The sequence below is a fragment of the Manihot esculenta genome, chromosome 13, assembly GCF_001659605.2.
Source record: "Manihot esculenta cultivar AM560-2 chromosome 13, M.esculenta_v8, whole genome shotgun sequence".
Taxonomy (NCBI): domain Eukaryota; kingdom Viridiplantae; phylum Streptophyta; class Magnoliopsida; order Malpighiales; family Euphorbiaceae; genus Manihot; species Manihot esculenta.
Genome location: NC_035173.2, coordinates 1,787,024 through 1,855,420, shown reverse-complemented (window position 1 = coordinate 1,855,420; position 68,397 = coordinate 1,787,024). Strand labels below are relative to the sequence as shown.

Here is a 68,397-nt window from a genome sequence, read left to right as displayed (position 1 = left end):
TAGATAGTGATGTTTTAGCACAGAAAGTACAAGCTAAAAGAATCTGGATAATGCCATTATGCTATTATTTATTTAAAAAAAAAACAGAAAATAATAAAAAAAGGTGGTACTGTGAATCAAGTTAACAAGGGTATTAAACAATATAATAAAAAAGGTACTGAAGAGTTGTATACGCAAGGGGATGTTGTAGAGTGCAGAAATTCCTCGTATTAAAACAGAAGAAAGGTAAAACATAAAACTTTTTAGAACTTGGCCGCATGGCAATTCTTTCTTTCCAATAAGAAGTTAAGTTCCAAGACCGTGTTTGGCCCAGTGAAAGAGGGAACACCTTTAGAGGATAATGATTTCATCTTTTCTTTTTCTGTGTAATTAATGTCATTATAGTTTCCCTTTTTATTTTGGTCGAGGAAATTATAATTTCTGAAATACTAGCAAGCTTTTGGCTGCACTGTGTAATTGAATGGGTTCTGAGTTCTAAATGATTGACAAATTCTTCTAATGCTTTTCGTTTTGTTTGTGGGCATTACTGGTCAAATTTGCTTCAATGGTCACAATTGTACTGGACACCTTTTTTTTTTAATAATTATTATTCAATGTTATTTATTTACAATACATGCATGTTAAACATTAAATTATAATAATATTGATTTGACCATAAATTCATTCTATAAGAAAATGATTTAAATAAGTTTTATAAAATCATATAAAATATTTATTTTTTATAAAATTAAAATAATTTAACCCTTCCATTTCAAATAAAAAATATTTAAAAAATCAATTGAATAGAAGTTTTACAAAACTTTTCATTACAAATTGATGGATTGTGTACAATAATATTACATAAAATATTCGCATTAAAGTTATACAAAATTTTAAAAAGAAGATCCGAGCTATCAGAGTCAGGTAGCTCCTAAAAGAAAGAATATTAAATATTTGAAAAATGAAAAGAAAATATATCCAATCCAAATAGGGAGTGATAGGGGGGGCATATTCGAGAAATGAATTTGAAGGAAGGGGCATATTCAGTTAAGGGGTAGAGAGAGAGAGAGAGAGAGAGAGAAAGCAAAGACCGTTAGTTAAATGAAAGACGTTGAATGAAGAAATAAACCATACCAAACAAAAAAACGAAGATGCCACCAAGCAAGAACCTGCCTTTATAATTCCTATTGCCCCTCGTTTCTTCTCCTTTTCAACCAAACACCTTCCCCCTTATAAACGCCCTTAAGCTCCCTTCCAACGAAAACCCAGCCCCTCCTCCAGACGCCCAAAGAAAAAAAAAAAAAGTCGTTTGCAGCATTCATCTCTCAATCTTTCTTTCTGTTGCCCAAAGGGGGGATTTCAAAATTGTAAATTTGAGAGAGAGAGAATGGGGGAGATGGCTGGTGCTGCATCTGGGTCATCTGCCCATAACTCTGTTTCTTCATCATCGTCATCGTCGTCGTCGTCGTCATCATCATCTTCATTTGGGTCTTCCTTGTTTAACAATTATCCTCTCATTGCTGCTCTCATTGCCTTCGCTATTGCCCAGTCTACCAAGCTCGTAACTTCCTGGTATTGCTTTTACACTTTCTTAATTTTCATTTTCTTTTCTGGGTTTCAATAACAAATCTCTAATGTTTTGGGATCTGGAATTGTGTTTATTGGCTTCTGAATTTCTTTCTCAATAACATGGTTGGTTATTGGTTTCTGGTTTTAGCTAGATCGTCGAATGAATTTGATTTAAATAGTTTATGAACCATTTTTAGAGTCAATTCAAAAGTAGCCTTCAATTGCCATATTTTTAAATTTAGAAATGCTCACTTAATTTTTGTTTATCTCTACAAATAACAGAAATCATATGTGTTGATTTGCTTTTACAAACCACAAAGGTAATCTCTCCTCTGATGGATTCGTCTTTCACAACAATGCAGTAGGTCAAGCTATTGATAGTTGTTAAGTTCAACTTCCATTGACGAGATGGAGAGGTAGAAAGTGTTATGTAATGGAGAGGTGGCCATAATGGGCCCACTGGGCCTCATGTTCCTGCAACTAGGTTGTCTTGACCACTGGAGAGTCCTTGACTGGAACATGATATATGAGCTGAAATACTAAGGAGTTCAATACTAGATTATCTCTTAGCTAAACTGCCTAAAATTCTGAAATTTTAGTTTCTCTCATCTCGATCAAAATTGAGCTCTATCACTTGGTTATTTGATGCTTTCCTTGGGAATTGATTGTGATACAGAATTTCAGTATATATTGCAATCATCAATCTATGAACTTTTTTTCTTTTTTGCATAATGATAGTGAAAGCTTTCTAAACGTATTTAATTTGAGTCTTGTTTGGAGCAATGCTGCCAAATTTTTTTTTATCAATTTTTAGATTACATACCCTAAGAATGTTAAGCTTTCCTAGATTTGCAGGTATAAGGAAAGGAGATGGGATCTCAAGCAACTTGTTGGGTCTGGTGGAATGCCATCATCCCATTCTGCTACTGTTACTGCACTTGCTGTGGCCATTGGGTTCCAGGAAGGCTTTGGAGGATCGTTGTTTGCAACTGCATTAATCTTAGCATGTGTTGTAAGCATAATTCATCCTTTATGATTCCTCAATCAGTACTTTTGTTCACATTAATGAATATATAGTACAGAGTATTATTTTTTACACTGGGAATTTGGTGACAGGTGATGTATGATGCAACTGGTGTAAGGCTACATGCCGGTCGCCAGGCAGAGGTTTGATACTTCACCTACTCCTTTCTTTTAGTTCTCCTTTGTCCCTCCCCAACAAAGCCATAGTTTAAGATTAGCCATTCAGCATGGAATGGGTATTAGCTAAAAAAGCCAGAGTTATATGCCTCGGAGGATTTGAGATGTGTGCTTGGGTTTCATGCGTTTGAACTGGGTTTTCTGCAGGTCTTGAATCAAATTGTATACGAGCTTCCTGCTGAGCATCCTCTGGCAGAAAGCAGACCTCTACGTGAACTACTTGGTCACACTCCTCCTCAGGTATGTAATATTTCCTTGTATAGTTTTCTCACAACTTTCTGAAAGATCTCTTTCATATGTAATATACCTGTGAAGTTGCTGTTAAATCACCTTCTTGTACAAAAACAACTGCCACTCCATTTAAGTTTTAGCTTTGAATAGTGAAAATGATGAAAGTTATTAATGATGAAAAAACTTATTTTCGCAAAGTTCGACTTCCAAGAACATCATGGGCAACATGATACTGATCTGGAAGCTGTAGTAAGTATCATTGTTTGATGATGCTCTTTGATGATAGGTTATTGCTGGTGGTTTGCTTGGGATTGTGACAGCAATCGTTGGTCATATAATTACATTGACAAGCAGTTATAGTTGATGCACAAGCAAATCACAGCTATCTGCAGCTCATCAGATGGCTATGAATCTGATCATACTATGGGACAGAATTACAACTTGCAGACTTTGTGACCAAAAGTGGTTCTTAAAAGCTTGGAATGATGAGTTTGTGTTGTTTGTAGCTCAGCTCCTCCTTCCATTAAAACTCATATTATGTTCATTCTAATGGTAAATGGTAACATTGTTAGATATGTAATTTGATTGGTTGCAGAACTTGCAGTATATAATGTAATGTCACATTACATATGCTAAAGTTTGAACAGTATACAACTCTTGCAAAATGCAATGAAAATTACAGGAATTCAGGCTAGTCTATCTTTTCTAAAAATAGCAGGACTAATGAGCATTACATTGGCTTGCGATCTGTTTTAATTTGTGGAAGGTGGCTGTCCGATTATGACATGAGATTCAAGCTATAAAAGGGCAACAAAGAGAACTAAGCATGCCCTCTGCTGATCTGAAACGGACAGTCAACTTGAAACTCGCGTTGAACTTGATCAAACCAACCTGTTTGGTTTGGTCCAGTTTCAAGCTAAAACCAAATTTTTTCCTTAACCTTTGGGTTTGATCAAAATTGGAACTAAAATCAAAACTAAGAACCAAGACTGATCGAAAACCTAAACCGGAACTTTCCCTATGTATTGTTCCGGGGGGGGTTGGAAGTAGTTCTCTTGAAGATTTTGATAATTACAGGCCAATGAAATTTAAGTTGTATAGAATTATTAGCATCATCTCTTATGTGATGAAGACTTAAAAATGTAAATAATTTATATGTTATTTCACCATTGTCAGTTCCAGAATACACATGGCAATGCAATAGTGTAGTACTACACCTAAATGTCTTCACAAGAGACCTAATCGTCAAATCTGAAAAAAAAAAAAAAAAAAAAACTAATAAAAAAGAAGATCACAAAGTGTCTTTAAATCTTCCTTGTATATATATATATATATATATATATATATAAAGTACTACTGCACTGACTTTCACAATGATCTCAGTTCATCCAGGCAATGCATGTGCCAAACCCTTGATAGCATGTGATTTGCCCAGTGCACAAAGTAAATTACTGCAGAATGTGCCTTTGTACACATAAATGCTACAAATTCTAATGCTGATCAGACAAAATATTAGTGGACAGAACATGGTGATTTGCAACAAAATAATATTACCTCATGAAAATTCTACATACAATCTGCTTCCCTCCAATGGTCTGCAAAGAATGTTCCACAACCATGCCAATTTGAAATCAAATGTAGCATCCATGAAAAACTCCCTGTAAGCAACACTTCTCTTTAAAAATACACAAGTAGACTACATCAGGAGTCTTCTAGATATGGTATCTTATTTTGTTGATTATTTCGCTCCTAAAATTGCAGAAAAAACTCTTCTCATCTCTGAAACAGGATCCTTGTCAACACCTGATTTCACACGCCAAGCAATGTGCTCATCTGGCCTCACTAAAATTGCTGCTTTCTCAGTCATCTGACACATACTCCACCATGATGATGGATTTGACGATTTCCTAACCTCTACAACATCTATAAATTTTTCCCAAGGTGCCAGTGCTTTCTTACTCCTTACTTCAAATTCATCTAGAGAGTCGGCAGGCCACAACACGCAAACTTTAGCAGAAACTTTGAATTCCTCAGCCACCTTGAATGCAGCTCGAGCAAGTTTGTAGGACTCTTTGAGAGGAGCTACTATGAGGAGGAACTCAACTTTGTCCCCACACACAAGATCAAGTGTAGAAACAGTAACCTAGACAAGCACTTCTACCACCATTAATAAACATACTGCAAAATGCAACACGTTTCATACAAACTAGACCTAATCGACTCACAGACATGCAAGCTGAAACTTGGCAAACTAAAATGGCTATTTCATATAATCCACTTGCTAATAAAAATACAGAAGAAAGCTTTTTCTTTATATCAACATGCAGAAGGCCAGAATGTCAGCAGTTGATACTATCATATAACTAAGGTGATCCCTACTTGACAACCATATAACATATAATCTGATGAGAAAAATGCATACCTCACTTGATGAATTTGATAGTACACGCACATCTATATGGGGCAGCCTTGACCCCGGATTTGCAGAAGGAATATAGTCCCTCCGACGACCAGTGGGAGGTTCCAGAACTCCCACCAAGCTATCATTATCAGGAACAACTGCTCCTTCGAGGTACCTAAAATGAGATGATAAGCAACACAATAGCTTAAACACAAAATTGAGATTTTAAAGTTTTTGAAAAGGGAGTCACTTGTCAATCTTTTATTTGAAAGAACCATGGAAGTCCCATGAAAGCATTATCAATATTTAGATAAGTATTATCAAATATCAAATTAAGTCAAAATTGTTAATAAAATTCAGAGGATACTAAAAAACAAAATTGAGAGTATAACATCACTGATGTAATAAAAAGCTATACATGTCTTTAACTCAGTAAACTCTAGAAGCTCTTAAAACATTTGCAATAAACTTTTTGAAAGTGAAGTAGACAGAATTCTTGCCAAGTTGAAACTTGAAAGTATGCCTATAGTATAATGAATAATGATTGATAAGCAATACCTGAAACCAAGATCCTCAGCAGGAAACTGCAGCTGAAGGCTCTTTCCTTCTTCAAATATACGTCTTACTTTGGCAAGCCTTGAAGACCCAAGTGGGTTTTTTTCATTTAGAAGAGATTCAGCAAGCTGTGCACGACCAATTGTGAAAATCCCTTCCAAAATTGTCTTTTGTATACTGGATGGTAAAATGGAGCCAACCCCATCATTAATAACTTGATGCACTGAAAAACCAGAAAATGTAAAGGATCTCACTAATGACCCTTCCTTTTCATTTTTTGCTAGGAGAAAGAAAAGTGGAGGGACGTAAGAATGAAAATATATCACTGCCATCAAGCAGAGAACACAATATTCTATTTTTCCAAACAATCATAGAAAGGACTGACCAAAATTACCAACAAAACAAGATGAAAAACAATAGCAACCTTACCTGAATTTGCAAAAGATGGATCAATACCAAGAGCAGCAGGAACTGCCATGGCTGCTCTAAAGTTTTGGACGCTAAGTGCTGTATTAAAAATTGCAATCTGAAAGAAGAAAGTGGAGGTCAAGGATCCATATTATTGATTATTAAAAATAGATAAATAATTAAAACACATGGAGCGAAGGTGCAAAGATGAAAGCAATACCGGTCTACGTTCCATTTCATAAGTACGGATAATTGAAGATGGTGCAATACCCTTCATGACAGAAGCTATTTTCCAGGCAAGATTATGAGCATCCTGAATGCCAGTATTCATTCCTACAATTAAGAAAAAAAAGAATTCCTAAGTTTGTTAGAAGATTATACTGGGTGAATGTACAGAAAAATCTAGCTCATAGCTAGTGACTACTATTTTCACTTGGAATGTCATCAAAAGATTATAAACAACTGATTCGTCCTTCTTATTGTCAGGATCAGGAAAGAAGAGAAGGAAATTTATGATGATGGCTTTCTGATTGTCTCTCCCTCTACAATTTTTAATATACAAAGTCCTCTAGAGCACAAATATGCAGGAGCTGCAGGAACAAAAACAAACTTTTAACTTTTACTAACTACTAACAATACACAATTGCAGAACTCACCAAAACCACCAGCTGGAGGAAACCGATGAGCAGCATCACCAGCGAGTATTATTCGATTGTCACAGCTCACAAACTTCTCAGCAACTTCAGCATGCATCACCCATGGCTTAATTTCAATGACATCAATGTCTGAAAGTTCTTGACCAACCAATTTGAAAATTAACTTCTCGCATATCTACAAGAAGTTGAGCCCTTCAAAAAAACAATGACTTACATGGAGAAGATTCCGTCCTTACATGCTAAACCTTATGATTACACATTACTTTCAAACATCTTTAGCATATAAAGCACCACGTAGCTATGACTTCCGTATTGTCAACCTAAATTCAGTACTTTTTTCCTTCATACTTAATCACACCAGAAAACTATTGAGAAGGTCAATGAGATTATTTCAAACTCAGAAAACCTATTATGGTAAAAGAAAAATACCTCTAGGCTAAAATCATCCACATTCTGCTGAGGAGGATAAAAGGGAACCTATGAGATGTAAGCAATGAAGCAATAACATACTGTTAGTGCTCAGCACATATTAAATCATTACAAGATAAACATATATGTATTTTAAATATCTATAAAGCTGTATACCTGCAATACAAATTCTCCTTGCTCAAGATCATGTGCAACAAGGACCCCAATGGCTTCAGTGTTAAAAACAAAGAACAGCATTCCAGGTCTCTTGTTGAGCAAGTATTGTCCAAGGCCTCTGCTAAAAAAGTGGATGCTAACAAGCTTTTGCAGGTCTTTTTCACCTCTTAGCTCTATCCCTGCAAGCTTCCGTATGGTGCTTCCAGCACCATCTGTACCAACAAGAATATGGCAATTGATATTTCTCTCCATGTACTTCCCTTCCACACTATGAGAAGCAGTTGCAGTAATAAACTCATCAGCAGCACTGATTGATATACACTCATGCCCCATCAATAATTCTCTTCCCTTTAGAGGGCAACTATCAAAGCCTTCCTGGCTTCCAGGTCCACAAACATGGAAGTTGAGATCTTCTAGCTTCTTAACCAATAACCTACTTAATTTATACTGTGAAAAGTGTGCAACAGATTCTGGGCTGATGACTTTTTCAAAATCTGGTCATTTACAGCAATGAATATATGTTCACTTAACCATGAAAGCCATGAAAAGAAAATTCAGAGTCTCAAAATTTTACTGCTATGACTTGGGAAAGTCAAACATTAGCAGATATCACAAATATTCAGTGATCAATGACTATGCCTTGTGATCTAGATTATTCAGTCCTATGACTATGAATCTAAGATCGAGCTGCCTTCTACATGGCAATATTGTATCTTCAAAAAATAATCAAACCTTGAGGTTGCATGTGGTCAACTGACCCAAGAATTGGACCAGTTAGTGAAGTACAATATATGAACTTCCTCCATAATTCTACTGGTGGTTGTGAGATCTGGATCTCCTCTGCAAGGCCATCCAACTTGCGAAATACCTACCAATTAGAATGTCACAATGAATCCTGAATTCTTTAAAAAAACTTAGTGCATTGTGTTAATCCATTATAAAAACAACCAACCTCCATAGACCGGTTGTTAATAAAGTGTGCTTGGGGATGGTTGGAAAATGTCTTGCTCTTTTCCAAAATGGCACATTTGACCCCTGTTGCATCAAGTATGTTAAACTTTTCAATAATAATTCCAATTGTAACGGGAAGTGCTAATGCACCATGCATAAAAATTCAAAAAAACAAATGTTTAATATCATAAAAAGGGATGAGGGAATAATAGAAAGCAAAGCAACAAAAATTTATCTTTGGAAGCAAACTAGACAGGCACCAGTTTATCATTGTTTTCCTTGTAAACTTAGTTTAGCAATTCGTAAATCTATAAACAAGCAAATTTCTTCTCAGAAAACATCAAATACGTTCGCTAAAACTGTATACAACTCATCACAAATGACGCTCTATAACTTCAAATTCACGGGTTTTACTATTCTGTGAGCGCTAAAGCTTTAAGTTAACAACAAGCTACCATTCTAGAGCTCTCTCCCAAGGCTTTTATCGGCAAACATAGTGAGTATCAATAAATTAGAAACAGGAAATAAAGAAAAGAACATAGAAATTTGTTAATAAGTACCTAATTTGGTGAGAAATATAGAGAGAACGAGACCCACAGGTCCTGCACCAATGATCAAGACTGGAAGTATTGAATCATCAGCATTGAGGTCTTGGGAATGCGATAGCTCTCTGCTTTGAATATGAAAGCCAAATGGGTATAGTTTGATTCTGGGTTTATTTCCATAGAAACCATTTAACCCTTTGATAAACCCTGAAACACCCATGAACCCAGATAAAGAAAAGCCTCGCACAGTTCTTCCGTTGTATCAATGAAAATAAATAACAATAATAATACGGCCTCGCACATCACAGGTTAATCATGATTCCTGAAAATTTAACAAAAATGATAGTGGCAGCTGGCTAGCCCACGAGGGAACGCCACTGTACTGCTGTTTTCAGGGGTTGAAAATTCTCAACTCCATGGGCTTCTGGTAGCAGCTAGCTGGTCCATGAGAGAACATTGGCTAGACTTTCAGTTTCTTTATGGTTTGAACTCAGGATTGATTTTGGACCGGATTTACGAACTTGGGTCATTTGCTAAAGTTGCCCATCCCATTCCCAAAAATCATTTTAAAACTATTATTTCTATTGTCCAATAATTTTTGTATTTTTTAATTATTTTAAAATTATTATTTATTTTTTATATTATAATAATATATAAATTAATTTTTATAACTTAATTTTTAAAAAAAATTTCAAAATATTTTTAATATTTAATAAAATTTTATATTTTTAATATAAATATAATTAAAAAATTAATAAAAATATATATATACTTTTTATATGCGTGAAAAAATCAAATGGAGAAAAATTATGAGACGGAAGAATGAGAGGTTAATATATTTCAAAAAGAAAAATCATTTTTAAAAGATAAAAGTAATTTTATTATGAAAATAAAAATAAAAATCATTAATAAAGGAAATAGTAAATATAATTTTTTTCATATTAAATTGAATTTTTTTATCAATAAATTCAATAATATTAAAATTATTCCTAAATAAGTTTGAACTTTAATTAAAATTTAATGAATTTAAAATATTTTTTTATATAATTTACATCTTTAATAATTGGTATATATTCAGGAATATTATCATTGATAGAAAAAAAATGTCACGTTGAGTTATAAAATGAAAGATTGATACAAACTTTTTCTTACAACATTTCTTTTAAAATCACACTCCACAATATTAATTATTTTAAACTATTGTAATAATTGAATTGTTGTTTTGATATCAATTTGATGACCGCTGGCTCTTTCTCTCTGGTCTGGGGTTCAGCCCACGATGCAGCCCATCATCCCGAAGCCCTCGAACCTCACGACTCGCACTAAGTCCAGCTCCCCATCTCCAAGGCCAACTTGATCCTTCCGACTGGACTAGCCGATTCTCGTTGGGCTCGACCCGTACCTCATCCTCTGGCCCAACCCGGAACCAGGAAGTATATCCGCATGTCCCTCGTGTGGATCCACCCGCATACGCGTCCTGAAAGAATCAGAGGCCGTTACGCATGGGGCAGAGATCTGATTCCCTCGTACGTCCGAATCAACGTAGCGGTCCAATGATGTACGTTATGTTAGCACGTCACTAGCAGACAAAAGAAAACATATAAAATGAGAAATACTCTCCTCTAGATTTAAGTTTTTTCCAATTTTACAGAACCCCTTATAAAACCCCATTTTCTGAATATCGAATCATCACAATTAATTAAAATTTTAAAAATAATAATATTTTTTTAAATAACAATATTTTAATTAAATTAAAACACTGACCATGAACATGTCTTTTAAGTGTAACTTTGTGGGTAATAAAATGACAAATTATGTATTGATAATTTAAATAATAAATTTCCATCAAATGGATTGACAAACAATTTCCTAATTAAGCACATGATACCACTGATCTCTAAATTACTAACCTAATACTAAATGCCACAAGGCACATGATCATTATAATCAAATTGTGTAGATTAATGTTTTAAATGATTTCCACAATTGAGACAAAATCATTCATCCTTTCATTTGTCACAAAAACATGAAAATGTCCCCACAAGTGCCAAAGATCTATACCATGGACCACCATTTGTTGTAGGTCCCAAGACATATCGACCCCCTTCGCTAAATGGACAGTGGTCCCCACACCAAGTGATCCATGATTGATGATCATGTTAATCTGTTTGTGGGCCATCATAGCTAAGCTACTTAGATCACATTGTATCCAGCAAATGGTCAAAATGGGTACCCCACAAATTTTCACTAAACCGTCCATTCATTTCATCAACCCAAAGATAGTACCGTACACTACACTACACACTACACACTCCATCACCCTCACGTGAAAGAGTCAGAAACCTTACAATTTCTATACTACCAACTGACACCCTTCTCAAATCCTCACCTTCCACGTGTCACCCATCAGATGTCTACCCTCCCTTAAGTTACCGTTAAAGGGCAACCGTATTTTAAAAATTAACTCTCCTTGTCGTGAGAGAGTGAGGGCGAGTCTCACCCAGCACTTGATTCCCTTTGTGGGTTAAAAAATATATATAGAAAAGAAGAAAATATCTGTAATTTGTAAAGTGAAAAACTTTACAGTATACACAAGTTTCCATGTGAATTTTTTACTGGAATACATGTTGCTGCAGGTTTTATGTTTATTTTTAGTATTTTATTGCACAATGGATCTGAACTTCATCATCTATGGTTTCTCCTAGTCTCCTAAATTCATGGTTTTAATGTATTTTTCCTCTGCATTTTGAGTTTTTCCTGCAAAACCTTTCTCTGCCTTTTTACTCTTCTTGTTCTTTTGGAACCAACAAATTTTTTTCTTTCTGTTCTAATCTTTCTGATGGCTCTAGGCCAATCATGAAGCTTTGATGATGGGTTCTTCTTTAATTTAATGCACGCTCACATGCTTTCAGCCTTTTGGGTTAGGCATTATTGGGTTTTCATTGCCTCCCTTCTCTCTCTCTCTCTCTCTCTCTCTCTCTATCTTTTAATATGTGGACTGTGAGTTGAAGCTAGGTAATTAGTTATGTATGCAAATGGGTCCTCCATCCCTACTTCCAGCTACTGTGTGTGGTAAGTTTCAGATATTATGAGAGTTCCTGTTAGGCACCACTGGCCTTTTTTCCTTTTTTGACATGATAAGTTTTGCAAATGTGCTTTTAATTACTTGGGAAAACTAGATTTTACATTTTTTTTCTGTACATAGAGAGATGGGGAGATATTTAATGTGCCCCTTTGTATTGGATCATGAATGCACTGGAGAAGAATTAAGTAGCAAGACAAGCTTTGAATAGGTTCTAACCCAATGCACGCTAGCTGTTTGATACCAGTTCTCATATAAACATATACATATATATATATAGGAGCAAGTGATTTCTGGGGAGTGATCTTGGTCCATTTTCTTCGCCTCTAGATCTTCTGTAGTACACTGTTTTAGATCTCAAGGTAGTTGTATAGGTTTGGATTTCAAGAAATATAGGATCTGGACCATTTTGCTTGACTTGGGATCTGCTCTTATTCACGGCTATGAATTAGACTCGCTTTTTCCATCATAGAAAGCTAAGTGTTTTAGTGGTCGCACATAGTTCTGTGAGCAAGCAATTAAGAAAGATTTTGGTTAGAGAATGAGATCCATAGAGGATAAAGGGTGCTTCAACCATGGACCAATTCAAGAAATTTCAACCAGCAACGGGATAAGTTTTGAGTTTCATAAAGGCAATGGAGCTAACCGCACTTCTCATCATAGGACAGCCTTAGGCAAACCAGCACCATCGAAATGGGATGATGCACAAAAATGGCTAGTTGGGTTGTCAAGGGGAGGAGATAAAAACCAATCCAAGCCAAGAAACTCCAATGCTGACGATAGGAGATTGATAACTCCAGTTCCACAGCAGGAACAAGACTATCCAAGTGATGAAGATGAAGTTGAAGGACAAGAAACAAATGGGTTCCCAGATTCCGCGGCAAATCCTTATGAAGTGGAAACTAAGAAGGTGGATTGTGATGAGTCCATTTGGAGAATAAACAAGCCAGCGCAGAATTCCAATTCATCTGCTCCTAGATCAATATGTGTTAGAGATATGGGGACTGAGATGACCCCAATTGCCAGCCAAGAGCCTTCAAGAACCGCAACACCTATTAGAGCTGGAACTCCAGTGGCAAGAAGTCCCATATCTTCCGGATCCTCCACTCCAGTAAGGCATCAGCATGGGCAGCAAGGCACTGATCAGGGCTATCCAGGAGCTGAGACTAGTTCTGCTGCCAGAGGGCACCATGGAGAAGAACCTAACGGTTCTAAGATGTCTGAGAACAAGGAATCACATGAAGCAAGAAATCTGAATCCCTTGGAGACAAGAGCTATTGCTTGGGACGAGGCAGAGCGTGCCAAATATATGGCAAGGTGATCTACTAATACCGTCACGCTTTCTTAAAATGGAGTTCATTTTGCAATTGCATCTGAGTTGTGTGTCTATATGTTAAGATCGGCTGCTCATTGTATATGCAGGTATAAGCGTGAAGAGGTGAAGATACAAGCGTGGGAAAATCATGAGAAAAGGAAAGCAGAAATGGAAATGAAGAAAATGGAGGTACTCATTATGTCTGGATTGATAATTGACTAATGATATACTCTTGTTTAGTTTTGATCCATTAGTTGCTTTTTGTCAAATGCTTTATTTTCAATGTCACGAAATGTAGGGACCAGAAATATTGCAATGCCTCTCATAATAATGCTTAAAAGGCCTACATGTCTCCACCATTGTTGACAATTTCTTGAACATCTTCATTCCATCTTCAAAAGAACTTCAATAAACTATTGTGTACTTATTACTCCAAAAGCAAATTCATCAAACCAGTAATAGAAGAATTATGTACAAGCATTATTCCAACAGCCATATTTGTAATAAGAAAATCTGTTCTTAGTCATACAAAGATACTTGCATTTACATAGATAAATCTTCTCTTTTGGCCTTTAAGTCTCACATAGCTATGCAACTGAAGCAAAAGAATGTCTCCCTTGGGCTAACCTAGGCTCACTAAAAGATCAGTCAGTGTAGTCCAAAAGAAGCTGTTACAGCTTAGAAATCAAATGGGCTCACAAGAAGATTTGTCATGTTGGCTGAGAATTCATACCTTGCATCTATAGTTGCTGCAGTTGATCAATTATTGAGATAGCCAAATTGTTTGCTGTATAGTTAGTATTAGGCCCCAAAGCACTGATCAGAAGAAGCAAACTTAATCTGCAGAAGAAATTTCAGGTGTCTGATTACTTGTGTATTCTTCATAGGTGAAGGCTGAGAGAATAAAAGCTCGAGCACAAGAAAAGTTGGCAAGCAAACTAGCAGCAACAAAAAGGATAGCTGAAGAGAAGAGAGCAAATGCTGAGGCCAAAATGAATGAGAAAGCTGTAAGGACTGCTGAAAGAGCAGATTATATAAGGAGGACTGGTCACTTACCCTCTTCCTTTTCCTTCAAGTTGCCTTCGCTTTGCTGGTAGTGATGCTGCTGCACTATGTCTCCATTGTCACCTCTTTTCTTGACATATATTCCTTTGAACTTTTTTGAACTCATTTCATAAGTTAATTATAAAAAAGCTTTTCTTGCTGTTGCTTTCCTATGATAATTTCTGGACCACCCACAAAAAAAAAAAAAAAAGAAAAACCCACCTTCTTTAGGGGGCTGGGGCTGGACTGAAAAGGTTTCCAATTCGGCTTCTTGTTTGATCCTGATTTCGATTTTAGTTTGGTTTGATTTGGTCCGATTTTAATAAAATAAAATTGACCAAATCTATCAATTTCTATTTGGTACGCCTACAGTTTCATGCAATCTAAATTTGAAGTGATTTGAGCATAAGTACAGAGTTGAGAACCTCAAATATTATTATTACTGTGGTCATTAAACTTGTCATCTTGGTTAAATTTCAACTGCATCGGGCAAAGGCTCGGAAACATTAAGAAAGTGACACTACAACTTGAATATGAACAAAGAAACTGTATGAAAGAGTTAAAATGTGGAGCTGGCAGGTCCAAGAATTGCTATTTGCGGCTCACAGTAGAGATATAAAAGCGCATTCTTTCAATGATTTAGATTGAGCATTAATGGCAGCAATGAAATAATGCAAAAGGGATTGCTTGCTCTTTTCCTCTCATCTTTATTTAATGGTTTATGAAAAGCTACTCCTCTAAGGTATGATTAAATACTACTGGAACAACTCTTTATTGCTACAATAAATAAAAATAATTAAATAGTTAATTTTATTAAATCATATTAACTAAATAATAATTATCGCTTGTGGTTATCATGGGTTTGATTCATATAAATGGAATCTTGATAAAAATTTTGGGTGAAACTTAAATTTATTGAAGTTGAGAATATGAAATGGCTTAACATGTAGCCAACCATTGTGGGGTTTTGCTTAATTGTCATGGACCCGAATCACATGTGCTCTTCTTCACCACACAAATTGTGATGGAATGAAGACAAGGTAAGGTATGGATTGGATTTTGTTTTTATTTCATCAGTTATATGATAATATGAACATAAAACTCTTCTTTAGCATGAATTCAACATAAATATATAAAATTTATTTATTATATAAGATAAATTTTATAATTTTTATTCACTTTATTTTTTCATATTAATTTAAAAAATAATAAAATTATAATGATCAATATAAAAAATTATTTTAAAAATAAGATAAAATTATAATAATATTTATAAAATTTTATTTATATTATCATTTAAAAAATAAATTTGATTAAGTGATACTATTCATTAAGAAATTATTGTCTGTAGATACAAGTAAAATAGGAAAAAAGGAAAATAGATTTCGCGATTGCACGCGAACTTAAACGCTTGTTTGCGGTGACGTATTGACCATCCCTCTCAGTGTGTCCTCGATTGAGGGTTGAATTATCTCTCGCTCTCTTATCTCTCGTTCTCTTATCTCTCGAACCAGCGGTCGCCGCTTTTCTCTTTCTCATCGGTAAGCCTTAATCTATTTGTCCACCTATATCTCTCACCAATATTCACGATCTCCAATTCGAAATCGAGAATCTTATTTTTCTACTGATTCAATTTCTAGGGTTTACTTTTGTTTCCCGTGTCTGTTGACTTTAATTTCTAGGGTTTCCGTCGCCCTGTCTTTTCCCTCGTTAATTGTTCGACGAAAATTTTAGCTCTATGTCTCAATAGTCGAGGATCTGAAATCTATTGTTGTTACTGCTTTTCATTACTTTGATTCTTGTTCTTAGATCCGAAATTGGTCACGAATAGATTTTTTTATATATAAAAAAGAGAATTTTGTGGGTTTAGGGTTTTACAGGCGCGGAATTAGGGGGTTTGAATTGGGATTTATATTGGTGACATTTGATTTTTTTTGTTGTAACATATGGCGGCCGGGAGACATGGGGGCTATCGCGATAACGAGTTACGTGGACGCGAATCTGATAATGAATATTCTAGGAGGGATTTTGCTTATTCAAAGGAGGAGTATGATCGAATTGGGAATGGTAATCGTGAAAATGAACGGGGTAGAGTTCGTGATATAAGAGCTAGGGGTAGGGTTAGGCAGAAGGATATAAAGGAGAGAGAAGTGGTTAATGGTGGGTATCGGTCCTCTTCTAGTAGGAGTGATTCAGGCAGTGATGGTGGTACACGTGGATCCAGGAGATATGAGTTCACTGGCAGGGCCATGGATCGAGAGCCAGGTGAATTGTCTAGTGAGAGTGGGTCCGATGATGCAGTCGAGTTTGAATCACAGGTCAATAAAGATACTGAGGTTTCAAAGGCAGTAGAGAATGGGATTAAGCCTCTTATGCAGAAGAAGAGGAAGTTTTCTCCAATAGTTTGGGATAGGGATGACAGAGAAGTGAGTAATTCTTCGAAGAGTAGGATATCTCCAGCGGTGACTACTCTCCCTCCACCACCCCCCCTCCCTAGGGCATACTCCCACTCACCTAATATTATTCCAGAGGCAGGTGTAGAGATATCCCCCACTAAGAGTAGTAAAAACCAGAACTTGAAGTCATCTTCTCCAGTCGAGGATCCAGCAGTTAAAGGGCCAGTTGAGTATTCTGCATCAGAGTCTCCAGCAGGGTTGGCTGCTGTGCCACTAGAGGAGCAACGGTTGGGTAAGGATCATGAAGCTGAACTGATAGAAGATGATGATTATGTACCAACACGAAATATATCATCTTCTAGATGGGCTGCTGGGAACAATTCTCCAGTTGATGAAGGTGAAATTGTAGAGGATCAGGAAATGCCTAAAAGGAGGAAGAAGATGCCTCTTTTGGAGTCCTCGGATTTCAGAAGACGCAATAGTTCATTGACTCCTGACCTTGGAGATCTTAAGAGAGATGGTTCAGATGGAGTCAGAGGGAGGTCAACTGACTCTGAGGAGCGAGACACTCGAGCTAGGTCTTTGAGTGGGGATGATTATCCTGTTAATGATACTGACAAGGATGATTACATGGAGATTGATGATGAACATGATGAAAATGATGGTAGTGGTGACCATTCCAATACAGATTCTGAGAATCAAAATGATTCTCCTGAAACACCAGAACCTGTAGCTCCTCAAAGAAGTATAAACATGCTTCTGGGGTGTAGAAGTGTAGATGAGTTTGAGAGACTAAATAAGATAGATGAAGGAACTTATGGAGTTGTATATAGAGCTAGAGATAAGAAGAGTGGGGAAATTGTAGCTTTGAAGAAGGTAAAAATGGAGAAGGAACGTGAAGGCTTTCCGTTGACATCTTTGAGGGAAATAAACATTCTTCTATCTTTTCATCATCCATCAATTGTTGATGTGAAAGAAGTTGTGGTAGGGAGTAACCTTGATAGCATTTTTATGGTGATGGAATATATGGAGCATGATCTCAAGGGCCTTATGGAGTCGATGAAGCAGCCATTTAGTCAGAGTGAAGTCAAATGCTTAATGCTCCAGTTATTAGAGGGTGTCAAGTATCTCCATGATAACTGGGTCCTTCATCGAGATTTAAAGACGTCAAATTTGCTTTTGAATAATAGGGGTGAGTTGAAGATCTGTGACTTTGGATTGGCACGTCAATATGGGAGTCCATTGAAACCATATACTCATTTGGTGGTTACTCTTTGGTACAGGTGAGCTGCAGTTTCACATTTGCCCTTTCCATTACTTTCATACCTCTAAGTTTGCTGTTTATTTGTTGTTTGCTCTGGGTTTGTCATGTTTGGAGATTGGATATTTTCTCTTTTTTTTTTGTTGGGGTGAATTCCAGTTGGTTTATTAAAGTATGTCAGGATGGGGGATGTTTGTTGGTGATGTAATGATTACATGAATATCGATGATTCTTTGCCTCTGTTAATGTATAGTGGTATAGCAGTTTGCTTATGTGTGGTTAGCTAGTCATTTTAGTATTTGTTTTTTATACTGTCTTCAGCATGCTTTGTCTTATATTTTTCCTTTAAAAATTTTTGAGGTATGCCTTCTTGCCCTTCAGTATTGGAGTATTTGATTCTCTCAATAATCTTTTGCAGGGCACCTGAGCTTCTTTTAGGAGCCAAACAATATTCAACTGCAATCGACATGTGGTCATTAGGTTGTATTATGGCTGAATTACTGGCAAAAGAACCACTTTTCAATGGGAAAACAGAATTTGATCAACTTGATAAGGTAATTAGACTCTTGATTGAAGAAATAGGGATAAAGTATACTGGGTAAACCTGTTCACTTCTCTTTTTCCTCAAGAATGCTTGAGCTCCAGCCATCTGAATTTTGAGTGTTGTTATCTTCCTTCAATTGGTCAGCATCCTAATTACTGCTCTATGGGAATTATTTTCCTTATTCTTGGTTGCAGATTTTCCGCATACTTGGCACACCAAACGAGACAATCTGGTCGGGATTTTCCAAGTTACCTGGTGTGAAGGTCAACTTTGTTAAGCATCAGTAAGTATCAACTTTCATGGATTTGCCCTTCCAATTAACAACAATATCAGTTTTTCTTATTTTTTGCCACTGTTTTCCCAGGCTTCCAGCTGGGTGATTCTGGTCTGGCTATCTGGCCTCCATTGGTGACAGTTTCATACAAATTCATTTCTTTGTTTGTACTAAACAGATGACCTGTTCCTTTCAGGTATAACCTACTGCGTAAGAAATTCCCAGCAACATCTTTCACTGGATCGCCAGTTCTTTCTGATTCTGGATTTGATTTGTTGAACAAACTTCTAACCTATGACCCTGAGAAGGTAGATGACAAAGTTTGTGCATGAACTTTTTCTGAAGATTATTAGATTGGTACTGTGACTTGATAAGGTGCATGGCTTTTTTGTGGCAGCGAATAACTGCTGACGATGCTCTTAACCATGAGTGGTTTCGTGAAGTTCCTCTTCCGAAGTCTAAGGATTTTATGCCTACCTTTCCTGCTCAGCATGCTCAAGACAGGTATCATAGAGATGAATTTTGGAGAAGTATCAATTCTTATGTTAGTTTTTTATGTATTAATTCAAGTATTTTAAATGCCATATTAGGCGTCTCCGAAGGATGTTGAAGAGTCCAGATCCATTGGAAGAGCAGCGCAGAAAGGAGCTGCAACAAGGAGAATTAGGCTCTGGTGGTTTGTTTGGCTAAGAGGCCTTCTCTTTTCATCTCCATGCTTTAGTTTCCATATCACTGATTTGGGATGAGGTTGAGGTGAGAGATAACCATTGAAAGGCAGTTGCAAACATTGTTCCTCAGACGGTCATTCATACTTTTTTTTAGCAGGCACCTGTCATGATTTGGGTGGAGAAATTATTTGCCTCCTCCCACCCAGCTATCTTGCAGGTGGACTTTGATCTTCAGCTTTCATCAGCATATAGAAATGCTTCTGTGACACTGATTGCATTGCAAGGTGTGGCATAATGGCCTTTCATCTTAAAAAAATCAGTTCCAACCGAAACTTGTGTATGTAAAATATTTTTGTTGGTACATTGTAAACAATTCTATCAAATTTGGTTTTGAAGTTTAGAACAGTATGGATTTATTCTCCACTCTTAGTTTGATTTTTTATTTTTGTTTTTATTTAATATTCCCATTGTGTTTGCAAGAGACTGTTGGTGTGAAGTGGAGGAGACGTTCTTAGCTTTTCATTGACGAAGAAATAGACAGTAGCCATAGTACACCAAAGGTAATCTATTGATTAATATTTACAAAATTTGTCCCAAATCAGGATCATTGTTCCAATCCTGATGGACTACGTCTTTGATGAACACTTTGGTTGTAGATATATTGATACTCAGCTATATGCAGTTTATCCGTTTTTTTACTGTATTAGTTTTTCTATTTCTATTTGCGTACAATTCTTCTCATTTTCATCCAAAAAGCAGGGAAATGGGAAAAAAAGGAAAGTGGCTGTTAGCATGGCACTAATTGTATTCTTATTTTTTCATGTACCATAGTGGCAGTGCACGCACTTAAGATATTAGCAATATACCACCAATTCAATTATTTAATGATAGTATCTGAATAGCATGAGTTATCTACCATTACACTCTTCAAGGTGCTGCTTTCATTGTTTTGGGAATTTCCATGAACTGTTTGATCTAACAATCCTTGTGTCCTCGTAATGGAGTTGGTTTGCTTGAGATTAATCTGTAACTGTGTTATTCAGTTTTGATTATATATTCATTTGATTTAACCAGTGTTTATAAGAAATTGCATTTTTTAAAATCCTTGATGGTATGGTTTGATGCACATTGTAGTCCCTCATTTTTTAAAATCTAACATTTTATTTTCATTAGTATGCAAAAGGGGACCAAACCAACATCGGATAATTGTGAAATAAGAGAAATATGCCTTTAATATATTTAGGCAGACCTCAACGTATTTTTTTTGAGCTGAGTATTCTTTTTAGTAATGTCATTTTGTATATCAAACATTGGCACATTAAGTGTGACCAGAGAAGGGCATCCATCGTAAATGGTTACATGACATTTTACTTTATGTAATGGGCTCTTTAGCTAATTGTGCTGGAAATTTTAGTTACAATGACAAAAATCTTCATCTTATTTCTCAATTAAGGATAATATTAGTTCTTATGTCCTGCTTTCTTGACCAATGGATGATGCTGTTGAAATGTTGATTTATTGTTACCTAGACAGGAGGTGGGTGGGAAGTGGTATTATTGTTGAAAGACTTTTAACTCATGACTGTATTATGTTCAGTTGCACCTCAGTTTTGTAATCTCCATTTCAATTTAGTTGCTTCAGTGCTCTGTCTGATGGAATTAAATTCCTCAATGAGTGCTAACACTTGACATGCTGAACACAAACAAATGTTTAGCTCTTCCCTTTTCTTTTATTCTCTATTAATGTCACCATATTGAAGATTTAACCTCCCAGAACCTTTTCATAATGTTATCTGTGGATGTTACTGCAGTATCAAAGCAAGCAGGTTCGGGAGGTTACCTGCAAACTGGATTTTATAGAACTTTCAATTAGTTGTTCAGGCTCACTGGAGGTACAATACAAACCTTGGTTTGTTCTTTATGTGTCATTCTTTTCCTCTCTTTTTTGGTCTTTTTGCCCCCTTCATGGTTAACTTCTAGTGTGTTTGAACTTTTGCATATAATATGGTGGGGTGGGGATGGTGCTAACCTTTGAGATGCATTTAGCACTCGTATTATTGGAAGCATGCTTCTTAAATGAAAAACTGAAAAATCATCAGGCTTTCATGTATGGGAATGGGATACTTTATTGAACAATTTCTTCAGTAATTTTTTGAGTTACTGTTCTACTTTATACATGGTATATGAATAGTGGCAAAACACAGAGAAACTTGCCATTTGTGTATAATAATCTGTGAGTGGGGCTCTTGAACTACTAAGGACATCTTGAATAATTTACGGGAAACAAATAATTTCAAATATGTTTCATACTGTTGGGTCAAAGAGGTTCTTCGCAACTTTGAATTTATTAATAGATTTGTAGTTCATGAGGAATCCTTCAGTAGTTGAAGTAGCAGGGCCTGTCCAAAAATAGAACCCAATGGAAGTAAATCTTGATTATATAACATTTAGATCATAATGGGCAGTGTATAGTAGATGTATTTTGGGCATTCGTTGTCCATCACTTCAGCAATGGAAGTTATAATAATTCAATCCAAATTTCATTTTATCGCCAATAGTGCTTGAGATAATTTTTATTGTGTTCATAATTTTTTCTTTTACTTGATGAATCTGTTTTTTGAGCTTTCTTTGATAGAATTTTGCTTGCAAAATGGCTCAATGTTGGAAGTGGCTCATGATATTGAACTTCCATAAGTTTTCATGTCTCATTCTGAATTTTCATGAGATCTGCTCTGTATAGAAGATTACTCGATCCAGCTTTTCTGAGTCAATTTCAGGGAATGAAATTTGCCATATGCATTTGTCATTTAAGGGATCGTGTTGCTTCACAACCAAGCAGAGATTACCTGTACTTTTGTTTTTAGTTGTCGTTCGGCTGCATTTGTGGGTTATGCTTAAATAATATATATATATATATATATATATATATATATATCAATTAGATAAGTCATTTTCACAGGTCCTATTCAGTCTTAGAGTTTATAAAATAAAATGTTAGTTTTAGCATAACTTGGTATATTTAGTCATAACATTTTGCGTAAAATTGTCAATATCTCTTAATATTATCATTGCTAATTGGGTTCTGCGAGTGGAGAAGAATCATACTATTTTATAATCTCAACATTTAAACATTTAAATTATTTTAAAGTTAGACATCAGTTGTATCTTATCTATCAATCTCGATACAAATATCTGGAAATTGAAAATGACGTGAGGCCCCGGCAATCTCAAACCTGAATAAACGTCCAGGAAAGTGTCGTATCGATAAAGCAGTAGGACGGACTTTGAACTGTTGTCTTCATTAAGCAATGTGAATTATGTTATAATAGTGTTGGTGAGGTTTTCTTTATTGTTATTAATATCTAATAATGCGAAAAATATCTGTAAAGAAAATTTTCATATAACTACGAGTACCAAGTGTTTATTGACTTTTCATGTCAGTGAAGCCAAAAGTGTGGTTTTAAGTTCATAACGAGAAAAGAGGGTTTATTCTGCTATTTAGCTCAAAAATAGATATTTCAATCTATTTGGTTTTCTTTGAATTCATAACCAACCTGATAAAAAAATGGGCAAGTAATCTCACATCTATTTCAAAGAGAAAAAGAATTATGAACAATTAAAAGGAGGAAATTGTAAATTTCTGAAATTAAAAACGAAATCTTATGCTATTTTTGGAAAATTAATCAATTTAAAGGAATCCCCAACTATCTCTTTTTAACCAGTTGAAAAAATGAAATCGTATACTTTGTTTAGAAAATTAATTAATCAAAATCATCATAGTTTGATCTCCAAGCAGTGGTATGAATCTTCCTCTACCCGGCCATCTCACCTTTCATCATTTTCTTCATTACTAATTGTAACAACATAATCAGTACTCAGAATAATCAGTGATCTTGAAAGAGCTGCAGAAATGGAATTTTTTTTCCCCATTAGGTCTATTTGTAAATTAGATAATAAATAATTAGAAATTTCTATTTTCTCATCCAAACTAAAACTAATTAATTTTTATTTTCCAAGTAATAAATTTTATTTTCCAAGTAAATTCTAAGAATCGTTAGATTATATAAATTCTACGTATTAAGTAATTGAATCCCATTAACTGAATCCAATATACAATACAAGTAAAAATCGATTACAATTTTTTTCTTCATTTTTAAATACCAAACAAAAATGATATTTCTTCTTACCCTTTGCTAGGCATAATAAATAAATATATGGGAGATTGAATTTTTATGTGAACATGATGTAAAATATTGAATTATAACAAATCATACATTTATATATACATAATAGCTATATGGATTATATTGTTTATATTTTTAACAAAAATTATTTAATATTACTGTTAAGAAAAAAAATTCTTTTAAATAATATTAAAGAATATTAAAAAAAATTAAATTTGATAAATTTTATTTGAAAAAGCTAATATTTTAGAAAAAAATCATGTTTCAAACTTTTTTTTCAGTGCTTCTAAAATGCGTTTACTCCCCTAAGAATTTCACCGCATTCTTTGTGCCATCATTCATCCGTAACTAAACTCAACAAAAGGGTTAGAATTTTGTTATTTAAAATAAAAATTTTATTTCTTTTTTAACTTCTAAAATTTTCATTTATAAATAAAATAAAATCATATATGATTTTAGAAGAATACATTTAATTTTTTAAAAAAATAAAATAAAATCATGCCAAGCAGAGATTAAATAACCGAGTCCCTAAACACTTCATCTTCCTCAATAATTTTCACTTTGATCATTCCACTGTAACCTGTTCAGTTGTCTTCTACCCACTGATAATTCTGACATGCAAATTAAAAAAAAAAAAAAAGGCCTTTCTTTCGTTCAAAATGCATGAAATTAGCTATTAACAATATGTATACAAGTATGGGTGTATTCTTCCAAGCTTTACCAAGAAGTAAGAATAGGGACTTGCTCTCTCTCTCTCTCTCTATGTATATCTCTCTGGCTCTCACCCTTTCATGCTAGACATTAAGGTAACCTTTTTATTCATCATTTCAATGGCAACAGTGATATTCAAGAGCCAGATTGATCGATCTTATCGATGGCGAGAGCCATATCTTGAAAGAAGTTTCTGCTAAAGTGCAAACTCGCCATGGATATTAATCATTTAGTAGTGAAGACTATAGTCTTTCCAAGCACAAAGGTCACTAGAGAGAGTTCAATGAAGAAGATTGTGTTTATTAGTGCTCTATCAACTGTCCACCCAAATATTGTGATTCCTCCTGGATTGTTTTGCAAATACAATACTGCATAACCAAACAAAATATGCATCAAAACTCAAGTAACATAGTTTTTTGCAAACAGATAGTCTGAAAACAACACTAAGGTCTTACATTTTATTACAAGAACATGTCTTTTTATTGTCGAACAGTGTAAATATGTCGATATGCATGTAAAAGATGTTAAAGTATGCATAACAAAGAAAATAAACAAAAATTTCACTTCCTCGCTTCAATTCTATTGTGTTGAAACATGTAAGATTGCAGGAATGCTAAATTAATGAAGTCGAAGGAATCGAGTCTAAAGAATTCGTTCTTATAGGATGGTGATTACTTGGAACTTGAACATATGGCATATGTACTTGAGAGACATCGAATTAAAATAATAGGATTTCTTCTTGATTTTCAACTAATTAAGCAGGATAAATATTAGAAATACGATGATTTTAATCCATACCGAAGGCTAGTCTTTTGTGATATGAGGCCATGTGGGATGCCAACTGTGTATTTGTAGGCATTGCAATATAATCCAGAGACTCCAAATCACTTTCAGAATAGCTAAAATGCAGTGAGTTTAGTGAATTTGCAGCTTCCAAGTTCCCCATACTACTTGAAACTCTCAGTTGATGAGATGAATCAATTGAAGCACATGTTGCCATTGCATGCCATCTACTCACCACAGATGCAATACCTTGAGCTCTATGGGATATTTTCGTGGCAGCGTGCAAACAAAGAATTATTCCAACCACTTGAACAATTGAAGAGACCTGAAAAATTGGAAGAAAATGACAATGAAATCAGACCTCAAATGATTGAAAGCTAAAAACATAGTTCATAATTCAGACAATCAGTATTCTTGAGAGAAACTGGTGATGCAGGACTTACTGCAAAATCGCCCCCATTTATAACAGTAATTATTCCACTATACCCTGTGGTCTGAAAAAGCGTAACGAATTGGCTAGCTGTGACAGCACAGAACTCCAGAAGAAGAAAAATTCGGAATCTATGGCTTATCTTAGAGAGGTGATAACGTAGATGAATGTGCTCCTCTATAAATACCAAGACATCAGATTCTCTTTCCAAGAGCTTAGCATAGTCATCAAAGTGTATAACTTGTAAATTGCAAACCAGATGAAATAGAATGCTGGCTGATAAAGATACTGTACTCACATAAACCCAAGATAGAATCAAACCAAACAAAATAGCAGCGGACAACCACCATGATTCATGCTGCACATATAATACACGAATGACCTCTCGGACAACTTTCAGAATGAAACATGGCAGTGACCAGAGGACCAGCAATCGTAACGAATCCTGTGTAAAAAAGATCATCCAACTAATCAAGTCTCTTACTGCAGCACTTAGTGGATAATAATTCTGTTCTGTATGTGGAAAAGCACTAAAATGCAAGTGATGTAATTGTAGAAGCTATGAGATAGAAATCAGAGAAGAGAAGTATGAGATTTGGAAAGTGAAGCATTACCATCCAGTTTAATAATTTTAAGGGTGTTGAATTCAAATGATCTGCATTCTAATTTGATCACTGATTTATCCAAAATGCAAAGTTCTAAAGCTGTTAAAATAGAAAGAGAAAGAGAAGGGGGGAATTGCATTTGCAGCAAGTACATAATAGGCAAATGATCAATTTCCTGCAACAGAGTTTTACTACAACTCAAATTGGCATTTGAACATGAAGCTCCTATGCATAGCAGAAATCAAGAATTTTCAAGATTTTGCTTTTTGAAACTTCACATCCAGGAAACAGACTCCAGAACTGAACTGAAGGCAATCAAGATTACTAAACCATTCCCCATCATCAAACATTGGTTCATATTAACAATTAAGCACATTTGGATTTGCATTTATGAAATGACAAGTGAGATTAGACACTCAATTATTGGATTACTAGTCCAATTACTATTAAAAGCACAATATATACCTATAGAAACAAAAAACAAAGCAACACATTTTCATATATTCTCTAGAAGTAGTGCACCAACCTATCAAATGCACCAGGTAGTTGAGACAAGATGGCAGCAAAAGCTAACCTTGATCTGTTGAACATATTTGTGGCTAAAGCGAGCCATGCCATGGCCGGCACAGCGTTCAACGAACAAAAATTTCCTTATGCCATACTTGCGTAGACTATGAGAAATGCAAGCCAAAGAAACAGCAGCTAAACATGCCTGAGATGCCACGATATCGAGCTCAAAATCCTTTATCTGGTACTTTTTACAGTCACCACATTTAGATAACTCCAGGATCACAACAGGAAGCAACACACCTATCACTATAAACGCTGTCCAGGAAAGAACAAAGCTTAAAGCAGAAGACTGGTTGAAACCCAGAAACGTAAGAAATGTCTCTAACCCTTTAAGAGCTTGATCAAGATCAGTTCCTTGATCTTGGCGGCGGCTGCGGTGGTGGCTTTTGTTGTTGTTATGAGTTGGAGGAAGGAGAGGGGTCTGGGATGGAGGGAGAGACTCTTGGTCTATCTGCAAGTGAGTATCTGCCATTAATTTTATTTTACAGCGTAGACAAACTTTTATTGGTAAAGGTGGCGGAGGAGCAGCGGCGGTGGTGGTGGATGTCTTGATTATCCGGTCAAAAGGCTGAACAAATCTATTTCACTACCAATGCAGCAACTTACTTATGTCTTCAGATATAAACCTTCGAAAGGAAAATATATGAATATCAAAATAAGGAGAAGTTTAAATAATGTGGAAGCGGGAGTACTAGGTGATGCTAGATGGGTTAATCTCAACCGTAGATTAATCTACAGTTGGTTATGATTGATCTGTAAAAGGTGAGGAACATAGGGTAGGATGGGCGGGAGTGGCAGGTGATTAAAGAGGGGGAAGCTGTAAAGCAGAAAATTGGGAATCTAGTATTGCATTGTTTTGGAGTGAAGAGAATAAAGGATTCAAGACACAGAGGCAAAATGTAATATAAGAAAAGAACATTATTTCTACTTTTTAGAAAATAACAATTTTTCTAGGAAAAATAATTTATTTATTTTAATTTATTTAAATTATTTTATATTTATTAATTTTTTATCAATCCAATAATTTAAAAATTTATATACAATTTATTTAAAATTTTCCCAAATAAACCCAAATCTTATAAAGGATTCTTTGTGTTTTTGGTTTTTAATTCATCAAATTCAAATCTCCATATGCTCACTTTTGTGAAATTGAACCTATCATGACTTAGTGGGTGGGGCCTATGCCCTCTATTTTTCTCTTTTACTTTTTTCTTTTAGTTTAAAAATTGAAATCTATTATATATTTAAATATTTATAGTTGAATTATTTCTTATAATATTAAAGTAAATAATATATTAATTATCTTTAATTTCATGAATAATTATTTATATTATTTGGATGTTATTAATTATCTTTAATATACTTTTAAATTATTAATATACCGAGACTCACAGATTTAGTTTAATAATAAGTATATTTAAATATAAATATAAGAGATATCATATTATAATCTTCTAATTTTTAATCTCTATTTTAAAAAAAATTATTAATATATTAAAATATATAAAATATTTAATTTTTAAAATAAAATAAAAAAACTCAACTTTTAGAAATAAATTAAAAGAGACTGCTATAATTTATTTTCAATATAGATCTAGTCGAGTTGTGTATAAAAACATTTTAACACATGAGATTTTCATCACCTTGCGTATTTCATATTCTGAAATTAGATGGACTCACAATTCTAATTAAGATTAATTTGAATTAATGCTTTAGAATAAAAATTTTTATAAAAATTTAATTTAATTAATTTTTTTATCTAACTATTCTCTTGTTTAGAATGAAATAATTTGATTCTTTTAAATTTAAAGATTTACTATTTTTACAAAATAAATAATACCAAATAAAGAATAAATATAAAAAAATATAGTGTGAATTTCAATTTTAAATTTTGTGCATTATATATAATTATTATTTTTAAATTATTGATTAATAATGATGAATTTAAATATAAATGTGTTTATTATTTATTCTACCTTATATTAAGTATAAGGCAATTTTAATTATATTTTTATATGATTCAAGTAAAGTATATTAATTTTTTTTATATAAAATTTAAAGGATAAATATAAATTCGGCCCTTTACATATTTTTTTTTAACCAATACAATGTTTGATAAGCACACTAAATTTGAAAGAGGATTATAAAGAAATTAAATGATGAAATGAGAGTGATGTATACTGATGATCTGAGATCCAGAAAATAGGGTTTTACAATGGGTTCTATAAAACTGGAAAAAGTCTTAGACCTAGAGGAGAGTATTCCTCCTTTTATATGTTTCCTTTTGGCAGCTAGTGACGTGTAACAGAATGTGTATCATTGGATCACCTGTCCCTGCTACGTTGATACGGACGTACGAGGGAATCAGATCTCTGTCCCATGCATAACGGTCTCTGATTCTCCCCAGGTACGCATGCGGATGGTCCCACAAAGCGAATGGGCTGAACTCCCTCTGGGTTCCGAATTGGGCCAGAAGATAAGGATAAAGCTAGGCCTAGAAGGGATCTGTTCATTGGGCCGAATGAGCTGGGCCGGCCTGATTAGAGAATCTGACTGGAGTCTGGTCTTTGAGCTGAGTGGGCGGGACCTGACTTTTAAAAGGGATTTAGAAGCCTTCGGATTATGGGCTGTCCTAATGGGCCTGACCTCAGTCCGGGGTGAAGAAACCCAGCAGTCATCATATACCATGATATTAAAAAAAAAAAATTGCAGAAAAACAATTATTTTTTTTTTTGGAAAAAAACCCTTATAAGGAAAAAGGAATGAGATTTTGTTATCTATATAATCAAAATTTTAAATAATCAAGATAGTAACATGAGCCATTTTTCGTAAGCTCCAAGGATCAATAATGAGGAACTTCATTATTTATTTATTTATTTATTTATTATTATATTATTGTCATGTTTCATTTGATAATCCCTGCGGCGTGCAATGATTTTATCATGTGGGTGTTCTCTTTGCAGGCATAATCATTGGCAATAATAGATTGTTTAATTGAATAAGATATTTTTATATACTCAAAATATAAAGAAAATAAATGTGAATAATAAATATAAATTAAAAAGAATAAAAAATAATGAATAAGATCCCAATAAAATGCGTATGAACAAATCTTATAAGATGAAGATTATCATAATTTTCATTTCATATAAAATACCATTAAATAAATCTGATAGAATCTTATTTTTGATGTATGAATATTGATTTTTCTAGTATTAATTAAATTTTAATTTTTTTTTTTTTTTGAAATAGGGGTTGGGGGAGTCGAACCTTAGACCTTTCAAGGCTAAGGATGCACTTTCCGCTAAGTCTTGTAGTGCAAATATTATAAATTTTAACTTTTATAATATTTTTTTTTCATTGTAAGGAATTAAGTAAATGAAATTATAATTGTAGAGGATAATGTAAAGCTGCCTTTGACTATTTTATAAGTATACCCTTCAGCATCCGGAGTTGACATTCTCCCGACTAATCCGGAGTCGAGCAACTGTTTGACTATCAGCTTCGTTATACTTGCATGATAAATAGATATGCAAAGCAAATAACAATTTCCACAAGATCACATACAACAGGAAGAAATACAAAGATGAAAAGAATGAAAATACAATAATTTATTAGTTGTGATGTTCATTTGAATGTCTAAAAAATGAAGTAATTCCTAGAAAGAGGAACTGTGGTTGAAGCAGGACAGGACAGAACCTCACCATTAGCTGTGACTGTATATGTTTCAGGATCCACTGTGATATCAGGAAGAGCATCATTAAGCTTCATGTCAAGTTTTGTGAGTTTCCTAGTATTCCCCACAGCTTCCACTCTTTTGCTGAGTCCATAGGAATCCTTTATCCCATTATCTGCTGCAATCTGCTTTAGAAAAAAGAAAAATTCTCTCTTTTTAGCATACATGCAGCACACAAGCATGAGAAGCAGAGAGAGAGATAAGAGAGAGAGAACTGTCGTGCCTTGCTGACAAAAGCAATGGAGTTGGCACTTGCAGCCTTGCCAAATGCTCCAAACATAGGCCTTGAAATCACCTGCAGAAACTCAGATCACGAACATAAGTTGAAGAGGATGCTAGAAATTTCCTTATTGGTCTATATGCTCTCTTTCAAGCCGGTTGAACAAATATTTTCGGATTTTGTAGAAATTTGTGAAATACCAGAGCTAGTTCGGATTCTCTGTGGAGCTTTTCTTATACAAAAGGAAAAAAAAAGTTTCAGATTGCCCAGGTGAACGCTAGCAGAGACTGAATTTCAATCAATGAAGCGATGCATTAGCACAATGGTGATAAGATTATGCAATTTCAAGGTATGACATTGTTGTAGCTTGAAAAAAAAAATCAATCAATGCCCATCAACTTGCTAGATTGCTTCGAGTATCAGTATCAAACATTACCGGTTCAGGTGTGGGGATGCTTGCATTTGGATCACCCATTTCAGCCCATGCAATTACACCACCTTTGAGCACCATTTCTGGTTTTGCCCCAAAGAAAGAAGGCTTCCATAAAACAAGATCAGCTAATTTTCCTACCTGCAGGAACATAATATTACTAACATAAGGAAAGGCAGAACCTGGATTGATTTTAGTGTCAACTAAGTTTGTTTTGATCAACTAGCCGAGAAATTATTATCTATAAATTGAATAATTCCAACAGCTGCTGAATGATGTTATAAGAATTTGTACATCACATAACTAGAATACCTCAATCGAACCAATTAATTCAGCAAACCCATTAGCAACTGCTGGGTTTATAGTGTACTTCGCAATGTATCGTTTAATACGAAAGTTGTCATTGTCTGATCCATCAGGGCCAATTGATCCCCTTTGTAATTTCATTTTGTCAGCAGTTTGCCAAGTTCTGCTTATGACCTGGAAGGTAGAAATTTAGACATTAGCTCTTAAGAATTAATGAATTGTTATACATAATAAATGTGCTAGGTTAAAAAAAATAAAAAATAAAAATTAAGTCAATAGCTTTACATGCATTTGAACAAAGCTCAGAACATCATTTTGAGCATAAGCATAGCAACATAATGGATTGACTGAGAAAATAAGCCGCCAAAGTGCAAATCAAGTTTAACTAGTTTTCATGCGAGCAGCATCAAGTTTTCAGAAGGAAGAACAATTATGATTCATTAATTCAAATGGAAATCATATGCAAATGAAAGAAGATAGAAAACAAAAAATAATGAATAGAAGGAAATATAGGACCTCTCCAATCCGTCCCATAGCTTGTGAATCAGAAGATATAATGCTAATTGCTCCCATATCATGTAATATATCCTCCGCGGCTATTGTTTCACTCCTTATCCTCGATTCAGCAAAAGCTACATCTTCTGGAATGTTTTTATCAAGATGATGGCAGACCATCTGCATGGACCCAATACAGATTGAGAATGAAACGTTCACTAAACAATTTTGTCCCAACATTTCTAGTATCTTATCATACCAGCATATCAAGATGTTCATCAATGGTATTGGAAGTATAAGGCCGAGTAGGGTTTGTTGATGATGGTAGGACATTTTCTACACCACATACTTTGATAATATCTGGAGCATGACCACCACCTGCCCCTTCGCTGCACGATAAGGTAACAACGTTAACATCAAAGAGCCGCAAAATTAAGTAATTAACCACCAACAAGATGCAAGAGTTCCTCAGGGCAAGCCAAAGTTGCCAATAATCAAAGAACAGTATGTCTAATTGCTTCAAATGTCATGACTAAAGGATTGAAAGAATGCAAGAAAATAAATATACTAAACGTGATCATACAACCCCTATCAAGGACTTGATGATTGAAACCTTTTATTCCATATCTTTCAGCAAACATCCATGGCCAAAGAATGTCCAATAAACATAATCCTAGAGGAACACTGAGGAAGATGAAATTACATATGCAATGATACCTGTGATACGTATGAATAGTTCTTCCATTAAATGCAGCAATTGTGTGTTCCACGAATCCAGATTCATTCAAGGTGTCTGTGTGGATATTGACCTAACAAATTTAAAAGAAATTGAAAAATTAATTATTTCTGCTTTACTGTCCAACACCAAGTTTTCCTTTACTTTTAAAGAAACGTACCTGTATGTCATATTCTCCTGCAACAGTCAAACAAGTGTCTATTGCAGCAGGAGTAGATCCCCAGTCCTCATGCAACTTTAGTCCCATTGCCCCAGCCTTGACTATGTTATGTAGTTCATTGGGTTTGGCACCATTACCCTAAAACAAACAAATATAATCAACAAAACGGATAGGAGGAAGCATCTTTTAGGTTCACAACTTCAGCTACCCAGGCAAATATTATGATGATTATTGAGTTGATATCATGGAATACTAATAGATGGAAGGGGGAATGTCAAAAACATAGAAGTATACTTTTCCAGTGAATCCAAAATTCAGAGGCAGGTCATCAGTAGATTGCAGCATCAATTTCATTTGTGTTGGAGCAGGAGTGCAGGTAGTTGCACGTGTCCCATCAGCAGGTCCTGTTCCACCTCCCACAAGTGTTGTGATGCCTACATATATCAAAAAGGCATGGTTAAAAAATCTATAAAGCAGCTCATTCAGATGTTTATTTAATTTCAAGGATTTAGCAAAGTACCAAAGGGAGAGACTAAGAGAACTTTCAAGATATTTGTGAAAGCAAACGCTATACACTGGATCATAAAATATTAGAGGTATTTAAATTTCAAAAGAAGGCACTTTAAAAGTAACAGTTAACGGAAAAATAAAAAAAATACTTGTTAGACATCTTCTAATATTTTCATTGACATGAGGACAAAATGCAAGCATGTATGTATGCATGACATTCAAGCGGAAGTACTTCGACCTCTGTAGCTCACCACTTGATATTGCCTCATATGCAAGTTGGGGGCATATGAAGTGCACATGACAATCTATGGCCCCTGCCGTTACAATCATTCCTTCACCCGCAATAACTTCAGTGTTAACCTAATTGTAAATATAATGTCAATGTTAACCTAATAATGAAAAGAAGAAGAAGACACAGGTGCCATGAACACAACATGTACACTTATGGCAGTGATTTTAATGCAAGATGGAACTCACTCCAATGATCATTTCAGGATGAACATCATTCATGATGTCTGGATTTCCTGCTTTTCCAATAGCAGCAATAAGACCGCATCTAATACCAATATCTGCCTTGTAGATTCCACTATAATCAATGATCACAGCATTTGTTATAACAGTATCAAGGGAGTCAAACGGATGAACACCACATGATTGGCCCATTCCATCCCTTATAACTTTCCCACCTCCAAAAACACATTCATCTCCATAGACAGCAAAATCTCTTTCAATTTCAGCATAGAGATTGGTATCACCAAGCCTGATTTTGTCACCGGTAGTAGGACCATACATGTTAGCATAGGCCTCACGAGAAACAACAGTGGTGAAATCATAATCTTCTCCTGTTACACCTTCACTGCAAAAGTTCAGTTCAGAACAAGAACAAGAAGAGAAGAAAGTCCTCTTGATATCACATAAGGAAAAGAAAACATTGCTGAGTCAAAGATTTAAACCGAGCATTTTCTTCTTCCTTGTTCCCAAATCCTTTTGACTTTATAGTTTCTGAAACTGCTGTATAGTTGGCATCATCAACTGGACCATCAACAATGCCATTTCCACCTCTGATAACCTTTTTACCTCCAATGCTTACAAGGAGAACACTTTTGCAATCCCCTGGCTGGCAAAGTAAAATAAATTTTAGGATACAACATAATAATCCAGGGTGGTTTATTGAAGAGATATGCAATAAAATTTAAAGCAAAGGAGATAGTACGTAAACCTCTGTTATTGTAATGAGTTAAAAGTATTGCATGCCCATTAGAACAACAATTACATGGAAACCTCTCATAATTGAAGTTGATGTCAAATTTTTATGGGCTCTTCTAATCAGTGGATTGACCTGCTCCACCCCATAATTTTAATAAACCACCATCTCAGATCAATAACTAGAGCACACTCTTTCAAGTTGGCATGTTCTTAAAATCCAATTTTGAGGAACCAACAACATTTGCTATTTCTATGAATAGCCCAATATTTAACAAATTACAAAGGGAATACAAGTGTTTCTTAAGGGACAACATTCCAGCGAAGAAAAACTGACTTCTACCCACTCAATTTGTGTGTGCATACAACATTATGGACAGATAAATTGCACTTGTTTGAGAAACATAACAAAATGCTATAATTGGCAAAAGTTACCAAGTTCAACCTCAAACCGTATAGCTGTTCCTGCTAGAATGTTCAGGCGCATGCCATATGCTTTCATTCGATCAAAGTACAAGGAAGGGTTCGTCTCAATGAAATGATAGTGGCTGCCCACCTGAAACAACATCGGATGATTAAAGAACCTAATTATGAAAGGCCATTAAGGTGGCACCTAGTTATTGTTGTGTTCAAGCAAGCTGTCTTTGGAGGTGGGAAGGGAATTCTGAAAGAATTAAGTTAAAACACCTGAATTGGTCTGTCTCCATAGTTCACAACTTTGAGCATCACTGCTTTCCTTCCAGGATTAATTGTAATATTTCCATATCCAAAGACAAACCCACCCGGAATTTCATTGTCTTCTATTGGAGGAAACTTGTCAAGCAAAGGCACTGCAAATTGAATTATTTTCCAACATGTTCATCAGATGTTCTATTTTAACTCTTCTTTTACATTTTACTCCATTGGTCCTTGTGGAAAGCTACAATACACAATAAAATTCCGAACCATAAACTAAATCAAAGTATTTAACAAATTTATTAGGCTTAGACACGTAAAGCAGAATAAGAAACAAGATGATAGACCACACTGGAGTTAAAAAAAGCCACATTTTCTACACGACAAAGGTATCGCTGATAATTTTCTCATTTACTGACCTAACCCAAAAATTAGGCTTCAGAAATCTTTCATTAATTCATTTCCATAATTTTTCTGGATCATCTTCAGAAATCTTTTAGATAACATATTCCTTTTCAGAATAAGAAACACAAATTCTGGGAACAAAAGAAGCAACAGAAGAAAGAAATGTGATGAAAATATATACAAACAGCATGAAGAGCTACTGCCACATTTGAGGAGGTAAGAAATCCCCCGAGGAATTTTTATTTTTGTTCTTGAATCTTTAGTTAAATGTAAGGACACAAAGCACCTTCACAAGAAGTTTAAGACATGCAAGACCAGGTCATTTATGAAACTATCCCCAAACAGAACTACTGAAGGTAATACCTGGAAGGAAGGAACCATGCAAAGCTAGCTCCAGATTTCCATTTTCACTAGCAATAGGATTGTGAACGGTGACTAACTTGGTCCCATCAGGAAATGTTCCTTCAATCTACAATTTTACATAATAAAGCAATGGGTATGATATATACGTGTGTGCATCATTAAAAACAACCCATGTATTTGACAAAAGCCCAGCATAATGCCATTGGCTTCAGCATGTTGGAACACTGTGGATTCCAACAGCACATCTATTGTCTAGTTAACCTTTAACTTGTTTCCACCACTTTTCCTGGTGGAAATGCCATGAGATATTAATGCTCAAAAATCAATGTGGCATTTCTATCTGCAAATTTCCCAATTTACTTTTTTTTTTTTTTCTAATAATAGTTTCCTTGAAAGAAAAGAAAGAAAGAAAAAAGAAATTTGATCCTCACACGTTTAGTTTAGACCTTTTAATTCACAGTTCATTCAGATAAATCAGTTACCCATTCCCTTTAACAATTTGAACTCAATCTATACGACTATAACGTTAACAAAGATTATACCTGCACGGAATCCAAAAGGTGAGGAACCGCCGGAAGAACTTGTCGCCTGCCATTTCAGACAACAAAAAGTACAGAATCACACATCATGAACAAGCAATTATCAATTCAGCCAAAATTAAAAGTAAATTTTTTTATCATACCTTCCCAGTAAACATTTCCCAACATCCATCAACTCAGCCACTGTTTTATCACCATCGCGAATAAACTCCAAAATCTACAAAGACAAGCATATTAAATGGCAGTCTTGAGAAAGAACAAGAAGAAGAATAGAAAACAACCTGAGTGGCAATGAGAGCTACAGCCTCAGAGTAATTGAGCCTGAGGCCCCGAGCGAGACGCTTCTGGGCAAGATAACCAGCGTTATGGAGTCCTAACTTCTCCAACTCTCTGGGTGTGAGCTTCATCTTTCAAATCCCTTATCGTAGCTCTTTCTCCTCGAGGATCCCAAATCAACAAACAGGACACTTGAGAGATTGAAGGGTATGGATTCAAACGGCGGATAGAGAAGAATAGAGAGAGAGTTGAATCATTGCTCAAGTCTTGGAGTGAGGCTTAGAAGTTCATCGTTTTGTGTGTCATGGGCTAATATAATAATCATTTGAGTACGTCGGAAAGCACGAAGTGGATTCTTTGATGATCGTTCCTCTTTGTTTGATGTGGATTATTTTATTACCAAAAAATAGCACCCTCTAAGTCAACTGATCCGTCTTTGACACCTCTTCTTAAAAAACAATGGAAAATTATTTTTTAGTGTTAAATATTTAACGTAATTAATACTTCTATATCGGCGATCCAACACTCAAGTCTCTCACCTTTTCTTACATCTCTCTATTTTAGCGATCCAACACTTAAATCTCTTATCTTCTCTTCCGTCCAAATTCATAATTCTTCCGTCCAAAATAACCGTTTGAAATACATTCCTCCTTTCTCTTCTTTTAAAATTTATAACTTATTGACATTGAATTTCTTCATAAACTTTTTTAATACTTGACTTAACTTGATAAACTTATTATTTTAAATAAAAAAAATGGTTTTTGAAATAAATCATAATTAATTAGACTGTATAATGATTAACCTTGAGCTTACAAAATTTGAATAAAACGAGCATTAAGACTCCGTTCTCATACGTTTTATCTTCAAAGTAATTTTTATTTATAAAATATTTAATTTTGTACATTTCTCATCAATATATTATTAAATTAAAATTTATTAATAACTTATTTAGTTTTAATTTAGCATTATTAAAGTTATTTTTAAATTAAACTTGTGATCGAATTAACTAAAGAATCATTAATTAGTAATTTGTGAATATATCAATTTCTTGTTATTTTTGTTTTAAAGTAATTAAGAATTGGATAGCAATTTTAGTATTGGTTAGATTTAAAATCTCTCTCTCCCTTATATAATTTGATAGTATAGAAAAATAAAATTTTAGATAATAAGATGTGGGGAAAAAGAATATTAATATTTTGTAACCATAAATTTAGCATGAAAAATATGTAAATTTACTTTTTTAATTCAATAATTCTGTAAAAAAAAAAAGTTTTGATATTTTTTAAAATTTTATTTGATTTTCATACTTTGTTATGAAGTATTAAAAAGATGTGAGAGAAAATTATTAAATTTGAATAGATTTAATTTTGTTAAATTTAAATCAGATATAATTCACCAAAAATTTAGTTTGGAGAAAAGCATTTATAGAAATATAAGAATATCCTCAATTAATATGATATTCAACACAGTCCCTCACGCACAATATTAAATTGGAGTGTGACATAAATTTATATTAGTGATAAGAGATAATGTATTCTTATATGAGTCATAGACACTCTCTCCTTAAATTACTTTTTGACATGAGTTAAATCAAAAGTTTTTATCTAATAGTTGATTTCTCATAAATATATTTCATTTCAATAAAATTTTAATCGTGAATAAATATATTGAAATTCATATCAGTTTAAAACGGAATAATAAGATTATAAATATTCTCTTTAATTTAAATTTTAAAATAAATTAGACTGAATTTAAATTTAATAAAATTTTATGAAACCAATAATTTTCTATTTTTATCATTAAAAAAAAAGCAAAATAATTTTATTTTTCTCCTTTTAAATCCTTTCCTCCGTTTCTTGCTATTTAATTTCCTTTTCCAAAAGAACAAAAGATTCAAAAAATATTGTTATAGCCAACCTTGGGATGAGACCATCAGCTTGCATACATTTATTCGCTATTGTGCCCCACTTGTGTGTTGTACGGTTTTTTTTAAATAGAAATTAAAAATTAAAAAAAATAAAACTTAGATATTTTTAATTTATTTAAATATATTTATAATAATATATGTGGGTGTACAGTATATATTATACATACAAATATGAGATAATAATATTTATTAATTTTTCCTTTTTGAGAAAATAACATATATCTCTTTCCATTTAAAAAGTATTTTCAAATAATATATTATACTTTCATTGTCTAAAATTATTTTCCATGTTAATAAAATATTAAATTTCCAAAAAAATGACTATAAAATTCTCAATTTCATATTTTTTCACTATTGTAATTTTAAATTTTTTTAATAAAAATACTCTATACTAATAATATTTTTATAATGATACTTTCATTTATATTCTCATTAAAAATTAATATAAAATTAAATTTAACTTAAAAAACCACAAATTAGTAAATAAAAATTCTAAATAAAATTTTTACATCTATCTGTATTTTTATTATTTATTCTAAATATTTAATCATGAAATAAAAACACATTAATTAAGATTTTTTTTATTAATTTAAAAATTTTTTATACTTAAAAATTAATGAAAATATAAGCAGAATGTACAATTGTAAAAATATCATCAATGTACAGTATTTTTATCGAAAAAGAATACAAATTGTAAAAAGTTGCAAAATTAGAGATTTTTACGGACATAATCCCAAAAAAAAAAAATACAAAATTACTCAAAATTCGCAGAATAATCTAACTTGATTCAGCTAAGAGGACCTGTTCAAGTCCAAAGGTAATAAATGAGCACAACATCATAATCAAACATTCTTTCAAATGTTAATTGCCAGTATCTGATCACTAAGAAACACAACTGTATGGCCCTAATGATTAGCCAAAGAAATGAAGAGCTAAACGTTCAAAAACAGACTCAGTGCTACCACAAAATTCTGGTACAAAAAAGATTTATTCAACAACTGCAACAAAATACTTCCAGGGACTCCATTGTTAATTTTCCGGGGTGAAAAGGAGAAAACTGCTGATTTGCTTATCCAAAATTGTGGTCACTCTTATGAAGTGAGAACCTTCTGAACCTCAGCAGTGACATCTTTTTGTGGTTTCTCTGCATGAAGCTCTGCAACAACACCTTTCTTTGCATAATAATCAATAACCTGCAGAACAAACAAATATTTAAATAGTTGTTAAAATGAGATGCTTCTTCCAACCCAATGCACTTTTAAATGAAAAGATTGATCATGTATATAGAATCAAAGAAATTAAAGATATGCTGGTAATTCCAGTCCTGCAATTGAAACAGATCCTTCAGAGAAAAGAGGGATAGGCAATACCATGATGAAGATTTTGTGTTGCTAAATGCGTTTTGATCCATAAAATTTTAGTGCCCGGGAAGTTAAACTCTACAGGTGACAAGATTGATCAAGCATTTATCCTAATCTAAATTTTGCTTCCTTCCCAGCTACAGAAAGAAGCGTATCTACCTTGAAAATGGAATTGCCAATGTGTGAAATAGAGAGAAGAATAAAAAAAGAAATAGTTACAGGCCATTACATTTTGATGTCAACATAGTCTCTAAATTTTAAGCAATGAAAGCCTGTATATATACAGCATAACATTGAGACACACTAGGTATACACACATTTTATCATCAGAGATAACAAGGGCAAATATATACTAAGTAGGATCATAAGTAAAAGTTCCTATAGTCGGTTATGAGTGAACTGAGAATGCTTTAAACATTAGTTAACCGTCACTCTTAATCATTGGCCATCCATCAGGTCAACCGCATCAAATATATCTCATTAGATGTTTCGGGAAAAAGGAAAATACTTTTTGACCACTTCTGACTTGGTAACGAAAGACCATGGAAGTAGAAGAACTCTTCACATGCTACACAGGCCAAATGTTACTATTCCATGGAGAAAACAAAGATAACAGCTGGAATGCTTAACCCCTCATTAGATTAGCAAATACTTACTACTTAATAGTGAATATAATCCCTAAATACAATTATTTGAAGTGTCAAGTTGACTTACTATGAAACAAAAAAATCAACTATGTCTCTAAAGCAAGCTCCAGGAAAGAACAAAGATAAGCAAAATTAGTTCTTAGCTTTAGATGTGGCAAAGCAGGGAAAAAGAAGGCAAATCTTCAAGAGAAGACAAATTCAATAATCCTGAGTTCTTCAATCATGAGGCCTCAAATCTCAGCCTTAGAAAAGAATTGGGGAAAAAAATGTAAATTTGCTGGCATAAATTCACACAAAGCAGAAAAAGAATATGATTACAGAATGAAGGGGGAAAAGAGCCTACAGGTTCAGTTTGCTTGTGGAATGCTTCCAGCCTCGACTTTAGAACTTCTGGAGTGTCATCTTTTCTCTGAATCAGAGGCTCTCCTGTAACCTTTTTTTACAATAGAAAAGAGGAAGGACAAGAAACAAGTTAGGGCTGAAAAGTCTTTCTTTATCTGAATGCATGCATCATAAAGCCCATTAACCTAGTAATTTAAAATGAGAAGGTTCAAATAAAAAAGCAGAACCTTTCTATCAGCTTGCATCCAAACATAATAATAACTGATGAATAATGTCAAGCTACATAATGCCTTGGACATCTACAACCTTCTGTAATGGAATCCATTTGCAAAAACCTACAATTAAGCTTTGGTTTTAAACTTAATTTTAGCACAAGTCACATCCCTGAATGGCATTGCAGTTAGTATTCAGGTCCAAATGCCAAGTTTATAAACTTCGAATGCAAGCAAATCACACACTTTGCTAGATCAATTAACAAGCTCAATTCGCTAATCAACCAAGGCCGAAGGGGGTAATTTGTTTTACCATAAAGTTCAAAAAATGAATGGGAGAAAGAGTTTTAACAGACAGAAACTTACATCATCAACACCTTGAACTTTGGGAGGTGCAAATTTAGTATGGTAAGTCCGACCACTAGAAGGATGGATCCAACGGCCAGTAATCCTTTCCTCCAATATCGAGTCATCAATTGCAAAGTTGAGAACCTTATCAATTTTAGTTCCCTGCTTCTGAAGCATTTCATCAAGCTGTAATAAACCAGGAAATATCATTAGTAAGTTAAAAACAACAGAAGTCAAAAGGAGGAAAAAAAGACGCAAGTGAATGAAGCCTTTTTCACAGGAAAGAGAGCAACCTTCTGTGCTTGAACAACCGTCCTTGGAAAGCCATCCAGAATGAAGCCTTTTTCACAAGATGGCTTCTTCATTGCTTCATCAATTATCCCAACCACCAAATCATCGGATACAAGTTCTCCCTGCATAGACAAAACGAACCACAACAATATAAACACCAAAAGGCAATGATTAGAAATACAATATCTCAATATTTACCTTATCCATGGCTTCTTTAGCCTTAATCCCCAGAGGAGTCTTCGCGGATACTGCAGCTCTCAGCATATCACCAGTGGCCAAGTGGCACAAACAATACTCATCTTTGATAATGGGGGACTGTGTACCTTTCCCTGAGCCAGGTGGACCTGCCAGCCAACCAATTCATCATAAATCCCAAACCCCACCAACGCACACTGTAGACAAACGACTCACTAAAAGAAATATCAAAAAACAACCATAGAATATGAAAACGACCCATTTACACAAGAAGTGGAAGGAGCATTCCTTTAACCAAATAGACTGAAACCCAACTCAGAAATTTCAGAATATTTAACCAAAAACCCTAAACGCTTAAAAAAGGGGATTTTTTTTCATGAACAAAACATAAAGAGAAGATACTGAAATTAACACATTAGAGAAAGAGACCAATGAGAACGAGACGCTTGTCAGGCTTGGAGGAGCATTTGAAGCGGCGAAGGAGTTCGGTCATAATATCAACAGAAGGAACGTCCTCCAATGGTACAGCTGAACTCGCCATTGTCTTCGTATGTGTGTAAAGTTTAGGCCTTTGCTATTTGAAGAAAAGAAACGTCTCTATGCTTTCGCAAAATATCGAACTTGAGAAATAGAGAGAGAGGGAGAGATGCCGACGGATTATACAGGGGGACAGAGTTTGCAGTAGGTGCAGACGCGCATTGCCACATATGGTTTGTGGGACTCTTTGGGTGGGTGGGTTGGTTCACATGTAAACGGGTACTATCCGAATCCGACCACGCTTTATATTATAATATACAAATTCAATTAAAAATTAATCTAAATTATTGAATACATCTAAATTCAAATTTATTTTTAATTCGATTAAAAATTAAACTAAATTAATCTATCTCAAATTTAATTATTATTATCAAATAAAATTTAAATTTGTTTAATTTTATATATTTTAATTAATAATTTATATAAAAAATAATTTTTATTAATAATTTTTATTTAAAAAATATAATATTTCTAAAAAATATTTAATTTTTAAATAAAAATATATAAAAAATTATAAATATTATTATAAAATATATTTTTATATTAAATTAATTATTTATATAAATAAATTTAAATAGTGAATACGTAAACATAAAATTTATATTCAATTTAATTTAAATCCGTAACGGATATTTTTTCTTAAATTTGTATACGTTTTACGTTATTAATTCCATCCACAAAAAGTAGACTAGTATTAATGATAATTTATTTATTTACTTATTAATTATTACTATTCACTGTACATTAAAAAATAAAATTTATTAATTCTAAGTATAACTTTTGTTTTCTTTCATTCATCTTTCTATCTTTTTCCGCTAATACACTACTTTCTTTCTTCCTAAATTATCTCCTATGCACCAAACAAAAGGAGAGGGTTAGGACAAAGTTTAGATCCAAAGATTCTGTGTTGGATTTAGGACAAACAGGCATTATTTCTTTGATTGAGCAGCTAGTCAACCACATTTTTGTATTAATTTATGAAATATTCAGTTCTTGGGATCCAACAACCTTGTTTCATGCTTGCAAGGAAATCACTCCTTATTTAAATATAACATTTCTTAATATAATTTATAAAATAAATCTCATACATATAAATTAAAAAAAAATATATTATTTTTAAATTCAATAGTGTGTCCCTGTATCTTATTTTATTTTGCTGTTTTACCAAATATTGCTCCATGAGCCTTGTCAAATAAGATTTAAGGGTATTAGTTGGCTGCAAAATCATATCCTCTAAAAATAAAAATAAAAATAATAATAAAATCATACAGTAACATTATTTCATGCTGAATTAAAAAATTTTCATTTATTACCTATTGAGGTTAACAACATATATTTAAAAATTTCCTCGATTTTCTTTCCTGCTTCATATACTTACCAATAAATAAAATTAATAAATTTTCCTCAATCATATTCAATAATAAATTTCCTCCCTTAATTGGAATCTCACGTGAAAGTAGGGGTTTTCATCTTTCATATTTAATAATAAATTTCCACTCCTACTCACCTTGAAAGCAAATCCTGCCACACCCCACCTAACACTTTCCCTTTAATTTATTTTTTAATTTATAATTAAAAATATTTCCAATCCAACACCACTACTTAAATAAATTCAAATCATATTCTAATTATTAAAAAATAAAAGGTAAAACTCGCACCATAATCAAGGAGACTAACCCTCCATCCATATAATCCTCGGAGTCCATGAATTTCTTGTGCAATTCACTCTTCTATTCTTTTCAAGTTTTAGCATTATGTTTGAGAAACTTTTGAGGGAAAAAAAATAAAATAGAGAAAATAAAAAAAGGAAAATAGAATTAAATGAAAAATTATTTTTCTACTTTTATATGAATGTTTGGAAAGAAAATTAGAGGGAAGAATAATTTTTTCACTAGTCAAATGTCCAATATGATCCCTATCAAGTATAATTGTCCAATTTCTAGATTCTGGATGAGAGTGAAGTTTCTTGGCTTCAACTTTCACGTCATTCAAGATTTGAAGGAGAGTAAATTTACTTTGGAGAGCGTACCTCTGCATCTTGGCATTGGCATCCACAACAAACTTTACAAATTCTTATCCTACCGATTCCCTAAAACAAGACACCCCTCTTGAGTTTGTTTCCTTGTCACAATAAATCAGTTAACAAATACAGTCAAAATCAGATCACTCTGATTCTCTCATTTTTGGGTCCTTTTCCCCAAATCTTAAAAATTTTACATTATTACAGCCTAAATCTTACAGTCAGGTATTTTTGTTGCAACCAAGAATCTCCATCCCACCAGAGAGTAAATCGAACCGTTTACCTCAATAAGCCCGTTTGTGGGGAGAAAAATAATTGCTGCTTCAAGCCCAAAATTATGCACATAACTTGGCTTCACAAGCATGCTGTAACTCTCATATTCCAAGGCCTGTTCAATAAATGAAAAATCATATTAGATGGTTTTGAGAAATGAGATGCTATTGAACATAGAAGTTGGTGAAAGAGTGAGTCGCTCACTAGGGGTCCCTGCACTAACTGATTCCGCAAGGCTCACCCAGCCGTCAGGAAGAGAGTGCTTCCACCATTTGACAGGTCAATCCCACCTAAAGAACTAATTATAACAGTCATTTATTTGCTTTACGTGCAAGAAATCGATCCCTAGCTGCCTGAATCCTACTTTCACGATCATCCGGAACCCTAGCGGCAGCATTAGCTTCTTTATTTGGCAAGTCTGGGATATTTCCCTCGGTTCCATCTTTAGGATTTTGACCAAGTCTGCCACTGCAAAATAAATAAATAAAGGGGATGAGCCATACTGTTCTTATTCTCCTTGGAAGTAGCTTCAAGAATAGTAATTTACCTCAGTTTGTTGATGTCTAGTTCCTTGAGCTTTTGCAATATGGATTTAACCCAAGAATTCTCCACAGCACACACATTGCGCATGTATGGACGCGAGGTAGCAATGAGCTCATGGTACAAAACAAAGTCCGGGAACATTCCACATTCATCAGCTTTTAGAACAGAAGACGGATGCACCTGACACCATGAATGTCTAACTTTCAGCCGTCTTTAGAGATGAAACAGCAGGCTATTTAACATTGTAAATTGCAAATAGTTGATGATGCTATGCTCTCGCTGCTGACTGCTCTATATTTATTTATTAATCGAACTATTGTTCCCTAATCACGAGCATTCACCTACAAATCACATGCATCGAAAGACTAGAGAGTCGAATTTAGGACCTTAAGTTTCTTACCCAGACCCTCAACCAACCATTGATGGCAGCCATAGCCTGGCCTAAACTTTCAAAATCTCTATCCAGACATTTTACTTTTGGAACATGATTATTTTCCAGATTTAAAATTTAATATTCAATCATTGCCAGTGAAGTTAGGCCATCCAAAATTAAAAATTCTCACATAAAAAATGCAATATAACTTTTAATACCTGAACCAGTTGAGACTTGAAACCTATAGTTCTATATCCATTGTGTTGAATCATCCTCTCAGCAAGTTTATCTGCATAGCCCACACACAAGGCTTTCCTCAAATTCCTATACTCCTGTTGGCCTTTTTTATATCTTTTGTCTGCTTGTACATCTAATGGTCCTGCTTCCATATAAAACACAATTCATTAAGGAAGTGATGCACAAGAACAAAGTCAACGCATGTAGCTAAATAAAATTTAAAACTTGAAAGAAAGAATACCACAAAATAGTGCAACTAGTGAAGGTTATACTATATTCTGTAACTTTTTCCCAGTACTCCATATCTGTGACTACCACAAAGGACATGGTTTTCTTTTTCTTTTAAGTTGGAAAGGAAAATTTTGCATTTTAAATGAATTATTATGAGATATGCATCAGCAAAACTTTTATAGTTTTCAAAGTAACTTGTGGGCAAGGACTAAACTAAACATTATGGTGCCTCGAAAATGAAAGGAAAAAAAAAAAGAATGGGAAGGACAGAGCCTGAAGATGAAGATACGTAATGATTGGCAAATGGTACAGTTCAAGAAAACAAATTATAGTTGCGACAGTGAAGACAAATCAAGCACATATGTGTTTCTTGATAATATAAATAAAAACGAAAAAACAACCTGACATGTGAATGAAAAATCAAAAATGGAGTCAAGGCTCCCCCTATTGCAAAAAAATAAATATGAAAGTATTAATTTCTATTTTGTAATATACATCAAAGATAAAATATTATTCCATCATATCTACAGGACATATAATACAGACCCTTTGCTATTTTCTGCATTATCTGGCACAATTGTTTCCGGACATCTTTGACAAATATCATTCCTCGCACCTGGTAATTCCACAAACATTATAGTGGTTAAGAAGCCAGTTAGGACAGGAGTATATACCAATAGGAATGAAGATAACAACCACATTATTGGCCTATTTACCACCAAAAGACCTAGGAAAGACAATGATTGAACAAATCGAGAAATCGCTGCAGCAAATTACTAAGTCTTTTGATTCAAAGTTCTGGATCAAATGTTTGAAGTAAGTCTCCGAGGAACTGGCATATGTTGCAAATACAACACCATGTTACTTCAGACTTCACCTTAGTAGTTTAGGCTACAACAACAGCATTCAGAAGCCCCAGTGTCTAAGGCTATGTTTATGTTGCAGGAAAGAACTTTCTTGTGGAAAATGTTCAGTGGCATTTAGACTACATTGGAAAAAAAATTCTTTCAAAAAATAATACTATTTTCGGACCTATAAAGGCTCCATGTTCTTCAATCCATAATAAATAGGAGAGACCTTGATATAAAAAAAGGTAAAGTGGGATATTGTTGGCAATTGGCCGCTGACATCAGCAGTGGGCGACAGCTGGAGATGATTATTTGTGGATTGATGCACATTTGTTAATATAGTTTCCTTATAAGCTAATTTCCTTTTCGTGAATTATAAAAATCAAAAAGTTAAATTTTGTTTTACTTATAAAATGAAAAAAAAAAGGTTTTCAATTCTCCCTTTGACCTAGAAAACATTTTATATTGACCAATTTTTCATTAAGCATACGGTACTTAGCATTATCATGCTTTCTGAAGTAGAGGAAAAGTTACCTGCAAACCATTATCTTTGCACCAACCAATATCATAGTCATTTTGATCCCATTGCTCATAAATCTGTAGCAACTGGATGTGATCGCCCAAACCAGAACCATCAGGAAGGTCAAACTCCAAGGGAGTCTGTTTCCGCTTCTTTTCAGTACCCCTGCTGCTGCACACCAAGACAAAGACATACTTATCCCAGAGGATAATCCATATTATAAAATATAGACGTTTTGGGAATTCATACAACCAACAGTACATGAATTAATTAAATTAGGGTAGTAACGCTAGTTATTTTCAAACTGGGTCTTCAGTTCTCTATTCTTTTTAAGGTATTTAATAAAGAAACCTTCAAATGGATAAAATTGCAGACAACGCATGACATAAATTCAAGTTAACAAGTATAGAATGTTGACAAGTTATAATCTAGTTGCTTCCTCTATGGATAGACAATAAAATATTCAGTTAACCAATATCGTTAACTTCCATTGTCACAAGGACTTCAAATTCAATAAGCAGATTTTAATATTTATTGCTTAAACAACATTCAGATGTGGATGGCAGATATTAGAATTTGGGACCTTCAGAATTGCCAGAAAAACTGATAAGGAGAAAAACAAGAGACCTCAAAAATTCAATTGTGTGATGAAGTTTCAACAAGCACCAAAAGTCAAAAGCGAAATGAATGGCTATAAGTTGAAAAATATGAAGAAACTAGGAAAGCAAGGATGTGTGTTTACCATAACACAAAAAGTGAATTATAGTGATCTATCAGTTCTTCAGCATTTACAGTTTTTGCTGAGATGAAATATTCCATCTACTAAATTAGTCAATTCCAAAATAGACCACACACTATATTAACAGCATCAGAGAAAGAACAATCTCATCTTTATTTCCTTTTGAACCAACCTCCGGCCAGGAAGTAATGAGGTTTCTGCTGATAACATAGCAGCCACAGTCAGTGCCTGGGACAAGGAACCATTTTCATTTGCCTCCATTAAGGTTCTTGAAAGTGAGGGCTCTAATGGAAGTTCTGCATAAAGCCACAGAAACTAATTGGTAAACATGAGTGATACTGTCTATAATATATCAAACTTAAAGTACCAAATATTTGTCGTATCATGAACATAAAGACTTTTGAACTCCTTCAGAAAAATTAATAGGAAATACAAAGCATTAGTAAATTTAAAATCCATTGCTATAATTGTGTAATGGTAGTTGATAGCTTTATTTTACATGTTTAAAGATGCTGAATAATGAATAGTTGATGGCTTTAGGCAGAAAAATTATTAATACAAATCCTACTGAAATGGAAAATACCCTTAAAATGGATGATATGTAAAGATGAAAGCATGATTGTGCATTGCATGTGAATTATGTTTGTACATGAATCATTAGTGAGAATATCTAACAGGTATTTTTGGTTTAAAGCACAGTAGTCAAAATTGCATCGAAGAATTCTTTCCAAATAATATGTAATCAACCTTAAAATTCATTAAGTTAACAAACTCAAACAGTTGTAAAATCGAAGTAATGGAAGTTCATTACCAGCCATTGTTCGTCCAACACTAGTGATTGATCCATTTTCATCAATAGCATCAATTAGATATAGTTGCTTTAAAGCATCCGTCAGTGATTCATCTGCAGTAAATCCAATTCAGATTTAGCCAGTATGCACCCATTGCAATGGAAATAAGAACATAGCTAGGGATTAGAAAGTAGATGCATAATGATAATAATAATGACGGACTCATGTTCTAGTGAGGTGGATGAAAACTCAAGATTTCGGAAGTGGAAAATATGAAACCAAGGGCATTTGATTCTGCAAAGGAACAGGGGGAAAAAGTACTTACAAGAAGGAGAATCGAGAAAATCAAACATCAGAATGTCAATATCTGGGAGATCCAATGATTTCAAGTAAAGAACACTGCCAGCGAGTGAAGATCGCTGTATCTCAGGAACCGTGACATCGAGGAAATCATCTTCATAAATCATGGAAGGGTATAGCCGGTAACACTTTCCAGGACGTGTTCTACCTGCTCGCCCTGCACGCTGATTGGCTTGCACTCTGCAGTCAGCCAGTAGAAAAGCAAATAATTAGTTTCTTAAAGGAAAATGGTTTTGACAACAAGTGCTTTATAACAAGACATCGGTAATCAAAATGAAGGACAGCTATAATCACTCAATAGCTATTTCTATTCACTTTTTATTCTCTTTTGGAGTATAATAACTACATCACAGAAGAACAAAGCCCAAAAAAGATAATAGTATAAGTGATAAGAATGGCAGACTTAAACCTTTTGTCCCCAAAGAAACCAAGCCTCCACTACCATAATTTATACTAACAGGGCAACAAAATAGTACTCCATTACATTCTGCACAGAAATTGCTCATAAATGCAGATTATGCTGTACAGACAGAGTGGAAGCTCGCAGAACAAAGGCCTTGTTAGTTAATTTTCACTCAGTTAACCCCCATTTGCACATGCTAAACAAATCTGCCCAGAGAAGCAAAAGGAAGCCCAGGGAAAAATTAAGGCTTTTATGGGAGAAAAAACGTGAATACTTTAACTATATATATATAGGACAAAAAAGAACCAGAAATTCAATTTTGCGGCTGTGAACAATATACTTATGCCATAAGAAACATATGCATTAAGACTTAAAAAAAATTAACTACTTACTTGCTTATTTGCACAACATCAAGGGAATACATGCCCGTTGATGGGTTGTATTGCCGTTGCTTTACATAACCAGAATCAATAACATATCTGTCGTTAAAACATATCTTCACCCAATAAGAATTCAAATGGAAAAAAAAAGGGAATGAAGTAGTACAACAATCATTTTGATATGCAGATGCACTTTGTAAATTAGAGAAATGAGTATTATGTGCAAAAGACAACAATAAAAAGGAGCCAAATTTTTATCCAAGTACCAAGTCTACTTACACAACACCATCAACAGTCAAAGAAGTTTCAGCAATGTTTGTTGCAACAATAAATCGTCTACAATTTGAAGGTGGTGGAGTAAATACACGCACCTGTAGTGTGAAACATTCAAATTGTCAAACACAAAAATCTAATAAAAGTTGAGACATTGTGCCAAAAGTAGAGCTTAGCCTTAAACTTCAAGGCAAGTGAGAATGAGGAGACAACATAACCACAACAAAGAAAAGGGCAATGGAAAACCATGTGCCTTCTCCAAATTCAAATCACACTCTCAATGATACACAAAACTAGTATCCATGTTGTATTAATTCAGTTAATTAGTATCAACAAAAATTTTACAAATAACTTGGACATGCTTAATTAAGCTACGAAATAAGTAAGTACATACATAAATCAGGAAGACTCAATTATGGAAAGACCTTCAAATTTTCATTTGAGTGCCAAGTAACAAAATATGAATGATGCTCGACTTGGAATAACCCAAAAAGCATGGGACACCTCAACCGCAGGAATGTAGTTAAATGGATAAGCTCACTAGATGGGATTATGAAAACTTGCAGAATGTAGACATGCCTGCATTTCAGGTGGCAAGGAACCATGGAGAGGAAGGACAATTGCATCCATACAGGACCCTTCCTCTAGGCTTTGAATTCTATCCTCCAGCTTTAACACCAACTTTTCTATATCATCCTGCATAAGGCCAGGTGTGAATTTCAGAGTCAAAGCAATCGTAAAACAGTTGAACTTGAAACTCAACACCTACGAAGAAGTTGAGATAGAGCATGCTCAAACTCACCTGTCCAGTGAGGAATATCAAGATGTCACCTTCAGGTTCACGAGTATGTATATCTACAAGAAACAGTTGACAAAAACAATCTCATAAACAAATTGACTTGTCATCCACCAACAAATATAACCATGAAAAGAAATGGCATATATTTCTTTCTTTTTTTTTTTCCATTTGGTGGCAATTGGAACAATATGAGGGATATAAAAGGAAGCGATGAAAGATGTCAACAGTACCAATATATTCCACACAGTATTCAGTAATGCTTCATAGTGCTGGCAGCCAGCAGGCAAACCACAAACAACTAAATCACATTCGACCACTCTTTCATCTACCAAATGAACCAGTGCAGATTAAAGATGGAACTAAATATTTAATTGAGATTTAGTTCAATGACTCAATCCCAATACCATAAAGAACCACTCAACATTGGATGATTAAAGCTTGAATGGTTCTTTCTTCTTCAAGATGGTGCACTGTAGTAACAAGCAACTTTCAACTTGGTTTTCTGTCGATTGTGCGTTAGCTTTCTTAAGTTTTCAAAGTTGTTTATATTGGTTTTACTTGGTGAGGGGACAACTATAGCCTTTACGATCTTCATAATCAGTCTACAAAAAATATCCACAGCTGTGTGTCATCACATGTAGTCTACTCTTTACACATGTGAAAATAATTTTGTAATCAACATTGTTAATGGCGATATAGTAATATCCATAGACACGACCAAAACTGAAGGATCTTGATTTTGACAATCAGCCTCAGAGCATTTTCTTTGTGAAGAAGAACAAGAAATATCTTATAGTCTTCCAGCCAATAGTGACAAGCTGTTACTAATAAATATTTGCTTAAAAGAAGTTAACTTTGGCAATTGACCATTCAATAACGAGAAAATTTGGCACATGACTTCCTTGGGAGTTCAGTTCTTGGGAGTTCAGTTGGGATCATTTGTAAATTCCAGGGATGTCAGATGACTCAGATTAGGCAAGAACCACATCATATACAAATAAGTTTTATTAAACAAACAAAAACCACAAATAATAAGTACGAAACTTTATTCTGGCAGTAGAACTACTTTGGCGTGTTGTTTGCTTGTTCTTTTGTATTGTGAACCAAAAACTTTTAGGCTCCACTACCAAATAATATGAACTAGATGAGCGGAGCATATCGACATTTCAACAAAGCTCTGGATACAGAAAGTTTTTAGGTAAAATGTCTATAAACTATTCATTACAGTCCAAATGATGCAACATGTCTCTACTAGAATCTTGTGTTTCTAGCTAGTTAAAAATTAAAGAATGCCCGTGTGTAGCACACATCTATAGGATGGAAATTTCAAGTCACCATAAGGGAATGATGCACTATCATACCAATAGCTGTTTTTAAAGAAGACTCAATGTAGTTTGTAGGACGCTCCTTGCTGTACAATATTTCCACAGGATACAACTTTCCAGGGACATTCAGTACAGGGCAACCTGAAAAAAATTCTGATACTTTTTCACCATCTAGTGTTGCTGACGTTATGAGGACCTTTAAATTTGAGGACCGTATTTTGATCAAGCGTTTTACTAGTCCCAGTAAAATGTCCCTGAGACAGAAGTTAACCATGAAAGGAAGATATATAAATTTCAATACATGCATAGAAAAACATGTAATAAATTGCCAATTTTTAACCGTATAGTGCGAGACTATGGAACAGTAATTCTTTAGAGTATGATAGGAGCAAACCCAAAGAAATATAGATCTTACGTGTTAAGACTCCTCTCATGGGCTTCATCCAATATGATCACTGAATACTGATTAAGCTCTGGATTGGAAAGACTTTCACGGAGGAGGACACCATCAGTAAGGTATCTGAGCAATTAACGATGCTGTGATAAGAAGCATAGACTTGGCATATATAAAGATAAAATAACTACTAAAAAATTTTTTAGGTCATCGAATTGCATTACTTGATTTTTGTTAACTCAGAAGTTCTATCTTCAAAACGAATGGCATAACCCACTTCCTCTCCAAGCTTAACACCAAGCTCTTGGGCAACCCGTCTTTGAACATTAAATAAAGAGAAAAGAGTCAAACTTCAATTAATTCAACATTGAAAGGTCGCACACGCACAAGCACATGAAACATGCTCATGTTTTCATGTCCACTCATAGTTGTAATGTCAAATATACTAAAAATAAAACAACACAGGATTAGATGCAGTGAGCCTCAAGATATGCTATTGCAACTGTTGAAGAATTCATGCTATTTTATGCCTTCTATAGCTTCATAGTTTAGAAAATCAACACATATGAGCCCAGTTCTTCTATCTTTTCCTCAATACTTTGAGCAACACAATGGAAGCTCAGATTGTCAAAAGAACTTATTAAAGATATACACCTTCAGTTTATCTTATTCGATTATAAAACTCTTATCTTCTCCGCAACCAAAAGCAGGCTAAGCACCTAGCATATTAAACCTATTAAAGCTACCTAAAGGCCCGATTCTAAGCAACCTAGTAAGAATCATTTAACAGCACAACAATCACAAGTAATTAAAGCAAACAGTTACTTCTTTTGAAGCTCTACCTCGCAACAGAGACAGCAGCGACTCGGCGTGGCTGAGTAACGCCAACGATTCCAGACTTGGTGTAACCTCTCCGATGCAGCATCTGAGAGAGCTGGGTGCTCTTACCTGAACCGGTCTCTCCGATTATTACCACCACAGGATTCTCTTCTACAGTTTTCATTATCTTCTCTTCGAATTGGACAATTGGAAGATTCGCCATTGGTGAAAGGAAATCAACTCAAGAATCGCAAACAGAGAATTGTGATTTTATTATTACACTTCAAAATTGTTTCCAGCGACCTGAAGGCTGAAGTCCGCCGTTACATTTTTAAGCAGCTTGAGCTGACCCGGTTCAAACTAAACGATAGCGTTTCGCAGGAAGTAATAAAATACCTTATTTCTAGCTTGCCAAAACATGAGAACGATTTTGGCATTCTGTTGAAAAAATAAAATAAAATAATATCGATAATGAAATTTGATTTAAAATTAAATTTAATACATTTTAGTCATAAAAATTTCTACAAAATTAAATAATTTTTTAATATATATTTTTTTCAGCAACATTTAATAAAAAGCATATTTTTAACGGGCTCAATAAGCCCAAGCTATTTTACGAGTCACTTTGGCCGAATAACAGTAACAAATGCTGCTTCAAATTAATTTTGAAGCGATTCATATCTTAATGATAAATATAGAAAGTAAACATTTTCAAATTTTTTTGTTATAATGAAATGTGAGACAAAACCGATAGAAAAATAAAATAAAATAATTTATGTTTATGGGTAATACTAATAATTGGCATGGCACCTACCTACATCCGATTAACATGGAGATATCTATTTATTTATCTAGCTTTTCCGTACATTTCTTCCTTTTCATAAGTTTGTTAAAAATCTTAAAATTGTTTTACGGATTAATTTTTTAAAATATTCTTAAATATTTATTTTATAGATTGCCTCAATTACAATTTATTTATTTCTGTCTACTTTATTTCAATGACATCAATGCATTATGGTCCATTACTCTCCGTCTATTTCATCAATTTACATATTTATATCATAAATTCATGATAAAAATTGAGTTTATGCAAATAAAACCTAAATCACAATTCACATATTTTACAAACCATTTTTCGGAGTTGAGCAAAATCTTTAAAAAGGATGAGCATTTAAAAGAGCACGACATTATGATTTTTATGGATGTTATTCTATTAAGTCAAATCAAATATAATTTACTATTAAAAATTGGATTTAATTTGAAAATTCAAAATTTCGTGCATATCAAATTTGAAAGTAAAAAATTTTAATTGGGTATGATAAATATTTGTTACTATATTTCCCCCCCGAAACATTGAAACTCTTAAAATAGTTGAATTTGAAAAAATAATTTAATAGAAGTATAAAATAATACCCTCAAAGCATATATTTACAACTAGTTATAAAAGTCTAACGTTTCCGCATTTTTAATTTAATAAAAAAGTTTCGTAAATATTGAGCTTTATTATTCAATTATCTATTAATTTATAAGCTAATTAAAGCTTAAAGTTATAACTTATTTAATTATTATTATATAATTAAAGCTTAAACTCTGCTAATGAGCCACTTGAAATCGAGCTTGTTTTCCATTAAACTTGTCCAAGTAGCTCATAAATAATTTAGACCTTTGACAGAATTACAGCAGCTATCATTTTTCAAAGGACGCTGGGGTAGACCATGACACAAACTTCTCATTCACCATTCACAAATTACTCTGGTTCTTTCCAAAGATAGCTTCCCTTGTCACAAGCTTGATTCCCCTTACCCACAACTCAGCCATTTCAACCCCACCTTCACATGCAAAATGCACCTCCTTGTTCTTTGTAGTGATTACATGAAACATTCCAGGGTCTTCAACGTCAAGTTTCTTCCGGCGGTTCCACCGGAACTTTGCGCTAGGACCAACTTCAGCACCTCTGCAGACCACATTTCTCTTGCTTGACTTTCCCCACCGCAACACTCCAACAGCACCTACCATCCTTAGTGCTTTGTAGTGTGGAGCTCCTTTGCCGCATTTTGTATGCTTCTTGACTTCAGTCCCATCCAGAACAAGTTGTCTAGCAAGTTCATCCAGTATTACATTTTCTGTTTCAGTTCTGTAGCCATTCTTCCTGGCAAGCGAGAGTGCTGTTTCCTTTCTTGTATTCTCAAGATCACAACTTGCTCCGCATGAAATTAACAGCTCACACACTCTACTGTGGCCTCCCATTGCAGCTAACATTAGCGGGGTGTATCCTTCACAATCAAAGGCATTCACATCAAGTCCTCTTCTTGTTAGCATATGAATCAAATCTATGTCGCCCCGGTGTGCTGCACGATGTAGAGCATGAACGCCGGCGGAATAGTTATGTCCCTCTTCAAGTGCATAATCAAGCATCACCTTTTCGATGACTTCTCCATGGTGGCTTAACTCTGATAAGGTGATTGCCGTTTCTCCATATTTGTTCTGCAGCTTTACGTCGGCCCCTGCATAAACCAGTAACCTGAAAGCTTCGATATGACCTCCGGCTGCAGCTATCATAGCAGCAGAGAACCCGTCATCATCCTGTTCATCAAGATTGATATCTGTCCTCTCAATGAGCACTTTCAAGGTTTCAATATCATTTGCTTGCACCACAAACATCAAGGGAGAAAATGCTGAGACATTGCTTGATACGACACTCTTCCCAGCTTGAATCACATCTATCACCGCTTGCTGGAAGCCAAGAGCCCATTTGGTTGACCTCGCAATTGAACTAGCAGATTCACCGGCTGAATTGACCAATCCAAAATCAGCACCAGCCGAGGCCAAGATTTTTAGACATTCCTTTTGATTATATCTAGCACATATCATTAAGGCAGTTTCGCCAGAATTTGTTCTAGAGTTGAGATTGCAGCCACCGGCAGTCAGCTGCTCAAGAACTTTGGTTGATCCAAGCCGTGCAGCTAAATGGACAGGGGCCCACTCATTTTTTGAAGTTGTTTTAACCGGAAGTTCTTTATTTGCACCACAGTTTATTAGCACTTTTACTGCTCTTGCATTGTCACATAGGATGGCATGGTGGATAAGAGTCCTCCCAAAGTGAAGGGTGTTAACGGAGAGGTGTCTGAGAAGCATCTGCAATATTGCTCCACTTGCTTCAAAATACTCCACAGCACACCAAGTTACCCAATAAGCATCAGCTAACCCAGCACCAACTCGAAATTCTTCACCTGTATCCATGTCCCAAGACCAGGCTCCCAGCCTCACCTTGGTGTCCAACCTGACACCAGCCTGTTCCATTCAATTGGCAATCTATTAGCTAGTAATTCCGGAAAGGCAATCATTCTCGAGGAATTAAGTGATCAAAGATCCTAGTAAGCTAGTGTCATGTCCTTAGATGGCAAATGTAGATTGCAGGACCATTTTCATTCCATTCATATATAAAAAAGACTCGTTCACGTCAAGCATCAGTATCAGGTAAACATTTCTCTAGATTGCATAGGTTCGGTAGTCCAGCACCTCAGACGTGTAACCTATGCTATATGCCATTTTAAGCTCGTTTCCTAGAAGATCCTTCTTTTACGGTGAGCTTGCAATAATATGCACCCAATTATTTACCTGCAACAGCAATCTAACAACTGATATCTGTCGGCTGACAATGGCAGCAGCAAGCGCATTACAATCAACATTGGCATGGAGGGATGGCTTGGAAGATCGAAGCAGAACTCTATCAATAGCATTGGCGTCCACTCCACACTGCCAACAGTTAAGATGGCCAAAGTCAATCAGCAATATCAAGTAATGAAGCACAGGGATCTCCAAATTGAGTCTAACTACGGGGTATTCCTAACCCCTAGGGAAGGCAAAGGCAGCGTTCTACTTCATTGCAATCACAAATAAAGCTCTTTGGTGGGAAAAAAAAATTCTCGTTAATGAAAAATGTAGATACTCTGACTATTTGGTTGTCCCTCCTATTATTATTGTTATTATTTTGAAGAAGTCAAGATCTAACTTTGTTCAAAACATTTTGCCACTTTGATATTTTATTGAGATGACATACATTGAACAAGTACATAACTGCCAAGTGAAATTTGTTTCAATTGGTTAAAACTTAAAAGAAGAACAATGGAGGGAAAAAGGAGGATGCTACAGAGTCTCTTTTTAGCTATATGAGGTTCATTGTGCTAGAAAACTTGCAATCATCAACCTCTGATTTGGGAAACTGGTTCAACTCAATGTACTAGTGAAATCAAGTCATTCATTCAATTAAACAAATTTGCTAGGAACCTAGCAGAGAGCTTTTGTGATCACATTATAAGTACTTACCTTAATGAGCGTGTCTACTACATTGACAAACCCTCTACAGCAAGCAGAAACGAGTGCACGAACAGCAACCTGTGGGCGTATCAAGTCAGAGCTCATGAGCAGCACTGTAGGCCTGGCCAACCCCAGGTAGCTTGCCTCTAATAAGGCCCCCTCGCATGCCTCCTGAGAGGCGCCAGCTTTCACTAGCACCTCTAATATATTCAAATGCTCTTCCCTCACTGCTGCACTTGTGGCATAGCCCCGAAACAATTTCTGATTCACATTGGCTCCAACGCTCTGCCATAAAAATAAGCCAAACCTTATTTGTGTCAAGAAACCACATTGTGATTTAAAAGTTTTTCTTCTTTATCCTGTTTCTAGCTTGGAAAGAACCACAAAGTAAGAATAATACAAAATCAGTCTCCAGCAAACTTTCATAAGTTTTGTTCTTAAACTAAAAAAGTCATGAGTGCAAAAATCTATTTCTTTATATAATTACATCACAATCTCGCCTAAATTACAATATAATTGCAAAAAAAGAAGTCCAAAAGTATGATCTCACCCGCTGGGGTAGCAAATAGAAGAACCAGAAGGCATATTCTATCAGCTACTATTAATTATCAATCTCAGATTCTAGATGAGCTATCTGATGCTAGAATTCTGATCGCTGTCCAGCAGTGAACAGTATCAGATTTTGTTGGTTGAATACGAGTGTCCAAAGCAGGAGCTACGCAAATAAACTTCATAAAAGATGCAAAAGGAAAAGGTACAAATATCTGCAAACGTCACATAATCTCCAAAGACATCGACAAAATATTCTGCGTGACATACATAGTCCCTCCCTCAATCTACAATATCAATCATATTTAAATCAAATCATATCCATCACAACTTGAAATTAATTAGTAAAATCACTCATCATCCATTGAAAAGTATTAAATTGAATATCTCCAAACCATCCAAACAAGTCGATTAAGAATATGCTAAAAAATTTATAATCGCAGCAGAATCAGCATTTACTCGCAGTAGCTATTAACGAAATGAGATAAAAATTCAGTATTTTTCTTCTTTTTTTTCTTTCCTTTTGTTGTTTTCGATCTCCAAGTAACTCCAGAGACCAAATCAAAATGAAGTCAGCTATATTACCAGTAACTTCCTCACAAGCGTTAAATTTCCGGCATGAGCAGCGAGGAACAGAGCAGTGACATCGGTCTTGAACTCCTCATATTCAACGCGAACTTCATGTGGCAACTCATCACGCAGTAAAACTTCTGTCCTCTTCGTCTTCAAGCTCACTGTTCCGATGAAATTCACGTCCACAAAAGGATCGGCGAGACACTCGCATGCTAGCTTAAAGTCGTTACGATGCGAGGCGTCGACGAGAAGCTGTGAAACTACGGCTTGGTAATCGATAGGGAAGACTTGTTTTCCGGAGCTGGAATTGCCAAACACTGTCATTTCGTTTGTGAGCCAGGCGTGCAGGGTAAGGGGGAAGAGCAGAAGTGACGAGGATGGAAGCCAAATGCTTTTATGATGACTTCGAGTTCCAGGAGCGGAGCGGTTGGCCAATTATAACTTAATTAAAATATTAAGAAATTATATCTTATTATACAAGGGAAAATTACTTTTTAGTCCCTCAGGTTTAACGTAATTAACATTTCTGTCTCTCTATTTTGGCGACCCAACACTTAAGTTCCTCACTTTCTCTTCCATCCAAATTCGCAGTCCTTCCGTCCAAAATAGTCGTTTGGGACACGTGAATTGACAAAATTAACCCTCACTAAACCCAAACCCAAATACCCCTTCTTCTTCTTCTCCTTCTTCTTCTCCTTCTTCTTCCTACCATTTTCTACAACTTCTTCTTTTCTTCTTCTTTCTCCTTCTTCTTCTTCTTCTTCTTCTTCTTCTTTCTCCTTCTTCTTCTTCTTCTTCTTCTTCTTCTTCTTCTTCTTCTTCTTCTCCTTCTTCTTCCTACCCTTTTCTGCAACTTTTTCTTCTTTCTCCTTCTTCTTCTCCTTCTTCTTCTTCTTCTTCTTCTGCAACCGAAGAAAGCATGAAAGAGAAAAAAAAAAAAAGGAATTTCACATTAAGAGAAGGGTATTTTTGGAAAAAATTATCACCTCTCACTTTTGACTCTTTGACCAAACGGTTTAAATGGACGGAAGGACTACGAATTTGGACGGAAGAGAAAGTGAGGGACTTAAGTGTTGGATCGCCAAAATAGAGGGACAGAAGTATTAATTACGTTAAACATGAGGGACTAAGAAGTAATTTTTCCATTATACAATTATAATTTAACTTGTTTGGAGATATTCTTACCAAAACTTCAGTCTATCATAAAATTAATATATAAATAAATTAGTCTCATTTAATTTTTTTAATAAAATACTTCATTTGCTTATTTTTTAATCTATAACAGATGAGTTACAAATTTTTCCCTATTGCTTATATATGTAACATTATTTTTAATTCACTATTAATTATATTTTTTTCAAAAAATAAATTATATTTTTTATAAAAAATATTCTTTTACAGAAAATATTTTCTAAAAAATAATTTATTTTTTAATATTTAATTTTGATGATCTGAGATCCAGAAAATAGGGTTTTACAATAGATTCTGTAAAATTGGAAAAAATTTAGACTTAGAGGAGAGTATTTCTCATTTTATATGTTTTTTTTTTTGCAGCTAGTGACATGTAGCAGAACGTGTATCACTGGACCACCTGTCCTTGCTACGTTGATACGGACGTACGAAAGAATCATATCTCTGTCCCATGCATAACGGTCCCTGATCTTCTCAGGTACACATGCGTATGATCCCACAAAGCGAGTGGACTGAACTCCTTTTAAATTTGGAGCTGTGCCAGAAGATAATAATATATTTAATAAAAATAAGTCTCATTTTTTATTAATCAAGAATCATAGTCCGGCTTTATTAAGTAGTCTATTATTTTGTTGAAAAATATGTGAGAATAGATTTAATTTTAATTATTGAAATATTTAACACCAAAGCTTTTCTAAAATATTACCAAAAAAATCACAAACAAACAACAATCCAGTTATGAGAAGTTACCAAATACAGTTATGCCATAGATGACTTTGTCGTTTTAATTGTTTAGTGTTTTAATTATTGTTTAAAAACTAATAAGTGAATTATGAAAATAAAATAATTGTTTTCTTTTAAAATAATTACTATTATTAAATAGGATTAAAGAAAAAAATCAAAGGTTTTGCCCAATCTAAATTATAATGCATAAATTTCTACGCTCACTTAGCAGCCGGATTCGGCCTGCATTTGATGTCCCTTTGGAAGACCGGCGATTTCCATTAAAGAATTTATTTATGGAATAAATAAATGAATGAATTTAAAATTAGTTAAATTAAATCCTTATAAATAAAATAAAGAGAAAAAGTCATGGGCCCAGACAGGGTGGATTTCACATTTCAATTCTCCAATATTGTTGCCTTGTTCAAATTGGGCATTGGATCCCTATGTAATGTAGGTCCATTATTTATTTTGCTTTGCAATTATATATATATTACAATAATAATGAAAAAGAAACAAAAATTCAGACACAATGCATGTGCCCAAAAATTTATGCACTTGTGTACATGCTCCCAATAAAGCCACCACATCCATTGTAGTTGTAATTAGGGTGAGCATTCGGTCGGTTCGGTTCAAAATCGAATCGAACTGAATAAATCGAAAATTGAAATTTTAGTGTTTATGAAAATCGAACCAAACCGATTTTGGTCAGAAACCGAATCGAATCGAATCGGTCTGATTCAGTTCGATTCGGTTCGGTTTGATCGGTTTTGATTTTTAATAATTTTTTTTATTTTTTACACTTTATTTTTAATATTTTAAAATTTAATTAAAATATTTTAATTTTAATATGATTTAATTTCTCTATATTATTGAAAAAATATATTATTATCACTAATCGGTTCGGTTCGTTTTTTTTTTATCAAAACCGAACCGAATCAAAATAACTGAAATTTCTGAAATTAAAAACCAAACCGAACCGAAATATATAAAAAATCGAACTAAATTTTTAAATCGATTCAGTTCGGTCGATTTTTTCGATTTGAACCGAATACTGCTCACCCTAATTGTAATCCTAGGCAATCTTTTGTTTCTTCAATTTTCTTTTTAATATTAAAAATATTTTAAACTTTATTGTTAGTTGATATAAAATTTTATATTTCACTAATGGTAATAGGATAAAAATGAGAATAAATAATTATTTTGCATTTAAGAAAAAATAATATGAAAGTTTAAAAAATTATAATGAAAATTAAGTTAATAAAAATGGAAATATCAATCATGAAAATTATATAATTAAAATATATTTTTTAATATTTTAAATTAATTTTAATATGTATAATTTTATAAAACATATAATAAATAAAGATTAAAACTAAAATATAGAGCCATAGCGCCACTAGTTATTTATTTTTTTGAAAAAAAATGGAGCAAAAGAGTGAAGGTGAGCAATATAATATTATCTTCAAATTGATCAATCCTTATTAATTGTTTTGATTGAAAAATTTTATGAAAAAGATTTGGCTAGATAACTCAAAAAAAATAAAAATAAAAATAAAAATGCCATAGGGCTACTACATTTCTCATGATATAGAAAGTAAATATTCAAAATTACCATCCATATTACTTTCAAAAGAAATTTAAAATTCTAAATAAAGAAAAATTTAAAACATAGATAATCATTGATAATTTTGCGTTATTAAAAAAAATCATTCAGAAAGTTAAGAATGATGAATTTGAATTTCAATCCACGGTTGTTGTCAGAGCTATAAACTTTATAACTTTGAGGGCTAATCATAAATTTTGATAATTCATAATAAAACAAAATTATATTTTGTTTAATGCCTTTGGATTTTCTTATAATAATTGTTGTTACTAAAAGCTCACGCTCTGATTTTTTGTGAGTAATATAACAGAAAATAAAAAATTAAAAAAAATTAAAAAAATATATAAAATTTTATGAATTTAAATCGATTTTTGAGGATTGTTTTACGTTTTGGAAGAGGAAATCTTTTATTTACGATAAGTTATAAAAAGAGAATAATCACGTATAAGCACAAACTCGATTACAAATTAATAATAGCAGAGAAAAACAATCTTGGCGCTCTTTACACTTTGCACATTTTTTCACACCAAAAAACAGAGGGACATCTGCTCCTTAAATAGTAGACTCAACGATCTTGGCCCCGAATGAAAAGACTGAAAAACCCCTCAGATCTTTTAAACGAAGATGGAAAAATAAAATATTGTCGTTCCTTTTAATACTCTCAGATGTTCCGACCACTTGAAAGAATCTGTGAATTCTGAACTTCTGGGCATTCTCGTCCTGTGCAAGTCTTCAAGCTTCTGGACTACTCTCACCCTCCAGCCTCCGAGCTTCCAAGCCCTCAAACCTTAGGGAGTTTTCGAGCTTTCAAACTTTCCTTCCTACCTTGCATGTTTTCGAGTATTCGAGCTTTCTTAGATAACTGGCCTGCTTTGACAAGCATCTCAGACACTCCAATCCTTCTTTTATCAGGCAGGTCGGCCCTTCCTTCTGGTACATCAGCCCTTCAGCAAATTACCTCATCAACAGGTTATCACACCTTATTACAAGTCTGATCATCTGCCAGGCTATTTATAGGTCGTCTGAACTCTCTCTCTCTCTTATTTTTTTGTCTAGAAGTTCTAAGCTATTTTGAAGAATTCAAGTATCAGTCCTACAATTCTCCACCTTGCTTGAACTTCTTCAACTCGTGTGAATCCTCGTTCCTTCTTTGACCTGAATCTCTTCATTCTTCGGTCAGCCTCAACAAGCTTAGCATCCTTTTAATCTTGTTGACCGATAAAGTCTTGGTGAGTATATCAGCAAGATTTTCTTCTATATGGATCTTCAAAACCTTGATAAAGCCTTTAGATATCAAATCTCTGATGAAGTGCAATCTAATATCTATGTGTTTAGTTCTTTCATGTTGCACGTTGTTCTTTGCCAAACTAATGGCACTCTGAGAATCCCAAAACACCTCTATTGTCTCTTGTTTGAATCTGGGCTCCTCCATCAAACCTTTTAACCATATTTCCTCTTTAATAGCTTCTGTTAATGCCATATACTCGGCCTCTGTGGTTGAAAGAGCTACGACATGTTGCAACTCAGACTTTTAGCTTACAATATTTCCAGCAACAATGAATACATATCCTCAATTCAGCTGCATAATCAAAATCACAAAAACCTCTAACCTTCATACTTGATTCCCTGACATAATTGAGTTTCAGCTTCTGTGTTCTTCTAATATACCTAAGTATTTATTTTATAGTATTCTAGTGATTTCTTTCTAGTTTGCTCATGAATCTACTGATAACTTCGACTGGATAAGCTAAATTCGGCCTTGTTTTGATCATAGTATACATGATGCTACCAATAGCACTTGAATATAGGACCATTTCTTTGAATGACTCATCAAACTCCTCTGAATCCTTGCTCGCACTTAGTTTGAAATGAGTCCCCAATGAAGTATTCACAGCCTTTGCTTGGTCCATTCCAAATGTTGTTAAAACTTTCTACACGTAATCCTCTTGAGATAGAATTAATCGGTTTTCAATTCTATCTCTCTGAATGTTCATTCCTACGATTTTCTTTGTAGATCCCAAATCCTTTATATCAAATTTTGCCTCCAGCATTTCATTCAATCTCTTGACCTCTGATTGATCCTTTGTTGCTATCACTATGTCATTTACATATATCATTAGATATATTAGAGACTGATCTTCAAGCTTTTTAAAATAGACACAAGAATCAAAATTATTTTTTTGAAATGTATTGTCCTGCATACAAGAATCAAATCTCTGGTTCCATTGTCTAGGCAACTATTTTAGACCATAAAGAGACCTCTGAAGCTGACAAATCCAATCTTCTTTTCCTTTTTCCTCAAAACCCTATGGTTGTTTCATGAAGATCTGCTCTTCCCGAGTTTCATGTAAGAATGCAGTCTTCACATCCATTTGTTCTAATTCCAAATTCTGATACACCATCAATGATAATGGAATTCGGATTGAAACATGTTTCACCATAGGATAAAAGATTTCATTATAATCTATTCCTTCTACCTGCAAGAAACCCTTAGCAACTAGTCTTGCTTTGAATATGGGTTGTTCTACACTTGGAATGTCCAGCTTTCTCTTCAAAATCCATTTACACCCTATAACCTTCTTATTTTCAAGTTCCTTGGTGAGAATCCAAGTGTTATTCTACTTCAGTGACTTTATTTCCTCCTCTATTGATTCTTTCCAATTTCTTCAATCCTTAGATCGCTTAGCTTCTTGATATAACTTTGGTTCTTCAATTTCAATCTCTTATGCATATGTGAAGGTAAAAGTTAGAGTCTTAGGCTCATTATATCTTGAAGAAGGTTTGATTTCTCTTCTATCTCTATCCCTTGCAAGTATAAAATCACTAAGATCTTCTTGCTCAGAATCCGCCTCTTCCTCTGGCCTTTGTCCCAATTTTTCATCTTCAGTGTTCTTGGATTCATCATCTGAAGAGATGTCATTCTCTTTATATCCGGATGAACTCTCGATTGTTGTCTAAGGAGCTCCACCTTGATCTTTAGTCCACTTACTGTTCTTGATCTACACAATAGGAACCTGAAGAGTAACAGTCTCTTTTCTTAATATTTGCCCTGTAACCTCTTCCTCTTTCTCTTTCTGCACGTCCTTTGTAATACCCGGCTAGACTCCGGTATCGGAATTCCTACCGTCCGGTGGAATCTCGGATGTCGGAGACCTCTAGAAGGGTAAAACCATGTTTTCATGAAGTGTTTTAATGTTTTTGATGATTTTAAGTAAAGAGGAAATGAGTTTTTGGAATGAAAAAACACCCTTGGAGGAAACTCAGGTTCGGCCGCCGAAACTCAAAGTTCGGCCGCCGAACATGCATGCACTTCGGGAGTGCTTTAGGCCCCCGAAGGCATAAGTGAGGGAAGCCCAGGTTCGGCCGCCGAACATGGCATGCATGCGGAGGCACTTTCGGCCCCCGAACGTGGCCTGGCCAGCCACTATAAAAGGGTCCCTTAGCCGAAAACGGGCGAGCTTTTTCCCCATTTTCGGCCAAGGTGAGTCCTTCCGCCATTTCTCACCATCCTTGAGTTCTTTCCTTCAAATCTTTCAAGTTTTTCACTAGTTTTCATCTTGTTTTGAATATTTTCGAGTTTAAAGCAAGTTTTGGAGCTTTGAGGTTCAAGAACTCAAAATCTCCCACCTTCGAGTTTAGGACGTCTCTCTCTCGATATTCAAGAGGTAAGAGCCAATCTTAAGCTCATTTTATGTTTAAAGTAAGTTTTATGCAAGATCTATGGGGTAGAATGCATGTTTAGCTCATAGTTAGGTTTTTGAGTTAATGTTATGTTTTGAGCATGTATGTTGGATTTGAGTTGTTGTTGTGTGTTGTAGTTGGGGTTTAAGTTAGTTTGAAGCCCCTAGGAGCCAATGTATGTATATTTGCATGATTTGGATGAGTTATATGCATGTTGAAGGATTTGGGAGGCAAATGTGCATAAAGGAGCCAAGTTTCTGCCCTTTGGCAGAAACCAGGTTCGGCAGCCGAAGGAACTTTCGGCCGCCGAACATGGCTGGGGAGGCAGGCCTTTCGGCTGTCGAAGTTGCCCCCGAAAAGAGACTTTCGTCTCTGTCTGGGACTTTCGGCCGCCGAAGGTGCCGCCGAACCTGCCCTGTTCTGCCTTCCTTTGCATGTTTTTGCATGATTGTTTGAGGTGTTTTAGGGGGTTTTTGGGGGATTTTTAGAGTTATGTTCTAGTTGTTTGGTCCCTCATTTGAGTCCACTTGTGTAGGTTCGGACCCGAGGAACCGAGGACCCCAGCAGTGAGTTCAGCTGCTTCTGAGTTAGTAGAGCTTCAGCAAAAGGTGAGTAGAATAAACCTTTATGTTTTTAAAGCAAATGAATTATAAAGTTGAGCATGTTCATGCATCATGAATGCCATGTGATGAATTAGGTTGCCTGCATTAGAATTCACAAATATGTTGCATTGCATTTATGATGTTGATGTGGATTGGTCATTGAATGATCCTTTAGTCCTCATATGGTATGATGATGCTACGGCATGAGATGGTATGGAAGTCCAGGTTGTACCCATTCTACGTCCCTGGCACGATGTAAGAGAAAGTCCAGGTTGTACCCATTCTACGTCCCTGGCACAGTTGGACTGTATGATATGTTATGTTAAGAGAAAGACCGGTTGTACCCATTCTACGTCCCGGCACAGTTGGATTATGTAGAGGACTATTGGTGACAATACCATCCGAGATGTGATTAGTTGTGATGTGTTGCATTACATAATGGCATGAGATTTAAATATTGTTTTCTATTATTCTGCTCACTGGGCTCTAGTAGCTCACCCCTTTTCCCTAATCCCCCAGGATTGCAGGTACGGGCTAGACAGAGAAGTCAAGAAGAGTAAAAGTCATATGTATGTAATAGTTAGAATGTGGACATGACAAACTGTATAATGATGTATAGATGTGTAATGTAATGATATTGAGGTTTAGAAGTGTGCTTGACCATAGTTATTGTAATCCCTTTTTATTACATGATCCTAGATGTTTATTGATGACTATGTTAGCCAACTCAACACATGTTATGCCACCCATTGGGGGCTTTGATGAGATCCCATAGAGGGGTCAGGTTATGATGATGATTATGTATATGTTCAGTGCATGCACAGGTTGAGTTTGGCGTATGATAAAATGTATGAAAGAAAAGTTTTAATTTTTATGTATTTTCTTGATCATGTATGGGATTAAACAGGTTTCCAGGATGTATGTTTGGCTTGCTATGGGTCCCGGCGGCCTTAAGTCGACCCGGATC

At 34.5% G+C, this 68,397-nt stretch overlaps 10 protein-coding genes across 20 annotated transcripts in view; 4 read left to right on the top strand and 6 right to left on the bottom strand.

The window, feature by feature from the left end:
* LOC110629556 (ATP-dependent DNA helicase Q-like 5) overlaps positions 1-1,269 on the top strand; it is a 9,520-nt gene extending 8,251 nt beyond the window's left edge. For all 3 annotated transcript variants that reach the window (XM_043949685.1, XM_043949686.1, XM_021776583.2), the window contains one exon: positions 1-1,269. This exon is cut by the window's left edge and continues 187 nt beyond it. The gene's annotated coding sequence lies outside the window, so the exon portion shown is untranslated.
* Positions 1,270-1,304: 35 nt separating this feature from the next.
* Positions 1,305-3,628, top strand: LOC110629584 (uncharacterized membrane protein YuiD). The gene is made up of 5 exons (XM_021776619.2): positions 1,305-1,551; positions 2,404-2,560; positions 2,665-2,715; positions 2,896-2,988; positions 3,266-3,628. Exons 1-5 carry the CDS (start codon positions 1,367-1,369, stop codon positions 3,341-3,343), a joined length of 564 nt encoding a protein of 187 aa, XP_021632311.1. The 5' UTR covers positions 1,305-1,366; the 3' UTR covers positions 3,344-3,628.
* A 493-nt stretch (positions 3,629-4,121) lies between these two features.
* On the bottom strand, positions 4,122-9,455 carry LOC110629106 (FAD-dependent monooxygenase apdD). Of its 2 annotated transcripts, none has more exons than XM_021775990.2 (11): positions 9,096-9,455; positions 8,537-8,619; positions 8,317-8,452; positions 7,585-8,078; positions 7,429-7,476; positions 7,000-7,174; positions 6,564-6,676; positions 6,365-6,461; positions 5,939-6,158; positions 5,402-5,555; positions 4,122-5,122 (listed from the first exon to the last, which is right to left on the bottom strand). In XM_021775990.2, the coding sequence occupies exons 1-11, from the start codon at positions 9,298-9,300 to the stop codon at positions 4,718-4,720; spliced, it is 2,130 nt and encodes a 709-aa protein (XP_021631682.1). In that variant the 5' UTR covers positions 9,301-9,455; the 3' UTR covers positions 4,122-4,717. The 2 variants fall into 2 exon arrangements, with proteins under 2 accessions (XP_021631682.1, XP_021631683.1); XM_021775991.2 differs by having other exon boundaries at positions 7,585-7,796.
* A 2,102-nt stretch (positions 9,456-11,557) lies between these two features.
* Positions 11,558-14,697, top strand: LOC110629591 (uncharacterized protein At3g61260). Its single transcript, XM_021776625.2, has 3 exons — positions 11,558-13,479; positions 13,585-13,666; positions 14,365-14,697. The coding sequence occupies exons 1-3, from the start codon at positions 12,704-12,706 to the stop codon at positions 14,572-14,574; spliced, it is 1,068 nt and encodes a 355-aa protein (XP_021632317.1). The 5' UTR covers positions 11,558-12,703; the 3' UTR covers positions 14,575-14,697.
* A 1,232-nt stretch (positions 14,698-15,929) lies between these two features.
* On the top strand, positions 15,930-22,218 carry LOC110630061 (cyclin-dependent kinase G-2). Of its 5 annotated transcripts, XR_002490343.2 has the most exons (9): positions 15,930-18,200; positions 18,597-18,732; positions 18,917-19,005; positions 19,193-19,304; positions 19,394-19,500; positions 19,587-19,749; positions 19,822-19,948; positions 20,145-20,224; positions 21,475-22,218. XR_002490343.2 is itself a non-coding variant. In XM_021777372.2 (6 exons), the coding sequence occupies exons 1-6, from the start codon at positions 16,468-16,470 to the stop codon at positions 19,684-19,686; spliced, it is 2,277 nt and encodes a 758-aa protein (XP_021633064.1). In that variant the 5' UTR covers positions 15,931-16,467; the 3' UTR covers positions 19,687-20,087. The 5 variants fall into 5 exon arrangements, 1 of the variants encoding a protein (XP_021633064.1); XR_002490340.2 differs by having other exon boundaries at positions 15,931-18,200; positions 19,587-19,948; XR_006348182.1 differs by lacking the exons at positions 20,145-20,224; positions 21,475-22,218 and having other exon boundaries at positions 19,822-20,087.
* A 1,947-nt stretch (positions 22,219-24,165) lies between these two features.
* LOC110629734 lies at positions 24,166-27,722 on the bottom strand. The gene is made up of 4 exons (XM_021776828.2): positions 26,951-27,722; positions 25,785-26,216; positions 25,357-25,666; positions 24,166-24,926 (listed from the first exon to the last, which is right to left on the bottom strand). The coding sequence occupies exons 1-4, from the start codon at positions 27,416-27,418 to the stop codon at positions 24,784-24,786; spliced, it is 1,353 nt and encodes a 450-aa protein (XP_021632520.1). The 5' UTR covers positions 27,419-27,722; the 3' UTR covers positions 24,166-24,783.
* Positions 27,723-30,533: 2,811 nt separating this feature from the next.
* LOC110630316 (urease) lies at positions 30,534-37,366 on the bottom strand. The gene is made up of 18 exons (XM_021777748.2): positions 37,006-37,366; positions 36,868-36,941; positions 36,728-36,773; positions 36,186-36,291; positions 35,430-35,572; positions 35,188-35,298; positions 34,493-34,656; positions 34,017-34,395; positions 33,791-33,899; positions 33,324-33,463; positions 33,030-33,167; positions 32,851-32,942; positions 32,393-32,522; positions 32,155-32,313; positions 31,645-31,812; positions 31,339-31,473; positions 30,906-30,977; positions 30,534-30,807 (listed from the first exon to the last, which is right to left on the bottom strand). The coding sequence occupies exons 1-18, from the start codon at positions 37,129-37,131 to the stop codon at positions 30,586-30,588; spliced, it is 2,514 nt and encodes an 837-aa protein (XP_021633440.1). The 5' UTR covers positions 37,132-37,366; the 3' UTR covers positions 30,534-30,585.
* A 2,386-nt stretch (positions 37,367-39,752) lies between these two features.
* LOC110630379 (adenylate kinase 4) lies at positions 39,753-43,042 on the bottom strand. 3 transcript variants are annotated; one of them, XR_002490379.2, is made up of 7 exons: positions 42,753-43,042; positions 42,327-42,472; positions 42,131-42,250; positions 41,856-42,023; positions 41,505-41,612; positions 41,279-41,368; positions 40,007-40,120 (listed from the first exon to the last, which is right to left on the bottom strand). XR_002490379.2 is itself a non-coding variant. In XM_021777844.2 (6 exons), the coding sequence occupies exons 1-6, from the start codon at positions 42,862-42,864 to the stop codon at positions 40,019-40,021; spliced, it is 738 nt and encodes a 245-aa protein (XP_021633536.1). In that variant the 5' UTR covers positions 42,865-43,037; the 3' UTR covers positions 39,753-40,018. The 3 variants fall into 3 exon arrangements, 2 of the variants coding, with proteins under 2 accessions (XP_021633536.1, XP_021633537.1); XM_021777844.2 differs by lacking the exon at positions 41,505-41,612 and having other exon boundaries at positions 39,753-40,120; positions 42,753-43,037; XM_021777845.2 differs by lacking the exons at positions 40,007-40,120; positions 41,505-41,612 and adding an exon at positions 40,127-41,177 and having other exon boundaries at positions 42,753-43,040.
* Positions 43,043-44,677: 1,635 nt separating this feature from the next.
* Positions 44,678-54,526, bottom strand: LOC110630318 (probable pre-mRNA-splicing factor ATP-dependent RNA helicase DEAH4). 2 transcript variants are annotated; one of them, XM_043949816.1, is made up of 17 exons: positions 54,212-54,526; positions 53,594-53,686; positions 53,391-53,495; positions 53,012-53,229; positions 51,654-51,706; positions 51,431-51,547; positions 50,858-50,949; positions 50,591-50,677; positions 49,761-49,975; positions 49,456-49,548; positions 48,817-48,940; positions 47,920-48,076; positions 47,084-47,153; positions 46,288-46,448; positions 45,701-45,876; positions 45,355-45,621; positions 44,678-45,268 (listed from the first exon to the last, which is right to left on the bottom strand). In XM_043949816.1, the coding sequence occupies exons 1-16, from the start codon at positions 54,409-54,411 to the stop codon at positions 45,465-45,467; spliced, it is 2,118 nt and encodes a 705-aa protein (XP_043805751.1). In that variant the 5' UTR covers positions 54,412-54,526; the 3' UTR covers positions 44,678-45,268; positions 45,355-45,464. The 2 variants fall into 2 exon arrangements, with proteins under 2 accessions (XP_043805751.1, XP_021633442.1); XM_021777750.2 differs by having other exon boundaries at positions 44,678-45,269; positions 45,356-45,621; positions 47,920-48,073.
* A 1,259-nt stretch (positions 54,527-55,785) lies between these two features.
* LOC110629441 (putative ankyrin repeat protein RF_0381) lies at positions 55,786-60,028 on the bottom strand. The gene is made up of 4 exons (XM_021776413.2): positions 59,640-60,028; positions 58,515-58,790; positions 57,807-57,944; positions 55,786-57,479 (listed from the first exon to the last, which is right to left on the bottom strand). Exons 1-4 carry the CDS (start codon positions 59,949-59,951, stop codon positions 55,929-55,931), a joined length of 2,277 nt encoding a protein of 758 aa, XP_021632105.1. The 5' UTR covers positions 59,952-60,028; the 3' UTR covers positions 55,786-55,928.
* Positions 60,029-68,397: the final 8,369 nt, after the last annotated feature.

Coding starts and splice junctions, on each gene's coding strand:
- LOC110629584 (XM_021776619.2), top strand. CDS start 1,367: ATGGGGGAGATGGCTGGTGCTGCATCTGGGTCATCTGCCCATAACTCT. Junction 2,716..2,895: donor ATGCCGGTCGCCAGGCAGAG/GTTTGATACTTC, acceptor GGTTTTCTGCAG/GTCTTGAATCAAATTGTATA. Junction 2,989..3,265: donor TTGGTCACACTCCTCCTCAG/GTATGTAATATT, acceptor CTTTGATGATAG/GTTATTGCTGGTGGTTTGCT.
- LOC110629734 (XM_021776828.2), bottom strand. CDS start 27,418: ATGGCAGATACTCACTTGCAGATAGACCAAGAGTCTCTCCCTCCATCC. Junction 26,217..26,950: donor AATATGTTCAACAGATCAAG/GTTAGCTTTTGC, acceptor TTTTTTACACAG/GATTCGTTACGATTGCTGGT. Junction 24,927..25,356: donor TCACAAAAGACTAGCCTTCG/GTATGGATTAAA, acceptor TTGGTTATGCAG/TATTGTATTTGCAAAACAAT.
- LOC110629591 (XM_021776625.2), top strand. CDS start 12,704: ATGAGATCCATAGAGGATAAAGGGTGCTTCAACCATGGACCAATTCAA. Junction 13,480..13,584: donor CGTGCCAAATATATGGCAAG/GTGATCTACTAA, acceptor TTGTATATGCAG/GTATAAGCGTGAAGAGGTGA. Junction 13,667..14,364: donor TGGAAATGAAGAAAATGGAG/GTACTCATTATG, acceptor TATTCTTCATAG/GTGAAGGCTGAGAGAATAAA.
- LOC110630318 (XM_043949816.1), bottom strand. CDS start 54,411: ATGGCGAATCTTCCAATTGTCCAATTCGAAGAGAAGATAATGAAAACT. Junction 53,687..54,211: donor GCTGCTGTCTCTGTTGCGAG/GTAGAGCTTCAA, acceptor TAATGTTCAAAG/ACGGGTTGCCCAAGAGCTTG. Junction 48,077..48,816: donor TCATTACTTCCTGGCCGGAG/GTTGGTTCAAAA, acceptor CTTGGTGTGCAG/CAGCAGGGGTACTGAAAAGA.
- LOC110630316 (XM_021777748.2), bottom strand. CDS start 37,131: ATGAAGCTCACACCCAGAGAGTTGGAGAAGTTAGGACTCCATAACGCT. Junction 36,292..36,727: donor ACCTTTTGGATTCCGTGCAG/GTATAATCTTTG, acceptor GTAAAATTGTAG/ATTGAAGGAACATTTCCTGA. Junction 30,978..31,338: donor GCATCCCCACACCTGAACCG/GTAATGTTTGAT, acceptor GAGTTTCTGCAG/GTGATTTCAAGGCCTATGTT.
- LOC110629441 (XM_021776413.2), bottom strand. CDS start 59,951: ATGACAGTGTTTGGCAATTCCAGCTCCGGAAAACAAGTCTTCCCTATC. Junction 58,791..59,639: donor CGCTTGTGAGGAAGTTACTG/GTAATATAGCTG, acceptor TTTTTATGGCAG/AGCGTTGGAGCCAATGTGAA. Junction 57,945..58,514: donor TAGTAGACACGCTCATTAAG/GTAAGTACTTAT, acceptor AACTGTTGGCAG/TGTGGAGTGGACGCCAATGC.
- LOC110630379 (XM_021777844.2), bottom strand. CDS start 42,864: ATGGCGAGTTCAGCTGTACCATTGGAGGACGTTCCTTCTGTTGATATT. Junction 42,251..42,326: donor CTAAAGAAGCCATGGATAAG/GTAAATATTGAG, acceptor TTGTCTATGCAG/GGAGAACTTGTATCCGATGA. Junction 41,369..41,855: donor AAGTTCAAGGTGTTGATGAT/GTAAGTTTCTGT, acceptor TTGTAAAAAAAG/GTTACAGGAGAGCCTCTGAT.
- LOC110630061 (XM_021777372.2), top strand. CDS start 16,468: ATGGCGGCCGGGAGACATGGGGGCTATCGCGATAACGAGTTACGTGGA. Junction 18,201..18,596: donor GTGGTTACTCTTTGGTACAG/GTGAGCTGCAGT, acceptor AATCTTTTGCAG/GGCACCTGAGCTTCTTTTAG. Junction 18,733..18,916: donor AATTTGATCAACTTGATAAG/GTAATTAGACTC, acceptor TCTTGGTTGCAG/ATTTTCCGCATACTTGGCAC.
- LOC110629106 (XM_021775990.2), bottom strand. CDS start 9,300: ATGGGTGTTTCAGGGTTTATCAAAGGGTTAAATGGTTTCTATGGAAAT. Junction 7,477..7,584: donor AAGGAGAATTTGTATTGCAG/GTATACAGCTTT, acceptor TACATCTCATAG/GTTCCCTTTTATCCTCCTCA. Junction 6,159..6,364: donor TCCATCTTTTGCAAATTCAG/GTAAGGTTGCTA, acceptor CTGGTTTTTCAG/TGCATCAAGTTATTAATGAT.